The sequence below is a fragment of the Triticum urartu genome, chromosome 7 (assembly GCF_003073215.2).
Source record: "Triticum urartu cultivar G1812 chromosome 7, Tu2.1, whole genome shotgun sequence".
NCBI lineage: Eukaryota > Viridiplantae > Streptophyta > Magnoliopsida > Poales > Poaceae > Triticum > Triticum urartu.
The window spans coordinates 165,438,418-165,510,506 of NC_053028.1; the positions used below are offsets into that span (position 1 = coordinate 165,438,418).

The window sequence follows — 72,089 nt, forward strand, 5'->3', positions numbered from 1 at the left end:
CCTCTCAGTTGGGTAGCACCAACGATTTTGCACGCCCCCCCCCCCCCGATGCAAAATCAAATGCTGCATTGGATTAAAGAAGCCCGGTGGAAAGATCTTCTCCAACTTGCAGATCAACTCTGGCGCCAACTCTTCCATTTCCTCTAGCACGCCAGGCGATAGTTCTTTCGCACAAAGAACACGGAAGAAATAGTTGAGTTCTCCCAGTACTAGCCATTCATCCTCAGGGATGAAGCCACGCCACATCACCGACATTACCCGCTCAATCCATATGTGCCAATCATGACTCTTAAGACCAAATATCTTCAATTTATCAAGACTCGCTCCCCTCTTTAGATTCGTTGCATACCCTTCGGGGAACATCAACTGCATTTTCACCCACAAGATAATTTCCCTCATAGCTGGCCTTCCAAGATTGAACCATGCCTTTGGCTTCGTCCAGTTCTACTTTCCTTTCGGTTCTTTCATGTTTTGTCACGGCCTATCACATAGCGCCTCCAGATCGACTCTAGCCTTAGTATTATCCTTTGACTTCCCATCTATGCCGAACAATGTACCAAAAAGTGCCTCAGCGATATTATTCTCAGTGTGCATCACGTCAATGTTGTGTGGGCAAAGGAGGTCTTTGAAGTAAGGCAGATCCCATAAGCATGTCTTGTGAGTCCAGGCATGCTTATAATTATACCCCTTGAAGTACCATGGACGCTCTGGATCTGGCTCGAGAGCGTTTAACTGATACAGGGTCTGTTGGCCTGTCAACGCAGGTGGTGCAGAGTTTTTGACAACTCTACCTCTGATGAAGTTCTTCTTGTCTTTCCTGAACTTATGGCAAGGATCCAGGAACTGTCTATGCATGTCGAAGCAAGAAAACTTGCGACCGGCCTGAAGCCAACGAAACTCAAGAGCTCCCTTGCATGTGGGGCACGGGAACCTTCCATGCACACACCAGCCAACGAATAGCGCATACGCCGGCAAGTCATGCGTCGAGTACATGTACCAGACATGCATTATGAAGTTCCGTTTGCTATAGGCGTCGTATGTCTTGAACCCATTATCCCAGGCTTCTTGCAATTTGTCCTTAAGCGGCTGCATGTACACATTCATATTTTTCTCCGGATAGTTGGGCCCTGGAATTATCAATGTCAGGAAAAGGTTCTTTCTTTGCATAATCTGTCTGGGGGGAAGATTGAGTGGAAAGACAAATACGGGCCAACAACTATATTGGGCTACCGTCATACCAAACACACTGAACCCATCCGTGCTGATGCTGACTCGAGGATGCCTCGGATCTGCCGCTTTGTCAGCATGTAATTCATCAAAAAATTTCCATGCAACACCATCCGATGTGTGTACCATCATCAGATTCCCATCTGCATCTAGTTCGGTTCTTTTGCCTGTTTTGTGCCATGTCATCTGTTTGGCCGTCTCTTCGACCATGAAAAGACGTTGAAGTCTTGGTACGATTGGCATATACCGAAGAACACTAACGGGGATTTTGGTCTGTGTCTTCTCACCCATACCGTTGTCTACCACAACATACCTGGAAGACTTGCAAATGGGACAATAGTTCAAGTCCGCATAGTCAAGCCTAAATAAGGCACATCCTTTCTCACAGGCATGTATCTTCTCATAGGGCATCTCCAGTGCACGGAGGATTTTGTCCGACTGGTATAGGTGTGCAGGCATTACATGGCCTTTGGGTAGAAAGCGTCCAAATATTGTCATCATTGCGTCGTAGCATTCTCTGCCCAAGTTGAACTGAGCCTTCAGAGCCATTACTTGTGAGATGGCATCCAACTGACAAAGCTCAGTGTGCTCGTGGAGCGGACATTTTGAAGACTCCAACATTTCATTGAAGGCCTTTGCAGATTCCTCCATCTCCTCATCCGAATCCCGAGCATCATCATAGTCTTGCACCATGTTTTCCATCCCGGTACCATGCTCGTCGGTGCGACGACGATCCACCTCAGCTCGGTCATGTTGGGCAGACTCACCAAGATATGTCCACACCGTATAATTGGGCGTAAAACCACTCTTCTGCAGGTGTTTGCCCATTTCAGCCTCTGTCCTCTTTTTCCAATTGCCGCACCGGAAACAGGGGCACCAGGTTTTCCTTTGGCCATTTGCAAATGCGGCTTGCACAAACCCCTTGGTTTTTGTGAACCATTCAGTGCTCTCATACGTCTCCGTCGTATCTATAATTTTTGATTGTTCCATGCCAATATTATTCAACTTTCATATACTTTTTTGGCAACTTTTTATATTATTTTTGGGACTAACATATTGATCCAGTGCCCAGTGCCAGTTCCTGTCTGTTGCATGTTTTTGGTTTCGCAGAATATCCATATCAAACGGAGTCCAAACGGGATAAAAACGGATGGAGCTTATTTTTGGAAAATATGGAAAATTCGGAAGGAAAATCAACGCGAACCAGTGCCCGAGGTGGTCACGAGGCAGGGGCGCCCCCCCCTTAGGGCGCGCCCCTACCCTCGTGAGCCCACAGTAAGGCAGTTGACGCTCTTCTTTTGCCGCAAGAAAGCTAATATTCGGAAAAAAATCACGGCGAAGGTTTCAGGCCAATCGGAGTTACAGATCTCCATATATATATACGAAACGGTGAAACAGAGCCAGAAGAGAACGTAGAACCAGAGAGAAACAGAGAGATAGATCCAATCTCGGAGGGGCTCTCGCCCCTCCCATGCCATGGAGGCCAAGGACCAGAGGGGAAACCCTTCTCCCATCTAGGGAGGAGGTCAAGGAAGAAGAGGAAGAAGGGGGCCCCTCTCCCCCTCTCCTCCGGTGGCGCCGGAACGCCACCGTGGCCATCATTATCATCACCGCGATCTACACCAACACCTCCGCCATCTTCACCAACATCTCCATCACCTTCCCCCCTCTATCTACAGCGGTCCACTCTCCCGCAACCTGCTGTACCCTCTACTTGAACATGGTGCTTTATGCTTCATATTATTATCCAATGATGTGTTGCCATCCTATGATGTCTGAGTAGATTTTTGTTGTCCTATCGGTGGTTGATGAATTGCTATGATTGATTTAATTTGCTTGTGGTTATGTTGCTGTCCTTTGGTGCCCATCATATGAGCGCGCGCATGGATCACACCATAGGGTTAGTTGTATGTTGATAGGACTATGTATTGGAGGGCAAGAGTGACAGAAGCTTCAACCTAGCATAGAAATTGATGCATACGGGATTGAAGGGGGACCAATATATCTTAATGCTATGGTTGGGTTTTACCTTAATGAACATTAGTAGTTGTGGATGCTTGCTAATAGTTCTAATCATAAGTGCATAGAATTCCAAGTAAGGGATGACATGCTAGCAGTGGCCTCTCCCACATAAAACTTGCTATCGGTCTAGTAAAGTAGTCAATTGCTTAAGGGACAATTTCGCAACTCCTACCACCACTTTTCCACACTCGATATATTTACTTTAGTTGCTTCTTTACCTTAGCAGCCCCTAGCTTTTATTTTCTCGCTCTTTATTTTCTTGCAAGCCTACCCAAAAACACCTACAAAGTACTTCTAGTTTCATACTTGTTCTAGGTAAAGCTAACATCAAGCGCACGTAGAGTTGTATCGGTGGTCGATAGAACTTGAGGGAATACTTGTTCTACCTTTAGCTCCTCATTGGGTTCGACACTCTTACTTATCGAAAACTGTTGTGATCCCCTATACTTGTGGGTTATCAAGACCTTTTTCTGGCGCCATTGCCGGGGAGCAATAGCATGGGGTGAATATTCTCATGTGTGCTTGTTTGCTTTATCACTAAGTAATTTTTATTTGCTGTTCTTAGTTGTTTTCTATCTTTAGTTATGGGTAGGAAACGCAAAATACCAAAAAAATTAGTTGTACCTACTGAACCAATGGTTGAAGAACCAATCAAAATCTATCACACTGCTGAAGCTTATTACTTGGATCATCTTCGATCCCTATGTGCTCGTGCTGAAACCCCAACTAGCTTAGTTGAGGACAAATCCTTAGATGATCATGCTTGTTATGTGCGACACCGTATATCTGAAAAAGGGAAACTATTATGGGGTCAAATTCAACGTTTGCAATGCTATGCCTGGAATTTATGTGAAATATATTATTTTACTTGTTGTTCTGAAAACCCTAAGAAGCACCTTCCCTATAAATGTGAGTTTAGTGATAATGGAATCTTATCTTCGTATGCTAAGGGTGTTTACAATTACTATGATGTTCAACAAATTGAAGAATTTGTTGCTTTTAAGGGTGCTTCTGAAATTGCTTCTTTGATTGAAAAGTATGATGCTACTTTTCACAAATCTGAAAATTTTTCCATACTTGAATATTGTTATGAGAATTATGCTTCTAATGCCTATGTTAAACTATATATTGAGGAATACTCCACTTTCCAAGAAGAGACTAATATTTTGTAGGAGTTTATGAAAGAAGAAATTGATGAAACTGTGAGCTCATTGGATGAAAAAGGAGAGGAGGAGAGCGAAGAACAAAAGGAGGAAGAGCGGATTGATCACCCGTGCCCACCTTCTAATGAGAGTAACTCCTCAACTCATACATTGTTTAATTCCCCTTCGTGCTTACTGAAGGATGATTGCTATGATGACTGTTATGATCCCATTGATTCTCTTGAAATATCCCTTTTTGATGATGCTTGTTATGCTTGTGGCCAAGATGACAATATGAATGATGCTTATGGAGATGAACTTGCTATAGTTCCTTATGTTAAACATGAAATTTTTGCTATTGCACCCACGCATGATAGTCCTATTATCTTTTTGAATTCTCCCGATTATACTATATCGGAGAAGTTTGCACTTATTAAGGATTATATTGATGGGTTGCCTTTTACCATTGCACATGATGATTTTGATAAATATAATATGCATGTGCTTGTTGCTCCTACTTGCAATTATTATGAGAGAGGAACTATATCTCCACCTCTCTATGTTTCCAACATGATAAAATTGCAAGAAACTGTTTATACTATGCATTGGCCTTTACTAGGTGTGCATGAATTGTTCTTTTATGACATGCCGATGCATAGGAAGCGAGTTAGACTTCGTCATTGCTTGATATATGTTGCTTTGTGCTCACTACTAAATTACAAATCATTGTTAATTAAAATTGGCTTTGATATACCTTGGGATCCGGGTGGATCCATTACTTGAGCACTATATGCCTAGCTTAATGACTTTAAAGAAAGCGCTGCCAGGGAGACAACCCGGAAGTTTTAGAGAGTCATTTATTTCTTTTTAGTGCTTTCATATAGTTTAAAAACAACAAAAATAAAGAGGGGAACCCAAAACTTTTTCAAAAGGAAAAGTGAAAGTGAGAGAGACGAGCATTGTGAAAATGGGGGACGTCCTTGAACTTTGTTCATGCCCATGGGAACTTTGTGAATCTTAATTACAGAAACTTTTCAATAAAAATAATTATCCCCTTGTACAATTCCATTGTATTATAAAAATAATGTGCCAAGGTTTGCCTTTAGGATGTTTACATTTGCTTGATGGTTTGTATGGTGCAGGACAGAAACTTTGGCTGTAGTGCAAGATTTTACATTTTTAGCTGGAACGTCAAATGGTTCTGATTCTTTTTTCACTGTCTTACTATACAAATTTTTTATTTTTCCTAATTTTGGTAGAATTTTTCAAGTATCAGAAGTATGGTGAATGTTCATATTATTACAGACTGTTCTGTTTTAGACGGATTCTGTTTTTGATGCATAGTTTGCTTGTTTTGATGAAACTATCAATTTATATCAGTGGATTAAGCCATGGAAAAGATATATTACAGTAGACACAATGCAAAAACAAAATATGAATTGGTTTGAAACAGTACTTAGAGTAGTGATTTGCTTTATTATACTAATGGATCTTACCGAGTTTTCTGTTGAAGTTTTGTGTGGATGAAGTGTTTGATGATTGAGAAGGTCTCGATGTGAGAAGAAGGAAGAGAGGCAAGAGCTCAAGCTTGGGGATGCCCGAGGCAACCCAAGTAAATATTCAAGGAGACTCAAGCGTCTAAGCTTGGGGATGCTGGGGAGGCATCCCCTCTTTCTTCAACAAATATCGGTATGTTTTCGGATTAGTTTCGTTCATGCGATATATGCAAGTCTTGGAGCGTCTTTTGCATTTAGGTTTTTATTTTTCTTTTTATGCACCATGCTGGTATGAGATAGTCCTTGGTTGATTTATAGAATGCTCATTGCACTTCACTTATATCTTTTGAGTATGGCTTTATAGAATGCTTCATGTGCTTCACTTATATCATTTGAAGTTTGGATTGCCTGTTTCTCTTCACTTAGACAACCGCCATTTGTAGAATGCTCTTTTGCTTCACTTATATTTGTTAGAGCACGGGCATATCTTTTGTAGAAAGAATTAAACTCTCGTGCTTCACTTATATCTATTTAGAGAGATGACAGGAACTAGTCATTCACATGGTTAGTCATAAAATCCTACATAAAACTTGTAGATCACTGAATATGATATGTTTGATTCCTTGCAGTAGTTTTGCGATATAAAGATGGTGATATTAGAGTCATGCTAGTGGGTAGTTGTGGATTGAGAAATACTTGTGTTGAGGTTTGCAAGTCCCGTAGCATGCACATATGGTGAACCGTTATGTGATGAAGTCGGAGCATGATTTATTTATTGAATGTCTTCCTTATGAGTGGCGGTCGGGGACGAGGGATGGTCTTTTCCTACCAATCTATCCCCCTAGGAGCATGCGTGTAGTACTTTGTTTCAATGACTAATAAATTTTTGCAATAAGTATGTGAGTTCTTTATGAGTAATGTTGAGTCCATGGATTATACGCACTCTCACCCTTCCATCATTGCTAGCCTCTCTAGTACTGCGCAACTTTCACCGGTACCATATATCTTCCTCAAAACAGCCACCATACCTACCTATTATGGCATTTCCATAGCCATTCCGAGATATATTGCCATGCAACTTTTATCATCATCATATACATGACTTGAGCATTCATTGTCATATTGCTTTGCATGATCGTAAGATAGCTAGCATGATGTTTTCATGGCTTGTCCGTTTTTTGATGTCATTGCTACGCTAGATCATAGCACATCTCGGTACACCGCCGGAGGCATTCATATAGAGTCATACCTTGTTCTAGACATTGAGTTGTAATATTGAGTTGTAAGTAAATAAAAGTGTGATGATCATCATTATTAGAGCATTGCCCCAGTGAGGAAAGGATGATGAAGACTATGATTCCCCCATAAGTCGGGATGAGACTCCGGACTTTACAAAAAAATAAAAGAGGCCAAAGAAGCCCAAATAAAAAAAGAGGCCAAAGAAGCCCACCAAAAAAATAAAAAAATAAAAAAAAATAAAAAATAAAAAATGAGAGAAAAAGAGAGAAGGGGCAGTGCTACTATCCTTTTTCCACACTTGTGCTTCAAAGTAGCACCATGTTCTTCATATAGAGAGTCTCTTGAGTTATCACTTTCATATACTAGTGGGAATTTTCACTATAGAACTTGGCTTGTATATTCCGATGATGGGCTTCCTCAAACGCCCGAGGTCTTCATGAGCAAGCAAGTTGGATGCACACCAACTTAGTTTTCAGTCTGAGCTTTCATACACTTATAGCTCTTAGTGCATCCGTTGCATGGCAATCCCTACTCACTCACATTGATATCTATTGATGGGCATCTCCATAGCCCGTTGATACGCCTAGTTGATGTGAGACTAGCTTCTCCTTTTTGTCTTCTCCACAACCACCATTCTATTCCACCTACAGTACTATGTCCATGGCTCACGCTCATGTATTGTGTGAAAGTTGAAAAGGTTTGAGAATGTCAAAAGTATGAAACAATTGCTTGGCTTGTCATCGGGGTTGTGCATGATGTGAATATTTTGTGTGGTGAAGATGGAGCATAGCCAGACTATATGATTTTGTAGGGATAACTTTCTTTGGCCATGTTATTTTGAAAAGACATGATTGCTTTATTAGTAGGCTTGAAGTATTATTGTTTTTATGTCAAATGATAGACTATTGCTTTGAATCACTCGTGTCTTAATATTCATGCCATGATTAGACATATGATCAAGATTATGCTAGGTAGCATTCCACATCAAAAATTATTTTTTTTATCATTTACCTACTTGAGGACGAGCAGGAATTAAGCTTGGGGATGTTGATACGTCTCCGTCGTATCTATAATTTTTGACTGTTCCATGCCAATATTATTCAACTTTCATATACTTTTTGGCAACTTTTTATATTATTTTTGGGACTAACATATTGATCCAGTGCCCAGTGCCAGTTCCTGTCTGTTGCATGTTTTTGGTTTCGCAGAATATCCATATCAAACGGAGTCCAAACGGGATAAAAACGGACGGAGCTTATTTTTGGAAAATATGGAAAATTCGGAAGGAAAATCAATGCGAACCAGTGCCCGAGGTGGTCACAAGGCAGGGGGCGCCCCCCCCCTTAGGGCGCGCCCCTACCCTCGTAAGCCCACCGTAAGGCGGTTGACGCTCTTCTTTTGCCGCAAGAAAGCTAATATTCGAAAAAAAATCACAGTGAAGGTTTCAGGCCAATCAGAGTTACGGATCTCCATATATATACGAAACGGTGAAACAGAGCCAGAAGAGAATGCAGAACCAGAGAGAAACAGAGAGATAGATCCAATCTCGGAGGGGCTCTCGCCCCTCCCTTGCCATGGAGGCCAAGGACCAGAGGGGAAACCCTTCTCCTATCTAGGGAGGAGGTCAAGGAAGAAGAGGAAGAAGGGGGCCCCTCTCCCCCTCTCCTCCGGTGGCGCCGGAACGCCACCGTGGCCATCATTATCATCACCGCGATCTACACCAACACCTCCGCCATCTTCACCAACGTCTCCATCACCTTCCCCCCTCTATCTACAACGGTCCACTCTCCCACAACCCGCTGTACCCTCTACTCGAACATGGTGCTTTATGCTTCATATTATTATCCAATGATGTGTTGCCATCCTATGATGTCTGAGTAGATTTTCATTGTCCTATTGGTGGTTGATGAATTGCTATGATTGATTTAATTTTCTTGTGGTTATGTTGCTGTCCTTTGGTGCCCATCATATGAGCGTGCGCGTGGATCACACCATAGGGTTAGCTGTATGTTGATAGGACTATGTATTGGAGGGCAAGAGTGACAGAAGCTTCAACCTAGCATAGAAATTGATGCATACGGGATTGAAGGGGGACCAATATATCTTAATGCTATGGTTGGGTTTTACCTTAATGAACATTAGTAGTTGCGGATGCTTGCTAATAGTTCTAATCATAAGTGCATAGAATTCCAAGTAAGGGATGACATGCTAGCAGTGGCCTCTCCCACATAAAACTTGCTATCGGTCTAGTAAAGTAGTCAATTGCTTAAGGGACAATTTCGCAACTCCTACCACCACTTTTCCACACTCGCTATATTTACTTTAGTTGCTTCTTTACCTTAGCAGCCCCTAGCTTTTATTTTCTCGCTCTTTATTTTCTTGCAAGCCTACCCAAAAACACCTACAAAGTACTTCTAGTTTCATACTTGTTCTAGGTAAAGCTAACGTCAAGCGTGCGTAGAGTTGTATCGGTGGTCGATAGAACTTGAGGGAATACTTGTTCTACCTTTAGCTCCTCGTTGGGTTCGACACTCTTACTTACCGAAAACTGTTGCGATCCTCTATACTTGTGGGTTACCACGCTCCATTTGTTCTGACCAGTTTGACCGGTATACATCCACGCACAATTACTCATCTTGACTTTTAGAGCTACTGGACACACAACAAATATATATATATTCATCAGTTGATCTACTTTGTCAATTTTATTACGTCCATGCAACCTACACTCTAATAGGTAATGATAGGTCCTAATCCCACCCGAGTATGTGTAGATTGGGTTCATTTTCCCATGCTATGCTCCGGATTGGACGCAAAATTTCGGTAGCACCTCCCCGCTGTTCTCCTGATACACGTCTCTGCAATAATAGAGAGGATGTGTACCCGGAGAACAACAGGGGAGGCACTGACGAAATTTATGCGTCGGATCCAGAGCAAAGCATATGGGAAAACGAACCCAATCTACACATACTCGGGCTGTCCATGGATAGCGTTGGACAATTCGAAAGAATCAAGGTTATAAATATGCAAATGCATGCATATTTATAACTATAACGCTTTCGAACGGGAGACACATATTGGTTACGCATACTGATGATTCAAGACACATATACAGCTAGCTATCAAGTTTCATCGGCACGAACACGGAACAGAGCAAATAATTAATGGGGGAGGAGGACATGTCATTTGTGCTCACCCACGAACGAAGGGGCAGAGCTCGTCAAATGCACGGCAAGGTCGTCGAACACCAAACCTCGCAGCGATGAAACAACTGCACATTTAAATCTACCCGATCAACACAATTATATATATGATATTTTTCATAACAAAATCAAAAAATATATGACCTAACTAATAATTCACAAATATATGACCCCGTCGGCCTCTGGAAGGCCAAAGAACACCTTTTCGGGAGGTGTCGGGGGTCAGGGTGTCGTGTCGGTGTCGGGGTGCCGTGTCAGGGTCGGGCTGCTGTTTCGGGGTCGGGGTGTCGTGTCGGGGTCGAGGTGTCGGGGTTAGGGGGTCAGGGTGTCGGGGTGTCGTGCCGAGGTGTCGATCGGGTGTCGGGGGTCGGGGTCTCTTTTTTCCTTTTCTTCTTCTCTTCTTCTTCTTCTCCTCCTCTCCTCTTTCTTCTTCTTCTTCTTCTTCTTCTTCTTCTTCTTGTTCTTCTTCTTCTTCCTCCCCCTTTCTACTTATTCTACTTTTCTTCTTCTTTTTTCATTAAACCTAAAACTGAACCTAAACAAAAAAACTAAACTAAATAACATAAACTAATTAAACCTAAACTATTTAAACTAAATAACCTAAACTAATTAAACTAAATAACCTAAACTAACTAAACTGAAAAAACTTAAACTAAATAACCTAAACTAAACAGAAAAGAAAAACAAAAAATAAAATAGGGGCAGGGGCTCACTGTGGGGGCGGCAACGGGTCGTGGAGGGGGCGACCAAGGGGGGCGGCGGGTGGTCGGGGCGGTGGCGGGTGGCTGGTGGTCTCGTCGGGGAGAGAACAGAAAGAAAGAAAGAAAGAGAGAGAGAAAGAGAGAGAGAGAGAGAGAGAGAGAGAGAGGGGGAGGGAGGGAGGGGGCGGGGTGGGGATCCAGTCGTTAGTTAGGTTATCTCTTTGCCGTCCGCCCCCCTTTGCCATCCGCTTTTTTGCTCTTTGTCGTCTGCTGGCGGACGGCAAAGAAGGGGCCGTTATGTTTTTTTTTCTGAATAGCTCGTTAGTGGGGCCCACCTCCCTCTTTGCCGTCCGCCCGTTGACGGCAAAGATTCTTTGCCGTCCGTTCTTTGCAAGTTGATGACAAAGACCTTCTTTGTCGTCCGCCAGCAGACGGCAAAGAATAGGCAGGCAACAAATAAGCAGATTCCAGTAGTGTTTAGGAGGAAAAGGCATGGGTTTCTGAACCCATGGTTCTCTTTCTTTACCGTGCTTCCTAGCAATGAAGTCTCTCTTATCATAACGTTGATTCTTTGATTGTGGGTTATCAAGATCAACAGCAGGTTCAATCTCTACATCATTGTCATTGCTAGGTTGAGAACCAACATGAACATCATCATTAACATTATCACTAGGTTCATGTTTATTACCAGATTGTGTTTCAGCATCAGAAATAGAAATATCACTGGGATTCTCAGGTGTGTCAACAACAGGTTCACTAGAAGCATGCAAAGTCCTATCATTTTTCCTTTTCTTCTTCTTAGAAGAACTAGGTGCATCAACATTAGTTCTCTGAGAATCTTTCTCAATTCTCTTAGGGTGACCCTCAGGATACAAAGGTTCATGAGTCATTTTACCCCCTCTAGTCACAACTCTAACAACATTTTCATTTTTCTTATTATCTAATTCATTGAGCAAATCATTCCGAGCTTTAAGTACTTGTTCTACTTGAGTGGTAACCATAGAAGCATGTTTACTAATAATTTTAAGTTCACCTTTAACTCTAGACATATAATCACTCAAGTGTTCAATCATATAAGCATTACGTTTCAATTGTCTACCAACATAAGCATTGAAGTTTTCTTGTTTAACAATAAAATTATCAAACTCATCCAAGCATTGGCTAGCAGACTTATTACGAGGAATATCACCTTCATCAAATCTATAGAGAGAATTTACCTTTACTACCTATGTCGGGTTATCAAGACCATGTATTTCTTCAATAGGTGGTAAATTCTTAACATCTTCAGCTTTAATACCTTTTTCTTTCATAGATTTATTTACCTCTTGCATATCTTCAGGACTGAGAAATAGAATACCCCTTTTCTTCGGAGTTGTCTTAGGAGTTGGTTCAGGAAGTGTCCAATCATTTTCATTACTCAACATATTATTCAATAGCAATTCAGCTTGATCAACAGTTCTTTCCCTAAAAACACAACCAACACAACTATCCAGATCGGTTAGTCCATTATAAAAGATATCAAGTATTTCATTTTTCTTGAGAGGATGATCAAGCAAAGCATTAAGTAATCAGAGAAGCCTCCCCCAAGTTTGTGGGAGACTCTCTTCTTCAATTTGCACAAAATTACATATTTCCCTTAAGGTAGCTTGTTTCTTATGAGCGGGGAAATATTTAGCAGAGAAGTAATAAATCATATCCTGGGGACTACGCACACAACCAGGATCAAGAGAATTAAACCATGTGTTTAGCATCACCCTTTAATGAGAACGAAAATAACTTAAGGATATAGTAGTAACGAATTTTCTCCTCATTAGTGAGCAGGGTGGCTATATCATTCAATTTAGTAAGATGTGCCACAACAGTTTCAGATTCATAGCCATAAAAAGGATCAGATTCAACCAAAGTAATTAACTCAGGGTCGACAGAGAAATCATAATCCTTATCGTAAATACAGATGGGTGAAGTAGAAAAAGCAGGGTCATATTTCATTCTAGCATTCAAAGATTTTTCTTTCAGCTTAGCTAATAGTTTCTTAAGATCATATCTATCATTGCAAGCTAAAAAGTCTCTAGCAGTTTCTTCATCCATAACATAGCCCTCAGGAACAACAAGCAATTCATATCTAGGGGGAGAATCTTCATCATCACTTTCATCAATATTATCAGTTTCAATAATTTCATTCTCTCTAACCCTAGCAAGTTGTTCATCAAGAAATTCACCTAATGGCACAGTATTATCAAGCATAGAAGTAGTTTCATCATAAGTATCATGCATAAGTGGCATCATCAATAACATGTGACATATCAGAATAAATAGCAAGAGTGGGTGTCGCAAGTTTACTCAAAACATAAGGTGAATCTAGTGCAGAGCTAGATGGCAGTTCCTTACCTCCCCTCGGAGTTTAGGGATAAATCTTGGTTCTTTCATCTTTCAAGTTCTTCATAGTGATCAACAGATATAAATCCCAAGTGACTCAAAGAATAGAGCTATGCTCCCCGGCAACGGCGCCAGAAAATAGTCTTGATAACCCACAAGTATAGGGGATCGCAACAGTTTTCGAGGGTAGAGTATTCAACCCAAATTTATTGATTCGACACAAGGGGAGCCAAAGAATATTCTCAAGTATTAACAGTTGAGTTGTCAATTCAACCGTACCTGAAAGACTTAATATCTGCAGCAAAGTATTTGGTAGCAAAGTAATATGGAAGTAATGGTAATGGTGGTGTATTGGTTTTGTAGTGATTGTAACAGTGGCAACGAAGAAGTAACTAAGCAAAGATCAATATGTGAAAAGCTCGTAGGCAATGGATCAGTGATGGATAATTATGTCGGATGTGATTCCTCATGCAACAGTTATAACATAGGGTGACACAGAACTAGCTCCAGTTCATCAATGTAATGTAGGCATGTATTCCGAATATAGTCACACGTGCTTATGGGAAAGAACTTGCATGACATCTTTTGTCCTACCCTCCCGTGGCAGCGAGGTCCTATTGGAAACTAAGGGATATTAAGGCCTCCTTTTAATAGAGTACCGGACCAAATCATTAACACTTAGTGAATACATGAACTCCTCAAACTATAGTCATCACTGGGAGTGGTCCCGATTATTGTCACTTCGGGGTTACCGGATCATAACACATAGTAGGTGATTATTGACTTGCAAAATAGGATCAAGAACTCACATATATTCATGGAAACATAATAGGTTCAGATCTGAAATCATGGCACTCGGGCCCTAGTGATAAGCATTAAGCATAGCAAAGTCATAGCAACATCAATCTCAGAACATAACGGATACTAGAGATCAAACCCTAACAAAACTAACTCAATTACATGATAAATCTCATCCAACCCATCACCGTCCAGCAAGCCTATGATGGAATTACTCAAGCTCGGCGGTGAGCATCATGAAATTGGTGATGGAGGAAGGTTGATGATGACGATGGCGACGGATTCCCCTCTCTGGAGCCCCGAACGGACTCCAGATCAGCCCTCCCGAGAGAGATTAGGGCTTGGCGGCGGCTCTATATCATAAAACGCGATGAATCCTTCTCTCTGATTTTTTCCTCCCCGAACGTGAATATATAGAGTTGGAGTTGAGGTCGGCGGAGCATCAGGGGGCCCACGAGACAGGGGCGCGCCCCAGGGGGTGGGCGCGCCCCCCACCCTCGTGGATAGGGTGTGGGCCCCCTGAAGTTGATTCTTTCGCTAGTATTTTTATATATTCCAAAAATATTCTCCGTGAAGTTTTAGGTCATTCCGAGAACTTTTATTTCTGCATAAAAATAACACCATGGTAATTCTACTGAAAACAGCGTCAGTCCGGGTTAGTTCCATTCAAATCATGCAAGTTAGAGTCCAAAATAAGGTCAAAAGTGTTTGGAAAAGTAGATACGATGGAGACGTATCATTGTTGGCAAGCACCGGACCTATATCGAAGAGACCATATCGGATGCCCGCAAATGATCTGGAGGAAATCAAGAAGCAGATTAAGGAGTTAATGGAAAAAGGTTATATCCGACCAAGTTCATCACCGTGGGGAGCCCCAGTGCTCTTAGTTGAGAAGAAGGATGGATCTTTGAGAATGGTTGTTGATTATCGGGCATTGGATGAAGTGACGATCGAGAACAAGTACCCACTACCGATAATCAATGATTTGTTTGACCAGTTGCAGGGAGCTAAAGTATTCTCCAAGATCGATCTTCGATGAGGATACCACCAGTTGAAGATCCGAGAACAGGATATACCTAAGACAGCTTTTACCACAAGGTATGGGCTATATGAGTACACAGTCATGTCTTTTGGATTGACTAACGCCCCTGCCTATTTTATGAGTGTGATGAACAAGGTGTTCATGGATTTTTTGGATAAGTTTGTTGTGGTGTTCATTGATGATATATTGGTGTACTCGAAGAATGAAGAGGGGCACAAGGAGCATTTGCGCTTAGTTCTCGAGAAGCTCAGGGAACATCAGCTATACGCCAAGTTCAGCAAATGTGAGTTTTGGTTGAAGGAAGTTGGATTTGTTGGACATGTTATATCAGGAGAAGGTATAGTAGTAGACCCTACCAAGGTTCAATCTGTCACTGAGTGGTTGGCACCCACCTCAGTAGGAGAGATCCGCAGTTTTCTGGGACTCGCAGGATATTATAGGAGGTTCATTGAGAATTTTTCAAAAATTGCGAAACCCATAATGGAGTTGTTGAAGAAGGACACCAAATTCAAATGGACCGAGGAATGTGAGGCTAGTTTTCAAGAGTTGAAGAAACGTTTGGTTACATCCCTAGTGCTGATTCTTCCGGATATACGCAAGGATTTCCAAGTTTATCGTGATGCTTCTCGCTTGGGACTCAGAGGTGTACTTATGCAAGATGGAAGAGTTGTTTCATATGCCTCACGACAGCTTCGACCTCATGAGTTGAATTATGCCACGCATGATTTGGAGTTAGCAGCCGTAGTGCATGCGCTCAAGACCTAGAGACGTTTTCTTATTGGAAACCGTTGTGATGTGTACACGGATCACAAGAGTTTAAAGTACATTTTCACACAGAAGGAGTTGAATCTCAGGTAGAGGAGATGGTTGGAGCTAATAAATGATTATGATATGAAGCTACATTATCATCCAGGAAAGGCCAATGTCGTAGCAGATGCTTTGAGTCGCAAGAGTTGTGTCAATACCCTCGTAACCGGAGGATTACCACAGGAGTTAGTCAATGATCTCAAGGAACTTCATTTGGAAATAGTTCCAAGAGGTTTTGTTGCAGCAATGGAGGTTCAGTCCACATTATTGGGAAAGATTCGAGAAGCTCAGGAGGATGATAAAGAAATTGTTGAGATAAAGGAGAAGATTAGCAAAGGAAAAGCCAAGGGTTTTCGTGAGGATGAGCACGAAACTTTATGGTTTGAAGATCGTATATATGTGCCCAATAATGCGGAGATCAGGAAGTTAATACTTCAGGAAGCCCATGACTCGCCATACTCAATTCACCCCGGAAAACACCAAGATGTATTTGGATTTGAAGGAACGTTTCTAGTGGACAGGTATGAAGAAGGATACTGTTGAGTATGTAGCAGTATGTGATGTATGTCAGAGAGTGAAGGTAGAACATCAGAAGCCAGCAGGGTTACTACAGCCTATGCCGATACCCGAATGGAAGTGGGATAAACTTGGCATGGATTTCATCACCGGATTACCCAGGACCCGATCAGGATATGAATCCATCTGGGTAGTAGTAGTAGATCGCTTGACCAAAGTGGCTCACTTTATCCCCGTGAAAACCACTTATACGAGTGCGAAGTTGGCCAAGATATACATGACCAGGATCGTATGCCTGCATGGAGTTCCGAGGACCATCGTATCAGATAGAGGAACACAGTTTACTTCGAAGTTTTGGAATCAGTTACACCAGACTTTGGGTACCAGGCTAGAGTTCAGTACGGCCTTTCATTCGCAGACAGATGGACAGACCGAGAGAGTTAATCAGATTCTGGAGGATATGTTGAGAGCTTGTGCACTAGATTATGGATCTATTTGGGATGATAACTTGCCCTACGCAGAGTTCTCATACAACAATAGCTACCGGGCTAGTTTGAAGATGGCCCCTTTCGAAGCTTTGTATGAAAGAAGGTGCAGGACACCGTTAATGTGGGATGAAGTCGAAGACCGTTAGTTGTTTGGACCAGATTTAATTAAGGAGTCTGAAGAGAAGGTTAAGTTGATTTGTGATAGACTGAAAGTAGCTCAGTCCAGGCAAAACAGTTATGCCAATACTAAACGCAAGGAGGTAGTCTACGAAGCCGGAGACAGAGCATATATTCGTGTGTCACCGCTTCGAGGAGTTAAACGATTTGGAGTTAAGGGAAAATTAGCCCCGAGATTTGTAGGACCATACCGAGTTTGGAACGTATGGGAGAAGTGGCCTACAAGCTGGAGTTACCAGAAGGATTGTCAGGAGTTCATGATGTGTTTCATGTTTCCCAGTTGAAGAAGTGCCATGCTGAAATGGCCGATATTCCTCTAAGAGATACAGTGCCCCTGGAAGCAATTCAATTGGAAAGTGACCTAATCTACGAGGAGAAACCCATCAAGATTCTCGAGTTTGCCAGCCGAGTTACACGCAACAAGGTTATCAAGTTTTGCAAAGTTCAGTGAAGCCACCATACTGAGGAAGAAGCCACCTAGGAGCGAGAAGAAGACCTACGGAAAGGCCACCCGCACCTATTTTCTAGCCAACCGAATCTCGAGGACGAGATTCATCTTAAGGGGGGTAGGTTTGTAACATCCCAATTTTCAATTTCGATGTTATACATAGGTCATCATATGCATATCATATTTTATTTGCATTTTGGTTGTGATCCTAGAAATCTTAAGCAACTCAATGACCCAAGGAGAGAGTTGGGGATTTCACAAACTTTCATTGAATTTTTTTCTCAAATTTGAAAAGAGGATCAAATTAATTTTAATATTTTCTCTCTAATTATTTCCAATAATAAAAATAGAAAAGAGAAGATAAAACGACTTCTTAAATAAGAGAGGAATATTGGAGAAGAAATTTTAAAATCAAATTATTATTTTATTTTTATTTTATTTTCTATTTTATTAGAAAAAATATGCATTTTTGAAAATTGCATTTTAGGCCAGAAAAATGTTCATCTTGTCCTAAACATTAGGTTTGGATGTTGAAAATTGTTTCTGGTATTTTAGGATTTTTCTTTCGGGCGAATTTTTTTTAAAAAAAAAACTTCTTCGCCCGACTGGGCCGAAGGCCCAGCCAAGCCGGCCCGCTACCACCGCCGCCTTCCCGCGCCGGGACGGAGTCCCGCTCCCGCACGCCTCACCGGAGTCCGAACTGGACTCCGTGTCCGCCGCCGCCTCTTGCCCCTTCTCCAAGCTGGGCTGACCCCCCCTCTTTATAAGCCGCAGCCGCCACCCCTCCTCCTCATCGCCCCGCTGCGCCGCAGCCCGCCCTGAGCCGCCGCCCGCCGCCGCTTGCACGCCGCCGCCTCGCGCCGCTCCCCGCCTCCCTTCGCCGCCTCCCGCCGCCCGCTGCCCTGCCTCGCGCCGCCTCGCCGAACCCGCCGAAGCCGCACCGGATCTCGCCGCCGTTTTTTTCGAAAACCGGTAAAAACCGCAAAAAAAAACCGCTCGGTTTTCTTTTGTTTTTCGGTTTAGGTTAGATCGATTTTTCTTTATTTTAGTTCGTTAATTAACAAACGTTCATCGGTTAGTTTTTGTTAACGAATGAATTCGTTCGTTTAGTTCTGTTAGCGAACATTCGTTCTTTAGGTTTTTCTTATAATTTTAATTTTTTCGGTCAGGGACCTATCCGCGAATACTTTTATCACAGATTAGTCCCTGATCTTCAAACCCCCGCTACTTTCTGCTCGTTTGTCTAAATCTAGTGAAACCAACGCCAAAATCTTCATTTCGTTCCCCTCTTTCCAGATAATCAACTTGAACATGATTTTGACAAAATTAAAATTTGGTTTTAAGCAGATTTGAATTTGAATTTCTTTTGATCGCAGTTTGAGTTTCGTAGCTCCAATTCGATTGATTCTTTTTGCAAATCGAAGCTCTTCAGTTGAACTTTCAGTTTGGAACTTTTCCCTTGAGTTTTACCTTTGCATATTATGCTTGAGTGCTTATGTGTGCTATTATTTGTTCACGATAAAGTTTCTGGAGTGCGAAGCATGCTACTACGAATCACTAGGGTTTTCAGATCGTTAGCAAGGCAAGTAACACTTTGATCATATCCCTTTGTTACCCAGTTTTATGCATTAGTTTCAACCCTCAAGCATTGCATGAGTAGGTTTGATAACATGTGGGTATTGGGAAGTAGTTGACGAGGTAGCACCTAATGTCTTATATCAAACCCTGGGTACTTTCTACATATGCTTATATTGTTATGCTATGCTCGTAGACATGGTTTGGTTGAGAGAATTCATGAAAGATGTGAGAGATTATTGTTAACTAAGGTTTAACTTAAGATGGCTACTTTAATACACATCTGGGTGGATTGGTTTGTGGGCACCTGGGGAATCCAGTGTTGTCCAAGGGGATCCCGGGGAATCCATGTGATCATCCTATGGTTTGCCACCCAAACTCAAAGGGATCATTATGTTATTCATGTTGGAAACTTCCGTGTGCAGCACAAGCCATTATGGGTTCTGGCATAGTTGAGTATGTTGTGTGACCTCTTACAGTGGTAGACTAGCAGATGTAGGGGATGTAGGTGGTACTGTCTACCCGTCGTAACGAGCTAATGCTTCTGAAAGACCGTGTCTCGGTCATCTGTTTCTCAAACACCATGTAGTGCGAGAAATTCAATAGAGATAGATCGAGTCTTGTGGGAAAAAGTGTGCAAACCTTTGCAGAGTGTACAAACTAATCATGATTAGCCGTGTCCCCGGTTATGGACATCTTGAGTATCTGGTTCTTCAATTATTATGTTGATCTCATCACTTTACTTAATTAATTTGTTGGGTTATTGATTATTAATTTGGGATTAAGATGGGGTTACTATTTTTAATGTTTTCAACAAACTTTGTAGTTAAATAAAATATATTCGTTTGTTGTAGGGAAAAAATAGCTTTCTGCAAATGATAACCATACAACCTCCACCTGCCATATATGCATGTAGTGATAGTTGTTTTCTGTTCATTGCTCTATAGTGTTATTTTGCTAGCATATTCCATGTGCTGACCTACACAGACTGCAACGTATTATGTAACAGAGTTTTCAGACGAAGAGTAAGGTGCGCTAGATCGTTGTCGTACACTCAGCTATGCCGTTGGAGTTGATGGACTCATTTACTCCCTCCGGTCCTTTTTACTCTGCATATTAGGTTTGTTTGAAGTTAATCTCATCCAACTTTGACCAAGTTTATATAAAAAATTATAGACATTCACATAACAACACTAATATCATTAGATTCATCTTGAAATATATTTTCATATTATATTTATTAGATATTATAGATGCTAATAATTTCTAATATAAAGTTGGTCAAACTTAGCAAAGTTTGACTTTCGGCAAATCCAATGTGCAGAGTAAAAAGGACCGGAGGGAGTACCTTCGAAGCTTCCGCTGTTATCTTATTTAGATGGCATTCAGCCATATTATTGTAATAAGTTCTCTTTTGAGACATTTGATGTAATAAATGTGTGATTGAACTCTGTTATAGATTCTTGAGTACTGTGTGTGTCAGTATTACCGATCCAGGAATGCCACTTATGTACAGAGATTTGACTGTCTGAGGCCGGATCGCTACAAAAACCGGCCAAACAAACTAAAAAAGGAAACTAGACGGGGAAGGTGTTTTGAAATTTTTAGCGTTATATTTGACATAGAAGTAAGCAGGCACAATAGGTTGTTACTGCGGGTGATTGTAAACTATGAGGTCCGGAGTTTGAAACTCACATCACGCACACATTTTTTGAAGGTTAAACTATGAGTTCCGGAGTTTGAAGCCTATAACCGGTGTTGAGGGTGCCAAATAGGAGGAGTTGGGAGCCACGTTATCCATTTCTTGGGCATTCCATATTTGACGCTTGAGGCGCCGTTGCTATTGTTTTTGCAGACGAGCTTTCTTTTATTCTTTTATGTTGTTAAAACCCCAAAAACTGCACGCACGCCTTCGAAGTGATCCGAACTGGCGAACTCCTGGTCATTTGTAGGCCGCACTAACTACCCCACCGTCCTCAATTCATGTGCTTAGATGTATATTCTTCATTCTTTTCTTCTTACGTCTTTCTTTTTTTCTATTTCTTTTTTCTTTTCCTGTTTTACCTTTTTATTCGAAATGGTTTTGTTCAGTTTTTATTATTTTATCTTTTTTTCGTTTTAAGTTGAATGAACTTTTTTTAAAAATTGATGATTTTTTTAAAAAATTGAAGATATTTTTTCAAAATAAATGTTTTTTTTCAAAATTGATGAACTTTTTTCAAAACTAATGAACTCTTTTAAAATTGATGATTTTTTAAATGATGAACTTTTTTAAAAATTCGGTGAACATTTTCCAAATTCAATGATTTTCTTTCAAATTTGAAGATTTTTTTTTCAAATTTGATGAACTTTTTTTTGAAATTCAAGGTTTTTTTAAATTGATGAAACTCCTTTTTAATTTGTGAACTTTTCTTAGAAAATGATGAATTTTTTCTAAATCAATGAAGTTATTCAAATTCATGATTTTTGAAATAATTCAGAAAACTAAGTGATACAGTACACATGCAATAAATAGCGCGGCCGCATGTTCTTATATTGTTGGCGCTTTTATCATTCACTATAGTTGGTTATGCACACTTCTACGTGAAGACAATGGCTTGTTTTTTAGCTCTTATGAGTTCTGTGTAGCGTGTTCGTGGGCCGGCCCAACTGGGCGCTGCTTTGAGTAGCAAGTTATAAGGCCGAAATCACTAATTGACCACTCCCGTCTCCTTGGGTTGTGACAAAGTGGCGTGCTGCATGTGCATCATTTGTCGCAACCTGGGAGTTTTCCGTTTTTTGTAGATTCATTTATTCAAAACATTTTATCTCTTAAATCGTGTGTCCAAATCTTGAACCGTTTTCATCGTTGGATCCCCCGCGTTGAGATCTTCAAAACTAGATTCCATGTTGATAGGTTTTGACGGATTTTTTCTACAAAAAACTGGACGAAAAAACTGAACCGGAAGCACTGTTTGTTCCCTTTCCAAAAGAGGCACGGTCGTGCCTCTTGCGAAAGTACAATCGTGCCTCTCGCGCAAGCAAAACCGTGCAACTCGCGGAAGAAAAGAAAAATAGAAAACACATCTTTTTCCGTTTCCGAGAATCACGACTAAAAAAATCATGCCTCTCGCGGAAGAAAAAAAATGGATTAACATTTTTTTTGTTTTCAAGAGACACGACTGTGCCTCTCGCGGAAGAAAAAAAATGCATTTTTCCATTTTCTGAGAAGCATGTTTGTGCCTCTCGTAAAAACAAAGTCGTGCCATTCACGGAAGCAAAATCATACCTCTCGCGGTAGCAAAAACATGCATTTTTCATGAAATATTTATTTTTCGAATTTATTTTTTTGTCCAAAAGTTAAGGAAGACTGATGAAAAAGCAAAAGCCAAAAAAATCTAGAAAAACCGTTTAAAAAGCCAAAAACATGTGAAAGGAAAACAAAAATTCAGAAGAAACGCTCAGAGCGCGACACGTGGCGGCAGCCGAGAGCGCGCCAAATGACGCGCTCTCAGCCTATCCACAAATGATGGTTGAGAGGCTTTCGAAGAAGCGCTCGTCAACTAGTTGCTTTTTATATGGCGCCTAATAGGAGGTCCCATTTTTCTTAGTCTAGCCACCTTAACCAAATGAACGCAATCCATAGCCTTTTTTTCCTTTTTCTTTTAGGCGAGCGCAATCCAGAGCCGAGTAGCACCATCCCAGATAAAATAGACTATCAGCCCATGAGCAAAACAAGCCCAATCACTCTCATTACCCCTTTCCTGCCGCCACCGCCGCCGCTGAAGGGCGTTCATGGCGCGGTGGTCGTCTCCGAAGGACCCGGCTCTGGAGGCGGCCCTCCGCCGCAACCGGCGCTGGATCGTGAACAACCAGATCAAGCGCCTCCTCCTCCGCTTCCCGTCCCGCTCCGCCCCCGTCCGCCTCCTCCAGTCCCGCTTCAAGACGCTCGACCTCCTCGGCCGCGCCGCCAACTGGCTCCGCAAGTATCCCTCCTGCTTCGAGCTCTTCACCGGCGAAGGCCCGGCCGGGAGCGGCGGGGAGCGCTGCTTCGGCTTCACCAAGCGGATGGCGGAGCTCGTCGACGCCGAGGAGGCCGCCGTCACCGCGTCCGAGCCGGCCATGGCCGACCGCCTCGCGCGCGTCCTCATGCTCACCCGCGGGCGCCGCCTCCCGGTCTCCAAGCTCGCCGCGCTGCGCGGCCCGCTCGGCCTCCCCGACGACTACCTTCTCCGCATCCTCCCCGCCCACACCGATCTCTTCCGCCTCGCCAACCCGTACCCTCACCGCCGCAATGCCGCAGAGCTGGAGCTGCTCCGGTGGGTCCCTTCCCGCGCGGTCTCTGCCATCGAGGCCGCTGCCTCGGCGAGCAACTCCCTCCCGCGGTTCACCTGCTCGTTGCCGTCCTCTTGGGCCAAGTCCCACGACAAGATGGAGGACTTCAACGCCACACCCTACATTTCGCCCTACTCGGAGGACGGGGCAGTGCCTGGCACAGACGCACAGGCTGAGAAGCGTGCCGTGGCTGTGGTTCACGAGCTTCTTTCGCTCACCTTGTGGAAGAAGATTTCGGTTATGAAGCTAGAGCACTTCAGATGGGAGTTTGGGCTGCCAGAAGACACAGCTAGGATGCTGGTCCGGCATTCTTGCCTCTTCTATGTGTCGAATCGGTATAAGATTCACACGGCGGTGCTCCGTGAGGGTTACGAGGGGTCTGAGCTGAGGGTGAAGGATCCAGTGGTGGCAGCAAAGGATAGACTCGGGGAACTGATGCAGGAGGGTCTGCACGAATTTAATCAGCGTCGACGTGCTGTGAATTTGGAGAAGAAGAGGAGGAAAGGTGAAGTTGATGTGAAGAAGGAAGAAGAGGAGCTCGAAGATGAGGCAGGGGCACTGTTGGATAGTGCGGAGAAGAGGGAGGAAAGACGGAGGTTTTACAAGGTGTTGTTTGGTGATGATAACCGGTGATTGGTGTATGTAAGCCTGATGCCCCTCTAGACAAATTGTTGAACGAATGATGATATCTTGTGATACACTAAAGCAATAAGAGTGACACTGCTATGAAGAGACGACACATCTATCTGCACATGGAAATTGTTTGGGTTGTTGTCTCGCTTGCTGGTCAAAGAGAATTGATTTCCAACCTGCTAGTTTTTCTTTTCAGGACATGTAATTGGAGAACTGCAGGAATACCAGCCAGCCAGGCAGTTTGATCTTTTTGTAGATTATAGCATGCACCTTCAGGATAAAAGCAATCACATATGGATTCTCCTAAATGAATAAATGGTGGAATTCTGGTGTAAAAGGGGTCCTTATCAAGGAAACCAAACATATGGATGCAATCAATGTGTGTGAGAAAGATCGACAGATCTGCAGAACTTGCAAGTGAAATGCCAATGCACACTGGTCTTATATTGTCAGAGAGAACAGAAATCATGAGCAGCAAATGCTGCATGCAAGCATGTGCAATTGACTATCTACAAAAGAGAGCACTGCGATGTTGGTGGATATTTGCGCACAGTTGGAGTTATAGCCTTCTTGTATAGCAAATATGATCATCCCCAGAAATGGAACTTTGATGAGAATGATTTTAGGTACACACCTTTTTCCTGTTTTTTTAGGAAAATGTTTTGTTATAGTTGAACTTCTGTGTGTTGGCATTTCAGTTATGAGGTTTTATAGATGGCAACCTTAAAAAAATTCATTCATGTCCTGTCTAGTCATTGTTATCACAAAATTCTTTAGTTAATCATTTAAATTCTACTGGGATGATGCTTTGTCCTCACGTAAGCACTTATTTGCTTATGCCAGTTTGGCACTGAGTGGTGGATTACTGGACTAATGACTCGTTGCATTTTGAAATGAGTAGTATATTTCTATGTAACAGTCCATGGGCCTGTATAACCAATTAACAGCTTGCTCAACGAGTAGCAAGTTATATACTATATGTTGCCTGCTGATGTTGGGGTATAAGTAAAAGTAAGAAAATTAAACCTAAACAGAAGGATACATAAAAGGAGCTTTAACAACTTGATAACCATATGTGGCAAGGATATAAGCCTGCCTTTATGTTTGAAGAGCATAGGGAAGTGGGAATCAATGGAAAGCTATTGAAGAGAAGTGCCAACCATCACAAGCACCAAATTCTGGATTTATTCATGGTCTAAAAGCACATCCATCCCTTGTTTTTCTGGTGCTTCCATGCCTTCCGTTATCTTGTTGCTACCTTCCCATCCTGCAAATGTGATGTAAATCACAGTTTAGTATTTTTAGTCATTAAAGCTTGTGTTGTGAACATGCATGTTTTGTTTTATATTTTGTTTCAGCAAGGAGAGATACCTTTGGACATGTTGAAGCCACGATTTTCCAGCTGCTTGTACTCTTGGCATAGTGCACAACTCTCACAGCACATGTGAACAAAGCAGTCCATGCAGGGTGATCCTTGGAAGTTGTACTGTGCCCGCATTGAGGAACGTTTGGTACAAGAATACAACCAGTTGCAGCCTATGGATCCTAGCAAAACATACAGGGTCCCATGCATGCAGCATGCTGGAAACAAGGGGAGTTAGCCAACAAGATGTATGTTTTTGATGTATGTTTTTATGCTTGATCCCAAGCACAAATTGTAATTGAAGCACATTCATCCTGAGCCTCTGTCCACAACCTCAGCAATGCGACCAAATGTAATGCAGGGGCACCAACAAGTCAAGCAATCTGCAGCATTAGCCACAAAAATGAAGCATCAGGATGTAAGTGAAATGCACTCTTATAAATCCCCCAATGTATAAGCCATAAGGACTTGTGAGAAGAGCATGAAAGATAGTTCTCCATACAGGTGCCGCAATCTCCAAAGCAGTCACAAAGCCCAACCGACCACTTCCCTGACATGCTGCTGATTTCTTGTGGTTGTGATCTGTGGAATATGGAAATAGATGGTGTGTAGCTGTGCCTTTGCGAGCAAGAATACCTTGATCCCGTTGGTATTTATAAACTAGCAACAACATGGTATCAGTGCCTGTTTGCACAAGTATCTGCTCATAGTAGATTCCAGTGCATCATTTTTGTTGTCTCATGGGCTTTCTGCTTTCTTCTTGCACTTTAATGTTGTATGTTGTGTTTACAGGTTTTGCTGTAAATTAGCGTTTTTAGTCACATCATGTTCACTTGGCTTGTTCTGTTTGATTGCTCCTTCGGGAAATCTTATGCTCAGTTAGCATCTGGCAGCTATTTGGAGTTTCCAGTTTTGGTTGTAGCATAGACCCCTTTTGTTCTTTTGCATCATTCATTACTTGGCAAGTAATAGCTGCTATGATGATTGGAATTCGTGGGCTGACGATGATCACGATGATTGGAATCCAGTCTCACTATGTTTTCAGTTTCATTAGTCGTGCAACACCTGATTGAAGCTATGGAAAATGTCACTGCAGTCCTCTTTCTGAGGCTTTTCAATGTAAATTCAAGTTGGATAAGATCTTCTGCTTCCGAGATTTCCTTGAGGAGCTCATACTGTACCCTTAATAAAAGCCCCAAATTTCGGTTGCTGTTTTCTAGTTTCTTAATCGCCTCCAGTTCTGTGCTCGCTTTGGGTTTTGTCCATTTGTATTTGGGAGGCATTATCTGGCTCTGCTATCTGTACTGTACAAATTATATAACCTACAGCTAGCTAAGATATTGACCAATTTGCACAGTTATGTGGAGATCATTTGTCATACACCGTGAAGTACCGTTGTTGGTGTGCCAGGGTTTGCTCTTGCAAGTCTTGAGCTAAAGAATTTGCTGATCTGTCCCAAACTGATTGGCTACAGGACAGGCTATGGCGCAGTCAATGTACAAGGACTACATCATGCATGCATGACATTGACAATATGGTCCATATTCTGGTTTGATTTTTACCTTTTTTCCCTGTGGTTTAATCTTTCCTAGGACAATGTTTCGTGTGGCTGAGCTATCTCTTGTGTGAATTTTTGCCATCTCGACTATGAGCTTCTGCAGATGTCAGAACCTTTTCAACCTTTCTTGCTTGTTCTATAGCCTTTTTTAACATAATTTTTTCTTCAATCATCTTAAGCATACAAGATATCCAATCTTCAAGTATTATATTTCATATCCAGTTCGGCGGTCAGTACCAAGTCAAGAGACTCATAGCTTTACAAATTGAGCAGTACATTTTAGTTCATATGCCACTAAACTTCAGTATGGTCTACAACCATATAATGCTCGACTGTCATCAAGACGTCAAGTAACAGATCACATAATATATGTTGCCTGCTGGTGTGAGAAAACATAAATGAAAGTAAGAAATTGAACCAAAATCACATGGACAGATAAAAGGAGTATTTAAGAACTTGGTTACCAAATGGAGCAAGTCATATAAGCCCGCCTTTATTATCCCTTTGGATGTTGGAGAACATCGCGTAACAAAAATTAACAGAAAACAGTAGAGCCAATCATCATATTCATAGCCATCAAATCATGGACATGTTCTAGAAGCACATCGCTTGCTTCACTGGTGCTTTCATGCCTTGCACACACCCCACAAACTTGTTGCTACCTTTCCATCCTGCAAATGAAAATGGTGTAGAGCATGATTTAGTCATGATTATTTCTTCTTTGTTAACATTAATACTCATGATTATGCTTTCTTTCAGTAAGACGCAGAGACCTTTGGCCATGTTGAAGCCGCGATTTTCCAGCTCCCTGTACTCTTGGCATAGCGCGCAACTCGGATAGTGGAGGTGGACGTACCAGTCCATGAAGGGCCATTCTTGCAAGTTATATTGAGACCGCATCGCCGAGCGTTTGGGAAAAGAATACAACCAGTGGCAGCATAAGAGCGACAGGCAAACATACAGGGTCCCACTCATGCAGCATGCTGAAAACGAGGAGAGTCAGCCGAGAAGATCGATGATTTTTATGCTTCAAACCAAGCACAAATTCTAAGAGAAACACCTACATGTGGAGCCTTTGTCTGCAATCTCAGCAATGCGGCCAAAGGTAACACAGGGGCACCAGCAAGTCAAGCAACCTGAAATGTTAGGAAATATAATGATACACAAATGAGTACTGCAAATGGGGTAAATAATCCAGTCCCCCAGTACTTTGCATGCTGCTTTACAAAACCCATGTATAAGAGGCACAAGAAGAACAAAAAAAGGCTAGCTCTGCATACAGATGTCAAAATCGTCAAGGCAGTCGAAAAGCCCAACTGACCACTCCGCAACCATGGTACTAGTTAGTTTGGTAGATTGTGAATTTGTAACCTATGGAGTTCGGAATAGCGTGGTGTGCAGCTGTGCCTTTGTGAGCAACCAATGTTTATATACTAGTAGTAATGGTGCAGTACTAGTTAGAAGATATGAAAAGGTCAATTGATTCAACCGACTCCAGTGCAGAAATTTCTTTCTTGTTTTTATCAGTTTTCTCTTGCAATCTGCACCGGTTGTTGTTCGCTAATGCTGTGTTTACAGGTTTGGCTTTGGATTGGTCTTCCCAAGGACACCATGTTCAATTGGCATGTTCTGCTTTGGATCAATCTTTTGGAAATCCCATGCTGAATCAGCATATGTCAGCACTTTGGAGCTTCCAGCTTTGGTGGTAATTTCCATGCCGTATCGTCGTTTTCCTTATGTATGAAATCAGCCTGATAGTAAAATACTGATGATAATCACCATGTCGATCTCGGTCTAAAATGGGGGAACCATGCCTGGTGATAAGCTTGTAAAAGTGTTGGTCATAACTTCTCCCTGTCCAAGCCTACAGATAGCTAAGTAATTAACGAATATTGCACAGTTATTATGTGGAGATCCAATATCATATACTGTAAAGTCCCCTCGGTGTGCCAGGGCTTGCTCTTAAAGTTTTGAGATGAGGAATTCGCTGATCTGGCCCGAACTGATTGGCTACAGGACTAGAGGGTACCATGAAGTCAACGTAAAATGACTACACCATGCATGCAACATGGTCCATATTCCGGTTTGATTTCTTTTTGCCCTGTGGTTTATATCTTTCTTAGGACAACGTTTCATGTTTCATGCGGCTGAACTACCTCTCGTGTGATTTCTTTTGCCATCACAATTATGAGCATCTGTATATGTCCAATCTTTCTTGAAATTTCTTGCTTGTTGTGTAGTTTTTTGTTATCATATTTTTCTTCAATCATCTTAAGCATACAGGATGCCCCATATTTATTCCCCATGCCAGTTCGGCAGTCAGTATTGAGTCAAGAGATTCATAGCTTTACAGCTTGAGCACTGCATTTTAGTTCACAGGCCACTAACTTCAGTACAGTCTACAACCATATAATGCTTCTCAAGTGACAGATCATAAATGGAAGTACGAAAACTGAATCAAAATCACAAGGACAGATAAAAGGAGATTTAACAACTTGATTACCAAATGGAGCAAGTCACTAGGCCTGCCTTTATTTCCCCTTTGAATGTTGTAGAACATCATCAAATGAAAATTAACAGAGAACAGGAGAGCTAAGAGCATCATTTTATAGACATGTTCTAGAAACACATCCCTTGCTTCCCAGGTGCTTTCATGCCTTGCACACACCCCACCATCTTGTTGCTACCTTCCCATCCTGCAAATGTAATGATTTAGTCATGATTACTTTGCCTTTGTGAAACGCATGAATTTTCTTGACTATGCATTCTTTCAGTAAGACGCAGCGACCTTTGGCCATGTTGAAGCCACGGTTTTCCATCTCCTTGTACTCTTGGCATAGCGCGCAACTCTCACAGAAGAAGTGGACACAGCAGTCCATACAGGGCGATGCTTTCAAGTTGTATTGCGACCGCATCACCGAGCGTTTGGTACAAGAATACAACCAGTTGCAGCCTACGCAAGCCAGGCAAACATACAGGGTCCCATTCATGCAGCATGCTGAAAACAAGGAGACTCAGCCACAAAGATGGATGATTTTTATGCTTCAACCCAAGCGCGAATTCTAAGTGAAACACCTACATGGGGAGCCTTTGTCCACAATCCCAGCAAGACGACCAAAGGTAACACAGGGGCACCAGAAAGTCAAGCAACCTGCAATGTTTGGAAATGGAGCGGAACATAGATGAGTACTTTGCAAGTTTGCATGCTGCTTATGAAACCCATGTACAAGGGGTGCAAGAAGAACAGAGCAAAAGCTAGGTCTGCATACAGGTGCGGAAATCCCCAAAGCAGTCGAAAAGCCCAACTGACCACTCAGCAACCATGGTGCTAGTTAGTTTAGTAGATTGTGGATCTGTGATCGTTGGAGTATGGGAATAGCAGCGGTGTGCAGCTGTGCCCTTGTGAGCTTTGATGCTACCGATGTTTATATACTAGCAGTAACAGTGCAGTATCAGGTATGACAAAGTCAATTGCTTCAGCAACCAATTCCAGTGCAGCGTTTTTGTTTTTGTTTTACGGGGTTTCTCTTGCAATCTGCACCGAATATTGTGCGCTAGTGCCGTGTTTACTGGTTTTGCTTTGAATTGGTCTTCTCAAGGAAACCGTGTTCAATTGGCATGTTCTGCTTTGGACCAATCTTTCTGGAAATCCCATGCCCAATCAGCATATGGCAGCATTCTGGAGCTTCTAGTCTTGGTGGTAACTTTCATGCCTTATCAAATCGGCTTGATAGCAAGTAATATACTATAATGATAATCACCATTTAACTCTCCATTTAGAGTAGGGGAACCATGCCTGGAGACAAGCTTGGTAAAGGTGCCAGTTATAAATCCAAGCCTTTAACCAGACACTTGCCAGTTAACATAACGTATGGTTTCTGCACAAAGGTGTGTCCTGCTTGAACTTTCTGGTTACGGCCACGGTTTTGTTTTTCGTATCGCCAACTAGAGCTAGAGTATTCCCTGTTGGGGATGATGTTGATGTGCTTCTTTTGATCTTCTACTGATAGGCTACCATCTGCTTGTTGAAGCTGAAAGTTCTGTAACAGTTGAAACAAATTTGGTAGAAACTGAATATTCAGAGTAGCAACCAGTCGGGTAACGCCTCCTGGCAACCTAAAGAATATCGGCAAAATGGAATGTTTAACACTGTTCTGGGGGCTGGGGGCTGCTGGCAGCGAGTTTTTCTTTGGAACTGTAGTGAGTGTTTTCGTTGCTTATTACATGACGGTTGTCCCGGATAAGGTTTCTGGTTTCGAGGGGAAACAGTTTGTTTTGGATAGGGTGTGTTCGGCTGCAGCAAAAGATCAGGCCACGCTCGCTCTATGCAAATACCTCTCGGGCTCGGTCAGTTCCGAAAGAGAAAAGTACTGCATTAGTTATATTTTGTTTTACAACATCTACAGACAGTTTTTTTACTGAACCAAACACACAACCTAGTTTTATTTTTCTTTTGAAATGCCATGTCCTACTTCCATTTCTAATCTCTACCTATACTTTTATTAGTTCATATACATGTATCATTATATTGAAAATACATAAAGTTTCCTTTTTATATTTACATCCTTATTTTTATTGTTGTTTTCCCTCCCAACGCTGATATTTTTATTACTGGTTTTCCCTTAAACCAACTCAATTGTCCCACGTCTTATTTGCTTACAAAAACAAAATGATTTTTTTAACAAATTAATAAGTTCTTAAAAAAGTGTTTATCATTTCGGGATTACAACAGTTCGGACTTCACGAAAATATGCAAAATAAGGTTGAACTTTTTGACCGTGGTCCTGGACAGAAAATGGGATGTAATAAATTACTTAGAATTAGCAAATGGGCTGCAAATTATTAAAAAAAACAAATAAGCTTTATGTTGTCTATCACAGATTTGGAGACTAACTTGTGGGCCTACTAAGTTCATGCGTACATAAAGTTTCTAAAAAAAACTTAGTCAACAATCAACTCTACCAGCGTCAGACCGTTAGATGTCAATCTAATGGCAATCGTGCTTCTTCAGTCTCAGATCTTTCTGCTCCACCCGCTCAAACTAGCGCCGGCGGAACCACCTGCTCCCGCCTCTCATGGCCGGCTGTGCTGCCGGGCAGGCCTCACGAGTCACGACCCCACTAGACTTGCATCCTTGGCCTGACTATCCCTCTACTCACCCACACCTCCTATTATTTTCCGGCGGCGGCAACCGAACTAGTCAACCCTCGTACTCCCCACCGCGTGGGCAGCCACTGTCGTGTCTTCCTCGGCTCCGTGTCGTTCCCTTCCTAGGCCTCGCCGGCGTCCATCGCCCTGGTGCTCTCGGTGTGCCGTGGTCAACGTGGTCAACGAACGACATCCATCGGACGTGGACTTTACGTCGAGAGGCTAACAACTGGGTCCACGGCCGCACACAAGGAAATGCCTCCTTATTACACGCAAAATAATGATCCCCCCACCTGACATCTGGGACCCACCAGAAGGGCCTCTGTATTTCGTGAAAAAAACGCGCCCCCCCCCCCGCTGACAGGTCAGACCCACCAGCTATATCTTCGCACGCACGCAAGGAAGTGCCTCCTTATTACGCACAGAAAAATGAATACTCCCCCTGCTAGCTGGGACCCAGCATAGTGGGAGGCTGACATGTGGGCCTACTAAGTTGACGAGGACGGAGGGCTTTGTCAACTTAGTCAATATGAACGATTCTAGCTCCAGTGACTGTACGATGTCCATCCAACGGCCATAGTGCTTCTTCAACCTCTGGTCTTCTTGCTCCAGCCGCCCAAAGCAGCGCCGGTCGTGCCGCCTGCTCCTGCCTCCCGTGACCGGCTGTGCTGCCGCGGAGGCCTCGCCGCCCCCTACTACTCCCACCGCTGGCCAGGCCCTGCGACGACGGCAGCCTCACACCGCAGTGGAACCAGTGAACCCTCATACTCCTCTCCGCGCGGGCATCCACTGCCGCGTCTTCCCCGGCTCCACGTCATCCCCTTCCTAGGCCTCGCCGTCGTTCACCGCCTTGGTGCTCTCGGCACGGCGTGGTCAATGTGGTCAACGATCAACTTCCATCGGAAGAGTACTGTACATGGAGAGGCTGACAGCTGGGTCCACGACTGCAGCAAGGAAGTGCCTCCTTATTACGCGCAAAATAATTATTCCTCCACCTGACAGCAGGGACCCACCGGACGGGCCACCGTATTTTACAAAAAAAAACGTTTTCCCCCTGACTGCTGGGACCCACCAGCTACATCTTCGCATGCAAGGAAGTGCGTCCATATTATGGGCAAAAACAATGATTCGCCCCCTGACTACTGGGGCCCACTAGCTACATCTTCGCATACAAGGAAGTGCCTGACAGTCGGGACCCACCTGGTCGATGCGTACTAGCGTTGTCATTCTGGTCGCGAACGTGTACGTACATACTGGTCGATCGGTCTCTCTGCAAGTATAAACTGTGGCCGAGTAAGTAGCGGCACGTGTGTCGTTGTAGAGCACCCGAAATAGCAGTTCACGCAGTCCCGTCTAAGTTCTGTACACGTACGTATAGCCACAGGGCAAAGAATACGGCCCCATACGTACATACGGGCGGGGTCTCGAGCGCGTACTCGCGGACAGCCAGGGCTTGTGTACATGGAGACGCAACGGATGGGAGCAACGGCGTCCTGTTCATCGGGCAGCGAACTGACTGGGCCGGAACGGAGAAACAATGTCGTGTTCATCGGGAGGCAACGGAACGCGTGCTGTTCATCGAGAGCCAACCGTGTTGGACAGAATAGCCGATGGAAACGAGGCCTGGCGTACCGCAAAACGAAGGAAACGGCCTTGTGTTCAACCAGCCATGGTCGAAACGGGATCATGTTCATCGGGAGGGGTCTGCCGTACCGCAAAACGGAGGAAACGGACCTCCTACGGTGGAAACGGGGTCCTGTTGATCGGGAGGTGTGTGGCGTACCGCAAAATGGAGAAAACGGACTTGTGTTGGAGCGCTACGGTCGAAACGGGGGTCCTATTCATTGGGAGGGGTGTGGCGTACCGCAAAACGGGACTCCACGGGATACTGTTCATCTCCACCGTCGACTGCCTCCACGGGCTACTGTTCATCCACCGTCGACCGCCTCCATGGGCTACTGTTCATCTACCGTCGACCTCCTCCAGCCTCCACCAGCGACTGTTCATCCACGGGCTCCTATTCATCCAGGCTCACACCGCGCGCTCCTTCACCGGCTACTGTTCAACCAACCTTACACATAGAAAACTGCCATTTGTAGAATGCTCTTTTGCTTCACTTATATTTGTTAGAGCGTGGGCATATCTTTTGTAGGAAGAATTAAACTCTCTTGCTTCACTTATATCTATTTAGAGAGATGACAGGAACTGGTCATTCACATGGTTAGTCATAAAATCCTACATAAAACTTGTAGATAACTGAATATGATATGTTTGATTCCTTGCAATAGTTTTGCGATATAAAGATGGTGATATTAGAGTCATGCTAGTGGGTAGTTGTTGATTGTAGAAATACTTGTGTTGAAGTTTGTGATTCCCGTAGCATGCACGTATGGAGAACCGTTATGTGATGAAGTCGGAGCATGATTTATTTATTGATTGTCTTCCTTATGAGTGGCGGTCGTGGACGAGCGATGGTCTTTTCCTACCAATCTATCCCCCTAGGAGCATGTGTCCATTACTTTGTTTCTATATCTAATAATTTTTTGCAATAAGTATGTGAGTTCTTTATGACTAATGTTGAGTCCATGGATTATACTCACTCTCACCCTTCCACCATTGCTAGCCTCTCTAGTACCGTGCAACTTTCGCCGGTGCATTAAACCCACCATCACCTTCCTCAAAACATCCACCATACCTACATATTATGGCATCTCCATAGCCATTCTGAGATATATTGCCATGCAACTTCCACCGTTCCGTTTATTATGACACGCTTCATCATTGTCATATTGCTTTGCATGATCATGTAGTTGACATCGTATTTGTGGCAAAGCCACCATTCATATTTTTTATACATGTCACTCTTGAGTCATTGCACATCCCGGTACACCGACGGAGGCATTCATAGAGTCATATATTTGTTCTAGTATTGAGTTGTAATTCTTGAGTTGTAAGTAAATAAAAGTGTGATGATCATCATTATTAGAGCATTGTCCCATGTGAGGAAAGGATGATGGAAGCTATGATTCCCTCACAAGTTGGGATGAGTCTCCAGACTTTACAAAAGAATAAAAGAGGCCAAATAACCCACAAAAAAATAAGAGGCCAAAGAATCCCACCAAAAAAATGAGATAAAAGAGAGAAGGGAGAATGTTACTATCCTTTTTCCACACTTGTGATTCAAAGTAGCACCATGATCTTCATGATAGAGAGTCTCCTATGTTTTCACTTTCATATACTAGTGGGGAATTTTCATTATAGAACTTGGCTTGTATATTCCAATGATGGCCTTCCTTAAATTGCCCTAGGTCTTCGGGAGCAAGCGAGTTGGATGCACACCCACTTAGTTTCTTTTTGAGCTTTCATACACTTATAGCTCTAGTGCATCCGTTGCATGGCAATCCCTACTCACTCACATTGATATCTATTGATGGGCATCTCCATAGCCCGTTGATACGCCTAGTTGATGTGAGACTATTTCCTTCTTTTTGTCTTCTCCACAACCACCATATTCTATTCCACCTATAGTGCTATATCCATGGCTCACGCTCATGTATTGCGTGAAAGTTGAAAAAGTTTGAGAACATCAAAAGTATGAAACAATTGCTTGGCTTGTCATCGGGGTTGTGCATGATTTAATACTTTGTGTGATGAAGATGGAGCATAGCCAGACTATATGATTTTGTAGGGATAACTTTCTTTGGCCATGTTATTTGAGAAGACATGATTGCTTTGTTAGTATGCTTGAAGTATTATTGTTTTTATGTCAATATTAAACTTTTGTTTTCAATCTTATGGATCTGAATATTTATGCCAAAATAAAGAAAATTACATGGATAAACATGTTAGGTAGCATTCCACATCAAAAATTCTTTTTTTGTCATTTACCTACTCGAGGACAAGCAGAAATTAAGCTTGGGGATGCTTGATACGTCTCCAACGTATCTATAATTTTTTATTGTTCCATGCTATTATATTATCTGTTTTGGATGTTTGATATGCATTAATATGCCATTTTATATTATTTTTCGGACTAACCTATTAACCTAGAGCCTAGTGCAAGTTTCTGTTTTTTCCTTATTTTTGAGTTTCGCAGAAAAGGAATATCAAACGTAGTCTAGACGGGACAAAACTTTTGTGATGATTTTTCTTGGACCAGAAGACACCGGTAGGACTTGGAGTCCAAGTCAAAAGACCGAGGAGGCGGCGGCAAGCCATAGGGGCGCGCCCTAGGTGGGGGGGGGGGAGGACGCGTCCCCCTGTCTTGTGGCCCCCTCAGGATTCCACCGACCTACTTCTTCATCATATAAATTCACATATATTCCCAAACCCTCAGAACAAGCCACAAAAATACTTTTCCGCCACCGCAACCTGCTGTTCCCGTGAGATCACATCTTGGGGCCTTTTCCGGCAAACTGCCGGAGGGGGATTCAATCTCGAAGGGCATCTACATCAACCCTATAGCCCTTCCAATGAAGTGTGAGTAGTTTACCTGTAACATCCCAAATTTTCAATTTGGAATGTTTTACAGTTATTAGCTAAGCATCTATGCTTTTTGATTGAGCTGAGTGACATTTGAAAATTTCAGTGGCAATTGAGTTTTATTTGCATTTGGATTCAACTTGGCATTTGAACATTCATTCAAATATCCCTGGCAAATACTTGATCAAAAGTATGAGAGGAGCTAAAATGACACTCCAAAAACGTCAGAAGAAAATAATGCCAAAAGTTTGAATTCAAATATGGTTTTATTTGGAATTTTCAAAAAAAAATGTTTATTTCCTCTAACAGCTGGACCCCACAGCATCATCTCCTTTGTCCCGATACTCCCGTGCCTATATCTCATTCCGTTCGACGCCGGCCGCGTCCGCACCTCTCTCAAAACCCTAGCCCGACTCGACCCCTAGCCCAAGGAACACGTACTATAAGTACCCCTACCCGTCCTCCTGCGAGCCCTTCAAAACCCTCGCAAAAACCTCCCACGTCCGCTGCCATCTCCGTTCCGATCTTGCCCCATCCATCATAGTTCACTACCGTTCTTCTTCACCGGCGAGCCCTTTGCGACTTCTTCTTTCACCAAATCGCTTGCCCTCGCCATGGCCCATCGTTTTGACAAGGTTCCATCCTCGTTTCTTTGCTCCAGCTTCGTCAACAAGTTCGTCCGGCTCGCCGGAGCACGGTGAGATTACGGGAGGTTCTCGAGCTTGTTGCGCTCGCGGTAGCCGTCACCAACACCACCCAGATGAACCCCTCGCGCCATCGCATCTCACCGACCCCTCCACCGACGCCCACGACCCCAGAATCGCCGCCTCACTCGACGCCGACCGCTGCTCCATTGCCTCTGTACGTCATCAACGTCGCTGTAAGCCACCTTCACCTTCATCTGTTAGATCAATATCCAACGCTCCAGATTAGATCTAGCCAAGAGTTAGGTTTATTATTATTACATCGGTTTGTGATACGTCTCCAACGTATCTATAATTTTTGATTGCTCCATGCTATATTATCTACTGTTTTGGACATTATTGGGCTTTATTATCCACTTTTATATTATTTTTGGGACTAACCTATTAACCGGAGGCCCAGCCCAGAATTGCTGTTTTTTTTGCCTATTTTAGGGTTTCAAAGAAAAGGAATATCAAATGGAGTCCAAACGGAATGAAACCTTTGGGAACGTGATTTTCTCACCGAACATGATCCAGGAGACTTGGACCCTACGTCAAGAAACAAAGGAGGAGGCCACGAGGTAGGGGGGCACGCCTACCCCCCAGGCGCTCTCCACCCTCGTGGGCCCCCTGTTGCTCCACCGACGTACTCCTTCCTCCTATATATACCTACGTACCCCCAAACGATCAGACACGGAGCCAAAACCCTAATTCCACCACCGTAACTTTCTGTATCCACGAGATCCCATCTTGGGGCCTGTTCCGGAGCTCCGCCGGAGGGGGTATCCATCATGGAGGGCTTCTACATCAACACTATAGCCTCTCCGATGAAGTGTGAGTAGTTCACCTCAGACCCACGGGTCCATAGTTATTAGCTAGATGGCTTCTTCTCTCTTTTTGGATCTCAATACAATGTTCTCCCCCTCTCTTGTGGAGATCTATTCGATGTAATCTTGTTTTTGCGGTGTGTTTGTTGAGACCGATGAATTGTGGGTTTATGATCAAGATTATCTATGAACAATATTTGAATCTTCTCTGAATTCTTTTATGTATGATTGGTTATCTTTGCAAGTCTCTTCGAATTATCAGTTTGGTTTGGCCTACTAGATTGATCTTTCTTGCAATGGGAGAAGTGCTTTGCTTTGGGTTCAATCTTGTCGTGTCCTTTCCCAGTGACAGTAGGGGCAGCAAGGCACGTATTGTATTGTTGCCATTGAGGATAACAAGATGGGCTTTTTATCATATTGCATGAATTTATCCCTCTACATCATGTCATCTTGCTTAAGGCATTACTCTATTTTCATGAACTTAATACTCTAGATGCATGCTGGATAGCGGTCGATGAGTGGAGTAATAGTAGTAGATGCAGGCAGGAGTCGGTCTACTTGTCTCGGACGTGATTCCTATATACATGATCATACCTAGATATTCTCATAACTATGCTCAATTCTGTCAATTGCTCAACAGTAATTCGTTCACCCACCGTAAAATACTTATGCTCTTGAGAGAAGCCACTAGTGAAACCTATGGCCCCCGGGTCTATCTTCATTATATTAATATTCCCATACTTAGTTATTTTCATTGCCTTTTATTTTACTTTGCATCTTTATCATAAAAATACCAAAAATATTATCTTATCATATCTATCAGATCTCACTCTCGTAAGTGGCCGTGTAGGATTGACAACCCCACATCGCGTTGGTTGCGAGGATTTATTTGTTTTGTGCAGGTGCGAGGGACTCGCGCGTAGCCTCCTACTGGATTGATACCTTGGTTCTCAAAAACTGAGGGAAATACTTACGCTACTTTGCTGCATCACCCTTTCCTCTTCAAGGGAAAACTAACACAGTGCTCAAGAGGTAGCAAGAAGGATTTCTGGCGCCGTTGCCGGGGAGGTTCGCGCAAGTCAAGATTTGACTCCCGACAATGAGCCATTTCTGGCGCCGTTGTCGGGGAGTCTATGCAAAAGTAAATATACCAAGTACCCATCACAATCCTTATCTCCCGCATTACATTATTTGCCATTTTCCTGTCGTTTTCCTATCCCCCACTTCACCCTTGCCGTTTTATTCGCCCTCTCTCTCTATCCTCCCTCTGTTTCTCTATTTGCCTCCTTTTGCCCGCTTGCTTTTTGTTTGCTTGTGTGTTGGATTGCTTGCTTGTCATGATGGCTCAAGATAACTCTAAATTGTGTGACTTTACCAATACCAACAACAATGATTTTATTAGCACTCCGATTGCTCCTCTTACCGGTGCTGAATCTTGTGAAATTAATGCCCCTTTGCCGAATCTTGTCATGAAAGATCCGTTTTCCGGCCTTCCTAGTGAAGATGCCGCTACCCATCTAAATAACTTCGTTGATTTGTGTGATATGCAAACGAAGAAAGATGTGGATAACGATATTGTTAAATTGATGCTATTTCCTTTTTCGCTTAGATATCGTGCTAAAGCTTGGTTTTCGTCTTTGCCTAAAAATAGTATTGATTCATGGAACAAGTGCAAAGATGCTTTTATCTCTAAGTATTTGCCTCCCGCTAAGATCATCTCTCTTAGAAACGATATTATGAATTTTAAGCAACTTGATCATGAACATGTTGCACAAGCTTGGGAGAGGATGAAATTAATGATATGTAATTGCCCTACTCATGGTTTGAATTTGTGGATGATTATACAAATTTTTTATGCCGGATTGAATTTTGCTTCTAGAAATCTTTTAGATTCGGCCGCGGGAGGCACTTTTATGGAAATCACTTTAGGAGAAGCTACTAAACTCCTAGATAATATTATGGTTAATTATTCTCAATGGCATACTGAAAGATCTACTAATAAAAAGGTGCATACGATAGAAGAAATTAATGTTTTGAGTCGAAAGATGGATGAACTTATGAAATTATTTGCTAGTAAGAGTGTTTCTTCTGATCCTAATGATATGCCCTTGTCTACTTTGATTGAGAATGTAGCGACCTGACCTCAAACGGTCAAGCCTCTGTGTATCCGTGCCATCCCTGGATCGGTATGCTGGCACACACAGTACATCAATGTATATATCAAAGTGCAATCACATGTATAAATAACGTAAAACTGATATATACCTCATAAGTCTCAACGGAAACAAACATAAGGGTGTGGAGTCCATCAACGCCAACGGCAAGTTGAGTGTAGACCGTAACCCTACAACGTAACTCTTACTCGTCGTAGAAAATTCCTGCAACATAAGACGTTGCAGCCCTATAGGTCAATACATTGAATGTACTGACAAGTCACATCATAAGAGTAATGAACCTATTTGTACATGCAATTTGGCTGGTGGAAAGCTCTAAGTTTAGTTTTTGCATAAAGCTAGTTTTCCTTAGAATAAAAGATATTATTCTATCACTATTGTATAGCATAGGATGAGTTGGTAAACCCAACTCAATCCATTCCCAAAGTTTCATTTAAAACCCAACTATTTAATTAAGAGTGAGGAGATCTCCCAGCATTTCCACTACTAGATGCTCAAGTTGTCCGTAACCGGGGACACGGCTAATCGATTAGGTTTTAACACTCTGCAGAGGTTTGCGCACTTTTCCCCACAAGACTCGTTTGCCTCCCTTGAAATTCTCGCACTGCCTGGTGTTTGAGAACAGGATGACCGAGACATAGTCTTTCGAAAGTATTTCTCCTTAACCCACGGAGAGGCCGGTACACCTACTCATTCTACATCTGCTAGCCTATCCCGGAAGAGGTCACACTATCTACTCAACTAAGCCAGAGCCCATATTGGCTTGTGGTTGCACACATAAGCTTCTAGACATGAGAATACGGTTGATCTCTTTGAGCCTGGGCGGCCGACCACTAGTGGTGCACCACCATGGATTAACCATGCATGCTCCCACTGTACTTCACCACCATTCAAACCAAATACCGCCCAGGTAGTTCATTTACAAGTCTTGGTCCTGATTACTACTTTGTCACTCATGTCTCACCATGTTCGCTTCCCAAACCACGTCTACATTTGGCGAGGCAAAAATAAACTTACACATTGGTGACAAGGATGTATAGATCAGACCTACCTCAAATGAACTACTCGGTAACGGCATAGCCATCTGGCAACAATAAATCCTACCATGCAAACCTACCACAAAAGGACTAAGTGCATAATATAAACACAGGTAATTGGAAGAATGGTCAAATGTGAACTTGCCTGGTAATAGTTGATCAAGATGATATCACTCTCAAAAATTTACTTAATAGAACTATTCGTCACTCTCTGATGAAAATCTATAAAGTCAAACATTGCACTCACATAAGCAATCATTTCAGAGAACCAAGAAGAACATGCAAAGAAAAATTCTTGGAAAACCAAATGAACATTCAACACACTTAACTAGCATGGAAAAAATCCTAAGTGCAAAACAACATGTGACATAGGGTGCAAAGATGTGATGTGTACTAAAGTGCATACATGGCATAATAGTAAAACTATCATAGACAGACCATTTTTGTGTGGAAAATGTGTGACAATGGTCCAAGTGGTAGGGTTTGGTTACGGTGACATGGTGCAAAAAGAACCACATCAATCGGAGCTAAGGTTTAGGAGATATGGCCAATTGAAGTTTGAATTCAAATCTAAATAAAGTTCAAATTTGAATTTGGCCAAAAGTTTTCAAAGTTGGTTTTCTGGATGAAGCTATTCGAGGCGAACATTTTTGTAACTCCCTCGATACCGTTACAAGTTGGTAATCAAAGCCTTCCCCGACCTTAGGAGCCCCCTGCTTGATCGAATCGTTGGCGTTGTTGAGTCTAGAAAAATGTTTTGAGTCTTTTAGGATTATATATATCGGAGATTAGGATTCTTTTTACTCCTCAGTCCCTTCGTCGCTCTGGTGAGGCATCCTGACGTAGAGTTTTGACTCTTCTCTCCTCAAATTTCACTTAAAAAAATTTAGGATCTCGCGGGTATCTTGGAATCGTTCCGATGGTTTTGTGACGAGAACATTGTTCTTGGTGCCTCCTGACATTTAGGGGTTGTGGCAGTGTCCCGGGGAGTTGAGCTCCGAGGTGTTGTCGTCACAATTTTATCGTTGCAATTCTGGAATACCTGAGTTTCGCCGACATCGAAAATCTCTTTTATGCAGTTGTTGGTGAGATAACCTCGACCCCACCCAGTACTGGGGCGGGAGTTCGGGAGTATTGCCATAACTCGTATAATGGATGCTTTTCGAAGGTTGAGGTAAACGATTTCCGAAGGTTTCTTGGTTATGTGTTGAAGGATGGATACAGCTGGATGTAGGATTTGTTAGTTTTGGGTGAGATATTATGCTTCCCCTTAATCCCCAACACCTGATTGCATAACCGGAAAGTTTCAGGAGTTTATAAGTGGGAATTCAAGTAGCTCTTAGGATATCTTTCCGACATATGTATGATATGAAATTGGGGTTCGACGTCTAGTGGTCCGCCTATCCACGGTTGGTTTTACAGTGGTCTCGTTGTGTCTTAAAGAGTCCTTGGCTATGCCGACTCGGGGATGCTTCGTATGTCATGTGCACTGCCTTGTACATGATGGTGCTGTACGATCGAGCCCGTGTAGGCCCCACCACAAAAACTTTGGACGAAATCTCTATCATATGTTTGTTCCGGCTTATTCTGCAAGCCAATCCTTTGTTTTTGTTTTGAGCTGTGGTATTTGAGTTGCTTCGAAGTCAAATGTTGATTCCATACCTTTCCTAAATGGTGTTCTCATACTCCGATGTGAATACTAATCCTTCTTGATCATTGAGATTGTCTTGTCAATCCTTTTTCACCGGCGTGTTTCTCTTCAAGTGGATCCGATCTTTTCAACATCCGCAAGATCAAGTATCAGTTCTTCTCAACGGTGTTTGTTTCATCCGTCCCCAAGTTGCCTTTGTTTTTCCCGCCCACCCACCCCTTTTCTTCAAGAAATCCGATGTCTTAATCAAGTATCCATTTTATTCGTGTGAAGTCTCTTCATTCTTTTCTTTCAATGTTCTTATCCGGTGATTCTCATGAAGATCCTAACGGAGCCTCAAGTTCATCATTCTTCATTCTTTACATCTCCGGTGGTTTCAAGTCAAGCTTTGTTTATCATATCTTTTCCTCGTTTCAATGCTTTTCTTATGCCGGTGCACCTCATAATATTCACTTCTCGCTACTCATTTGTTCCGGAGTGCTCAAGATGTCTCAAAGATTCATGTTTCCACTCTTAATACGTTCGAGCTATTTTGAGGATGTTATCTCATTCAAGTCATTTAATTCAACCGACACTATCTCTCTTTTAAATCGGTCTACGATGTAACTTTTGAGTGGGCCCTAACCCACAGGTCTTTTCCCAGGGTCTTACCTGACTCTTCTTATTTTACTGGAGCTATTCTCTAATCTTTCAAAGTTTGACGTAAGAATGATTTATCATCAGTCAAATGCCTTTTCTCCAAGATCTTTCAAATTCTTTCATCATTGGCTCAACCTTTTCTATTTTTCATTCCGGTGTGCCCAATAATTCATGGTGGTGTTTCTCGTCGTCATTCTCGGATTGTAAAGACCGAAGAAGAGTTCCTCTCTATCCGTTCTCTTGAAGATTCATGGTGCTAGCCTTATGACATCCTCTCATAATTGTTTTGATTGTGAGGATTCTTTTCACCCACCCGGAACATTTAATGACTTGTTTCCATTTCTTTCCTACAAAGGCCATCTTTTCAAATATTTTTCATTCCAGCCTTCAGCTCACATTCTCCAAATCTTACCGGTGCATCATTCAAATATTCTCTAATCAGTTCATGATCTCTTCGTTCTCTTATATCTAAACTCTCTCATATATCTTCATTCATTTGCTAATTCTTACCGGTGATTCACCCCTACTTCGATCATTTTCAATTCTTACGGTGGTTCGTTCAAGAGTTCTCTTCCTTGGTTACCGTATCAATTTATTTGTTCTTCCAAATCCTAATGGTAGTTCGTGGAAGACATTCTCAAGTTTATGTTATCTTAATCCTTTCTTCGAGAATAAGTAGTGTGCCAAATCCATTGTTTGTCATCAATTTAATTGATGAAGGATACACATAATGTAATTCTTATTCTTGTTTCATCCATATGTTAACCCTTTCTTCCGGAGTTTGTTCACGATGATTAAATTCTTGGTTTCAAGTGCTCATCTTTCTTTTACGGAGTTCAAAGCTCTCGCTACTATATTATCACGGAGATTCATCTAAATCATCGCAAGGCTTCACTTTGTGTTTTCAACGTCTCTTTCATTCCGTTCGGTCATTCCTTTTGTTACCGGAGTTCTTCATGAAGGTTCTACATGATGGTTCATCAAGGATTTAATTCCTTCTCGAAGTGTTCATCAAGATTCTTTTCAGAGGAGCTCAATCATTCTTCATTTTGCATTTCAAAGTGCAATTCTTTCAACCGTATCATTCGAGGTGGTATTATGTCATTCTTGATAATTTGAGTTCATGTCTCATGATTCACATGTTGTTAAGAATGAGGTATTTTAAATCCATCAATCTCGTCATTGGAGTTATCTGGGGTTATATTTCACCTAAAGCTTTCCCTAAGGATTAATTCTATTAATGGTGATAATATATGATCCAAGTTCTTCATCTACCCTCCCGGTGAAATATGTTCTCGTCTGCTTGTTCATATCAATCCAATTCTCCTTCCCGTGAGTGGCAGGTTGTCACCTCATAATTTGAGATGTATTCCATAAGACCATATCAAGATTATTCTTTTCATTGTTGGTTTTCCAACAACTCCATTCTAGCATTTGTTGTAAGCGTGCTCTCTCAAGATCGTGTTTCCCTTCGTTCATTCCATTCCATTCTCTCTTTTCTTCCGGAGGCATTGTGATGTTGCTCTTTTCAACCCATCATCTCGTTTTAACCGGAGTGCTTGCATGTACTTCTTGTCCTTTCCAACCTTTCTCTTGTGTCTCTCAACCTACAGGGTTCTCGTGATGTTCCTTGTTCCTCTTTTCTAATGGAGATTTTCAAATTTGTTCATCTTCGTTGTATTCTTTCTTTCAAATTTGTTCAACCTTTTCAAGGTTCTTTGGTCTCACTCATTTGTCAAAGAAGCAACTTAGCTTTACCTCTTCTCTTTCTCTTCCGTTTTCCCTCCGGTGCCATTCTAGATCTCGGGACGAGATCCTCTTGTAGTGGTGGAGTGTTGTGACGCCCCAAGACCGGAGCTCCAGTTGCCTTCCAGGGTTTCCGGGTTTTCGTTGTGTGATTTTTTTAGCTTGTTGCATTCATCATTGCATATTTTGCATTGCATCATTTCATGCATGACATTTTGTTGCATGCCCCATGTGAGATCCATGCATCACCACCTTCCTTCCTTCTCTTTTCTTTCTTTTTGCAAGTGCCATCTTGCCCTCCTCCTTCATTAATGTTCATTCTTTCCCTGGTGCTAGTTCTCCATGCCTAAACCCTCTCTGTCAAATTTCAAATCCTTTGGAGTTGTTTTGGTTAGGTTCAAAAATGCCTCAAGTTTGAATCATATTTAAACTTGTTTTATTTTTCTACCTCTAAAAATGTCCAAACCAATTTTATCAAATAGGGCATGAATTCAAGGTCATGAGGATATTTTTATATTTCTCATACACCTCTTCTTTTCCCCTGTGATTTTCTCTTTATTTTCTGCTTGAAGAAAATTAGAGAAAGAGGAAACAGCAGTTTCGGGCTAGCCGCAGCCCACCTGGGCCTCTCCATCACCAACTGGCCTGTTAGACCTCCTCTCACTGGGCCTCTCGCGCCGGCCCAACAACCCCACTGCAGTCCGTAACCCTAGGCCCAGCCTCTCCCCTCGCCCGGACCCTCTCCCTCGATCCCCTCCTCCTTGTCTCCCCGCTTGCGCCGCCAGGAGAGCCGAGCGCTCGATCCCAACCTCCCTCGCTCGCACCGCATCTCTCCTTCGATGCCCCGCCTCCTTATCCCACCAGCGCCTCCAACCTCCCTCTTCCTCTCGCTCCTCCCTCCTCTCGCTTCCTCCCTCCCTCTCAGCGCGACCAGGAGGGGGATCCCGATCCATAGGCCGGAGCCTGCTTGCCGCCACCGGCCTTCGCCTCACCGCGCTGCCCCAGGACGTCGCTCCCCTGCTGTCTCCGGTGCCGCACCATCGGAGCTGCTCCTTCCCCGCGACCCCGAGCCCCAAGCGCCGCCTCGTCTCCTCTGCTACGCCCGCACCTCGCCTGCGACTTCTCCGCGCCGGCGACCTCCATCGAGTCTCCCTGCTTCGTCCGACCGCCGCGCCACCATGCTCCAGCGCCGCCTCGAGCTCATCTTCCTCGACCTCCATGCCGTCCCGCGGCTCCCTTGCCCCGCTCGATCTGGATGCGGGATCCCGAGCGCCTCGACCCGCTGCCTACTTGCCGGAGCAGCAACAACAGCCCCATGTGCTGCCCGGGCCTCCCCTGCATCCTCCTCACTGCTGAACCGGCCTCCTCTCCATCTCCTCTACACCCATGGGTCTCGACGCCCTTGTTGCTGCGGCTGCTAGACCACCACGGCGCCATCAGGAAGACTATGGCCACCACCGAGAACCCCCGGACCTGTCAAGACGTGCACACGGAGACCCAAGTCAGGAGACTACCGATGGCCCTCCAAGTTCAACAATCGTCGACATCGGAGTACCACTACTTCAACAGGTGTACAACTACGCGGTTTCGCTGAGTACCCCTTTGGATTCGTCGAGTTCGACTACCCCGCAAGAACCGGAGCACCAAGTACCTCTACCGCCTTCTTCGGAATCCTAAAAACGCCAAGTACCCCTTCAGTTCGGCAAGTTCGTCTTCACTGAACGTTCACACGACCGTAATCAGGACCGTCAGGCATCTTCTTTGAGATTTTTGCCAAGTACCACGACGACGCGTCTTGTTCATCTACCGCCGTTTTCGGAACCGCTAAGAACGGCAAGTACCTCGACAAGTACCTTGACACCCGATGCATAGAACAACTACCGTCGCCGACGACCCGAGTACCACTACCGTCGACCCTCGAAGACTCCGTGGACGTCAAGATCCTCGCCGTGATCTCGAACATCTACGGAATGTACACGACTACAAAATGGGTACCACTACCGTTGCCAAAGACCCGTGTAACGGTATCGTCAAGTTCGACTACCGCCGCGTGAACAACTACTTCCTCTACCATCGCCGAGTACCACTACTTCCCACGACGATCATGAACGACTACACCGCTTGACCCGAACCCCTCTGCCAACACACTTCGAAGGTATAACCGCCGAGAACGACCACCGTGGACGAATGTTGTGTGATACGAGATGAACCCCGTGTTTGCAGCGTGCCCGTTTGACTCGTGCACGACCCTCGGTTGCCATGCCACCGACACTTGGGACACCCGGTATCCGGGAGCGCCCCACCTTCTTTTGCTCGCTCCCGCCACTTTTCCTTTTGCACCGGTATCCTCGTGAGCTATCGGCTCATCGGAATGTTGTCATGACATCATTTCCGTTTCGCCGCCGTGGCACCATTCCCGTTATCGTTGCCGTGGCACCTCTTTCGTTTCCGCCACGATGACAATGCTTCATAATATGCTCCTGTCAACATTTTTTCTTAAAAAAATTGCATAAACTTGCACATGTCATCCACATCATGTTAACAACATCAAGAATGTTTAAAATTGTTGTTTGTATTAATTTGCTAAATGCATATGGGGATTTACCGGATTTGTTGTTTGCTATATCCGACCCCATTTAAATTGTTTAGATAGATAATTCCTTTATGTCTCACCTCTTGCCATGTTAACCAACCTTTAATATTGTTGAGTACATAAACGATATCGGACTAAATAATTGATGTGGTGTTCCGTCAATATGCAACTCATTGCATATTGAGCTGCACTTAACTTGTAGTTTTGTTTGTGCCCCTTGCCATGCCATGCATATTTAAACCGGACATGCATCATACTTGGTTGTGCATCATGCCATGTGTATGTGGTGGTTGTTTACTATGTTGTTTGCTCCTTTCCGGTGTTGCTTCTTCGGGTTGGTTCCGATAACGTCGCGTTTGTGAGGATTCGTTCGACTTCGTCCGTTTTTCTTCTTCATGGACTCGTTCTTCTTCCTTGCGGGATCTTAGGCAAGATGACCATACCCTCGAAATCACTTCTATCTTTGCTTGCTAGTTGCTCGCTCTTTTGCTATGCCTATGTTGCGATACCTACCACTTGCTTATCATGCCTCCCATATTGTTAAGCCAAGCCTCTAACCCTCCTTGTCCTAGCAAACCGTTGTTTGGCTATGTTACCGCTTTGCTCAGCCCCCTCTTATAGCGTTGATAGTTGCAGGTGAAGATTGGAGTTTGTTCCTTGTTGGAGAATGGATATTTTGTTGGGATATCACAATACCTCTTATTTAATTAATGCATCTATATACTTGGTAAAGGGTGGAAGGCTCAGCCTTATGCCTGGTGTTTTGTTCCACTCTTGCCACCCTAGTTTCCGTTATATCGGTGTTATGTTCCCGGATTTTACGTTCCTTACACGGTTGGGTTATAATGGGAATCCCTTGACAGTTCGCTTTGAATAAAACTCCTCCAGCAAGGCCCAACCTTGGTTTTATCATTCGCCACCTAGCCTTTTTCCCTTGGGAGTCGCGCATCCCGAGGGTCATTTTATTTTAACCCCCCCGGGCCAGTGCTTGTCTCAGTGTTGGTCCAAACTAGAGCCCCTTGCAGCGCCACCTCGGGGAAACTCGAGGGCTGGTTTTAGTTGTACGGATTGCTTATCTGGTGTTGCCCTGAGAACGAGATATGTGCAGCTCCTATCGTGATGTCGGCGCATCGGGCGGTCTTGCTGGACTTGTTTTACCATTGTCGAGGATGTCTTGTAACTAGGATGCCGAGTCTGATCGGATTGTCTTAGGAGAAGGAATATCCTTCGTTGACCGTGAGAGCTTGTGATGGGCTAAGTTGGGACACCCCTGCAGGGATTTGAACTTTCGAAAGCCGTGCCCGCGGTTATGGGCAGATGGGAATTTGTTAATGTTCGGTTGTAGAAAACCTGAAGTTGATCTTAATTAAAATGCATCAACCACGTGTGTAACCGTGATGGTCTCTTCTCGGCGGAGTTCGGGAGGTGAACACGGTGTTGGAGTTATGCTTGACGTAGGTTGCTCTAGGATCACTTCTTGATCATAGTTTCTCGACCGTGCTTTTGCCTTCTCTTCTCACTCTCTTTTGCGTATGTTAGCCACCATATATGCTAGTCGCTTGCTGCAGCTCCACCTCATACCTTTTACCCTTCCCATAAGCTTAAATAGTCTTGATCGCGAGGGTGCGAGATTGCTGAGTCCTCGTGACTCACAAATACTTCCAAAACCAGTTTGCAGGTGCCGATGTTACCAAGCAGGTGATGCAACCAAGCTCAAGGAGGAGCTCGATGAAGATCTTGCCCTTTGTGTTGTTTCGTTCTAGTTGATCAGTAGTGGAACCCAGTTGGGGTCGATCAGGGATCTGTGTAGCATTTGGGGTAGTCTTCTTTTATTTTGGTTCCGTAGTTGGACCCTGATTGTATCTGGGTGATGTAATGCTTTATTCATGTAATTGTGTGAAGTGGCGATTGTAAGCCAACCATGTATCTCTTTCCCTTAAGTATTACATGGGTTGTTTGCGAAGATTACCTCACTTGCGACATTGCTTTCAATGCGGTTATGCCTCTAAGTTGTGCTTCGACACGTGGGAGATATAGCCGCATCGAGGGCGTTACAATTTTGCCGCTGGTTTCATCGAATTTGGACCTACGGGTAAAAAGTTGGGGCTATTCTAAGTTTAGGGACTAATCTGCTAATTACAGGGACTAGACAGTGAAGAAAACTATTGCAAACAGGTCCCTAACACGTGGCAAATTCCTAGTGGCCGAAAGGTGTTCGCCGCGTAGCTTATACAACGGACGCTTGGACTTTAAGCAAAACAGCGGCGACGGCTAACAAAAAAATGACATCGTTTTAAAAAAACCGTACAGTTAAATTAAAACCGCACAGTTAAATAAAAACCGCGATTAACCGATCTAAAAAAACTAAACGGAAAGGGGGTTAGCTCACAGTGGCAACGACGACGAACAGGAGACGGTGGCGCAGGCGTTGGGCGGTGGACGGGGCGGCGGCTGCGGTGCTCCTCGGCGTCGGGGAAGAGGATGGACGGGACGGGCGCGAGGTGGGCGGTCCGGTGGTGGTGACGGCGCGCGTCGGGGTGGCCGGGACGGGTAGAGCAAAGGGCGGCGGCTCCGTTCTCCGGCGAGGACGCAGGTCGTCAGGGCGGCGTCTCTGGTGACCTAGGGACAAGAGGAGGATGTCAACGAGATGCGCTTCGACTCGGGCAACAAAAAGAAGTAGTCGATGGAGGCCGGGGTGGTTCACGGGCGACGAAATCCTCCGGTGAACTAGCATGGCTCCGGCGAGATCCAAGTGGCTACGGCGAGCGATGCGAGAGGCATGGTGACGAACGGATTAGCTGAACGGAGGGAGGGGATCGAGGGCTTCTTATAGGCGCAGAGAGAGGGCTCGGGATGCAGCGGATAAGTTTATCCGCGAGGGCAATGGCGCCGGTGGTTGCGGGCGGCAGCCTCGTGCTCTATCCCGAGCGGAGGTTGGGGACGATGGGCGCGGGGCCCACGGGTCAGCGGGACAGAGAGGGAGACGAGGAGCGGGCGAGCGTGCAGTGGCCTCCGGGCGCGGGGGCGGCCTGGCTCGGCCTGCTATGGCCGTGGGCCGGCTCTGGCCAGCGGTGGCTGAGCCTGCGCGCGGGTGCGTGTGCGCGTGCGTTTTTTTTAAACGGAAAGAAAGCTCCACCAGAAGTAAATTAAATAAAAAATATACATAGGCATATCATATACCAAAATGCTCAGGAAAATACCTCGAATAAGATGAACTATTTTTCAAGTTTAAATAAAACCAAAATAAATCATAAAAGTCAAACAATGCTACTGTTATATTTAAAATCAATAAAAATCATTTTTAAAATAGCAAAATGATTTAAAATTTATTTTCTCCTAATTTTCTATTGAAGGGAATCATTTTACCCTTATTTCCATTTATTTAGTTTTAGGAGAAAATATTTTGAATAGAAACTCAAATAACTCCCAATTGGATTTGAATTTGGAATTTCAAACAACTTCAAATGGAAAATGAGTTTCAAATAACTTCAAAGTGGCTTCCAATTTATTTCTTTGAAACTTCCAACTCTCTTTCTTCAAATATGAAGAAGTCATTTTATCTTCCGTCATGAACTCATTGAGTTGCTTAAAGTTTCTAAATTTAAAATATTTCAAATGGAAATTCAAATCATTTTCGAACCCCGTTTCATTTCTTTAAATGGAAGAAGTCATATTATCTTCACTCTAGGGTTTTGTAATGAAATGAATTTGAATTCGTGGAGATCAAGAAAAATGCAAGATGAAAGTTTCGGGAAAGTCCTTTTATTCCCTATCATTCAACTTTCAAAAAGTTTTCAATTTCCGCTCAATTTCACACAATCAATCACACAACAATCAAACAAACAATCATAGTTATTTATTTAATTTAACATTCCAAAATTTAGAATTTTGGGATGTTACAAACTACTACCACCCTTAAAATGAATCTCGTCCTCGAGATTCGAAGAGGCTAGAAAGAAGGTTAGGTTTGGGGGGTATCCTTGAAAATCCATTCATCAACACGAGGTATGGGGTGCTACCACCCTTAGAAGCATGGTTACAGTTTCGACAAAACTCATGTACTCCATCCTTTGCATTGACGGTGTCGGTCCTCTCATACTCCCTGGAGTAACTCTTTCTTTAAGGCTCTTCAGGTAAGGGCATGACCTTTTCCTCAAAATCTCGAGTCCTTGCATCAAATAAGGTCCTTCCGAATCTGGGTCTTCTTAGCTGTCAGGCTGTTGCCAATGCTAAACAACTATCGAAATCCTCATGGTGGTCAACAATTATTGGTTCCTCCTGCAGGAAATGGGTCTGGGCTGAACCTCACCGCATAACCTATGATTGGGAACAGGTGCCTGTACAGGGTTTCCATTTTCCTGCCATTCTAGGGTTTTGGCTTGTCGAGTCGACACTCTTCTAGGGTTTTAAGGCTCTCTGATTTTCTATCAACATATGATAGCTCATGATAGAAGTCTACGGTATGGGGCCAATCCATCCCGTACTTGAATCATTACTACATACGCAGATAGTGAATCACGTTTTCTAACACTTGGGCATCCTCACAAGCATTGCAGAACTTCTCTTCTCCATGAACTGGGTTCGGGTAAATCCATTGGTTCTGCAAGCCAAACAAAACCTCTATCGTTTCTTCACAACTCTCGGGTTTATGTAACCTCCTATGGAACGTTTGTTGATGAACTCATAGCTTCTTCCAGAATTCTTTTCTTCAACAAGATTGTGCTTGTTTCCTTATCAAATCCTGGGTCCTGTGGGTTATGAGCCCACTTAAAACTTGTATATCCTTAACTCATCCTTGGAGTTACTATTGCTCCATATTCCAACATTATATCTCCTTTAAATCCAATAGTACTTCATTCCTTCATACTCTTGAGATAACCATCATAACTAAAACAAAACTCCAACTCATTTTTTCCAAACTCCAACTATATATGGAACAACATTTTCCTTTCCATCGGTCAAGTGTTCACACAGACAAGTATCGCCAAAAAAATGCACTGGTTCATCCATAATTCATATTCTCTTCATATCAAATCCTTTATTACATCCTTAATCACAACTCAAAACTCAAATTTCAAAAGTACTCTATTACAAAAGCTGCCACCCACATAGTTTGGCATGGTCAAGCATTACTTCCATCTTTATTCTTTTGCCCTACTTGAAGATGCTTCAGTCCCACTAGAATTTTGCGATGTGATCCTTCAACTCATTGATGTTTCTCTTCATCGTGGTGGCCATGAGCTTCATCTCCATCATCTCTGCATGCACCTCCCTCAGGTATTCCTGAGTGTGACGGAGTCTTGCTTCTAGTATTTCTCCAATCTGACGTATGGCTTCCATAGCAGCTTCATGAACAGAATCAAAGAATGTTGCTCATGGCACTCGAGAAATGAAAAAGTGTTGACCCATAGTCTTTGGGAAAACTCCCTTCACACGGTGGAGGTGTACCTCCACATACCAAAGTTCAACTCCCTTCTCCATGAAAGGATAACCCTTGTAAACTGCATCTCCTTCAATATTAATATGCTTCATCATGTCCTTCAGGATCTTCGGGTAATCCTGATCACTGGTCAGGGTCATGATCGTTTCTGGGACCTTCAGAAAAGACTCGTAAAGGGTTGTCATCTGCAGGCATAAGATAGAAGGGGTACTCAGGATACTGTATGTATTTCCTTGGGTGAAATGTGGTTATTTTGGGGGAAAGGTTTGGGTCATCTTGCCCATGGGCTCAAGTTTTAAGTCTGGGTGACATGGTGAGGGAGGCACTCACAATCAACAAAGAACTCATGACACCTCATATGAGATTTCAAACATATCAACTTTTATTCCTTCATGAACTATTACAATTTCCATTTCATAACTCAACTCAACATCTCCAACGAAAATAAAAGTGCATCCCATATTTATTACATGCTTTATTCCAATATCAAGATCTCAACTACTCTGCTCAAGCTTTCCTCGAGTCTGAACATTCTCTGGCAAAATGTCCTACTCCTTTGCAGCATAAACAAATGACTTCAGACAAATCCAGGGGCTTCCTGGTGGTTATCTTGGCTCCTTGGGTTCTTGGCTTCCTTGCTGGGCATTTGCTAGCATAATGACCTAAATCCTTGCACCTATAACAAGCGATTTAACCCAGGTCCTTTTCTGTAGAAATTGGGTTGTTCTAGGATACATGCTCTTTCTCTTCCTCGACTTCTTCGTTCCGATCAATTCCTCTATCTCTTGTCGATCAAACTCCACTTCTTCCGTCGGGAAGGTTCCCAGATACTCTTGGTTTTCCTTCGTGCAATACTATGAAAAATGTCCTTCTTCTCCACATGAATAGCAATCATTGGAGTAAAATCTGTTTAGGCTTTCTCCATCAGGGTCGTCAACATCTTCTTTCATCACCGGTTTTCTTAAACTTTCCCCGAGGGCTTCTTTCACTGCTTCCTTCCGCTGCTTGGTAATTTCTTGTACCTTGGGATAAATATGACACTGGGCAGGGTAGTGCATAGTTCCTTCACACAAGAAACAAGTAACCTTCATGGTTGTACATTCTTCGGCTTGTTGATTTCCTTCACAATGAGGGCATCCATCCTTGTGTTCTTCATGGGTATGTCCTATCTCACCACAAATCTTGCATGCACAATGTTTCTTCATTTTATTGCCATAGGGCTTCTGAATAAGACGAGACCTCAGTAGAGTCATCTTGAATTCCTCCCAAGTTTTTGCTCCGTTACATCCTTGTATGGCCTGATGCATTTTCCACCAGGTTGCAGCACTTTTTGTAAAGTACTGAAGAGCGTATTGAACCTCATACTTCCTTGCAACCAAATTGCTCCTGAAGTGATTCTCCATGTTTTGAATCCATAGCTCTGCCTCCAACTGAGTGATCGGTTCAGAGAATACAAGTCCATTTTCATTCATCATCTATTGGGTCCAAGGGTTTTGGGATGAGATATGAGAGAGGGATAGAGAGATACACACAATACACACAATATAGTTTTGAAAATAAGTTTTATTTGTGGCTATCAAGAAAAACATCAAACAATGACAGCTCACAAACATCGCATCTAACGTGAGTATACAATAGGGGTTTGGTCCTCTAAAGTTCATATAAATCTTGGAATATGTCAGTGTCTTAAAATTCTTCAATTCTTCAGAGGATTCGTCAGTAGTAGCTTCAGTTCTTCTAGTGTATGGTGAAGTCTGATATCTTGTCGTTCTCGGAGTGGCTTCAGTTCATCCTCCGTGTGGTCCAAAGGGAACGGGGTATTGTCTAACTATTTGAGGTAAAAGGAATGATTTGATAAAGCTCAAAAAAGAGGAGAGGTAAAGGACCTTTTTGAAAATAAAGTTTAAGAGAAATCCTTTCATAAGGGCTTTCTAGTTTATAGGGTCACATCCTACAGTCAACATGTGCTCTGATACCATCTCTGTAGCGACCCAACCTCAAATAGTCAAGCCTATGTGTATCCGTGCCATCCCTGAATTGGTATGCTGGCACACACAGTGCATCAATGTATATATCAAAGTGCAATCACATGTATAAATAACCTTAAATTGATATATACCTCATAAGTCTCAGCGGAAACAAACATAAGGGTGTGGAGTCCATCAATGCCAACGGCAAGTTGAGTGTAGACCGTAACCCTACAACGTAACTCTTACTCGTCGTAGAAAATTCCTGCAACATAAGACGTTGCAGCCCTGTAGGTCAGTACATTGAATGTACTGACAAGTCACATCATAAGAGTAATGAACCTATTTGTACATTCAATTTGGCTGGTGGAAAGCTCTAAGTTTAGTTTTTGCATAAAGCTAGTTTTTCCCTAGAATAAAAGATATTATTCTATCACTATTGTATAGCATAGGATGAGTTGGTAAACCCAACTCAATCCATTCCCAAAGTTTCATTTAAAACCCAATTGTTTAATTAAGAGTGATGAGATCTCCCAGCATTTCCACTACTAGATGCTCAAGTTGTCCGTAACCGGGGACATGGCTAATCGATTAGGTTTTAACACTCTGCAGAGGTTTGCGCACTTTTCCCCACAAGACTCGATCGCCTCCCTTGAAATTCTTGCACTGCCTGGTATTTGAGAACAGGATGACCGAGACATAGTCTTTCGAAAGTATTTCCCCTTAACCCACGGATAGGCCGGTACACCTACTCATTCTACATGTGCTAGCCTATCCCGGAAGAAGTCACACTATCTACTCAACTCAGCCAGAGCCCATATTGGCTTGTGGCTGCACACAGAAGCTTCTAGACATGAGAATACGATTGATCTCTTTGAGCCTGTGCGGCCGATCACTAGTGGTGCGCCACCATGGATTAACCATGCATGCTCCCACTGTACTTCGCCACCATTCAAACCAAATACCGCCCAGGTAGTTCATTTACAAGTCTTGTCCTGATTACTACTTTGTCACTCATGTCTCACCATGTTCGCTTCCCAAACCACGTCTACATTTGGCGAGGCAAAAATAAACTTACACGTTGGTGACAAGGATGTATAGATCAGATCTACCTCAAATGAACTACTCGGTAACGGCATAGCCATCTGGCAACAATAAATCCTACCATGCAAACCTACCACAAAAGGACTAAGTGCATAATATAAACACAGGTAATTGGAAGAATGGTCAAATGTGAACTTGCCTGGTAATAGTTGATGAAGATGATATCGCTCTCAAAAATTTACTTAATAGAACTATTCGTCACTCTCCGATGAAAATCTATAAAGTCAAACATTGCACTCACATAAGCAATCATTTCAGAGAACCAAGAAGAACATGCAAAGAAAAATTCTTGGAAAACCAAATGAACATTCAACACACTTAACTAGCATGGAAAAATCCTAAGTGCAAAACAACATATGACATAGGGTGCAAAGATGTGATGTGTACTAAAGTGCATACATGGAATAATAGCAAAACTATCATAGACAGACCATTTTTGTGTGGAAAATGTGTGACAATGGTCCAAGTGGTAGGGTTTGGCTATGGTGACATGGTGGAAAAAGAACCACATCAATCGGAGCTACGGTTTAGGAGATATGGCCAATTGAAGTTTAAATTCAAATCTGAATAAAGTTCAAATTTGAATTTGGCCAAAAGTTTTCAAAGTTGGTTTTCTGGATAAAGCTATTCGAGACGAACATTTTGCCGCTGGTTTCATCGAATTTGGACCTACGGGTAAAAAGTTGGGGCTATTCTAAGTTTAGGGACTAATCTGCTAATTACAGGGACTAGACAGTGAAGAAAACTATTACAAACAGGTCCCTAACACGTGGCAAATTCCTAGTGGCCGAAAGGTGTTCGCCGCCTAGCTTATACAGCAGACGCTTGGACTTTAAGCAAAACAGCGGCGGCGGCTAACAAAGAAAACGACATCGGTTTAAAATAAAACCGTATGATTAAACTAAAACCGCGCGGTTAAATAAAAACCGCAGTTAACCGATCTAAAAAAACTAAACGGAAAGGGGGTTAGCTCACGGTGGCAACGACGACGAACAGGAGACGGTGGCGCAGGCGTCGGGCGGTGGACGGGGCGGCGGCTGCGGTGCTCCTCGGCGGCGGGGAAGAGGAAGAACGAGACAGGCGCGAGGTGGGCAGTCCAGTGGTGGTAACGACGCGCGTCGGGGTGGCCGGGATGGGTGGAGCGAAGGGTGGCGGCTCCGTGCTCCGGCGAGGACGCAGGTCGTCGGGGCGGCGTCTCTGGTGACCTAGGGTCAAGAGGAGGATGTCAATGAGATGCGCTTTGACTCGGGCAACAAAAAGTAGTCAGTGGAGGCCGGGGTGGCTCACGGGCGACGAAATCCTCTGGTGAACTAGCACGGCTCCTGCGAGATCCAAGTGGCTACAGCGAGCGATGCGAGAGGCGTGGTGACGAACGGATTAGCTGAACGGAGGGAGGGTCGAGGGCTTCTTATAGGCGCGGAGAGAGGGCTCGGGATGCAGCGGTTAAGTTTATCCACGAGGGCAATGGAGCCGGTGGTTGCGGGCGGTAGGCTCGTGCTCTATCCCGAGCGGAACGAGCGGAGGTTGGGGACGATGGGTGCGGGGCCCATGGGTCAGCGGGACAGAGAGGGAGACGAGGAGCGGGCGAGCGTGCAGTGGCCTTCGGGCGCGGGGGCGGCCTGGCTCGGCCTGCTATGGCCGTGGGCCAGCTCTGGCCAGCGATGGCTGGGCCTGCGCACGGGTGCGTGTGCGCGTGCGTTTTTTTAAACGGAAAGAAAACTCCAACAGAAGTAAATTAAATAAAAAAAATATACATAGGCATATCATATACCAAAATGCTCAGGAAAATACCCCGAATAAGATGAACTATTTTTCAAGTTCAAATAAAATCCAAAATAAATCATAAAAGTCAAACAATGCTACTGTTATATTTAAAATCAATAAAAATCATTTTTAAAATAGCAAAATGATTTCAAATTTATTTTCTCCTAATTTTCTATTGAAGGGAATCATTTTAGCCTTATTTCCATTTATTTATTTTTAGGAGAAAATATTTTGAATAGAAACTCAAATAACTCCCAATTGGATTTGAATTTGGAATTTCAAACAACTTCAAATGGAAAATGAGTTTCAAATAACTTCAAAGTGACTTCCAATTTATTTCTTTGAAACTTCCAACTCTCTTTCTTCAAATATGAAGAAGTCATTTTATCTTCCCTCATGAACTCATTGAGTTGCTTAAAGTTTCTAAATTTAAAATATTTCAAATGGAAATTCAAATCATTTTCGAACCTTGTTTCATTTCTTTAAATGGAAGAAGTCATATTATCTTCACTCTAGGGTTTCATAATGAAATGAATTGGAATTCATGGAGATCAAGAAAAATGCAAGATGAATGTTTCGGGAAAGTCCTTTTGTCCCCTCTCATTCAACTTTCAAAAGTTTTCAATTTCCACTCAATTTCAAACAATCAATCACACAACAATCAAACAAACAATCATAGTTATTTATTTAATATAACATTCCAAAATTTAGAATTTTGGGATGTTACAGAGAATAATAATGAATCTATGGATGTGAATTTTGTTGGTAGGAACAATTTTGGTAACAACGCGTATAGAGGAAATTTTAATCCTAGGCCTTATCCTAGTAATCCCTCTAATAATTATGGTAATTCCTACAACAATTCTTATGGAAATTATAATAAGATGCCCTCTGATTTTGAATCTAATATTAAAGAATTTATTACTTCGCAAAAGAATTTCAATGCTTTGATTGAAGAAAAAATGCTTAAGATTGATGAGTTGGCTAGGAACGTTGATAGAATTTCTCTTGATGTGGATTCTTTGAAACTTAGATCTATTCCTCCTAAGCATGATATCAATGAGTCTCTCAAAGCCATGAGAATTTCCATTGATGAGTGCAAAGAAAGAACCGCTAGGATGCGTGCTAAGAAATATGCCTTTATAAGAGCGTGTTCTTCTAGCTCCTATGAAAATAAAGATGAAGATATAAAAGTTATTGATGTGTCCCCTATTAAATCTTTGTTTTGCAATATGAATCTTGATAATGATGTGACTGAATATGATCCACCTTTAACTAGAAGGCATTCCAAAAATTCGGAGTTTTTAGATCTTGATGCTAGAATTGATGAAAGTGGGGTTGAAGAAATTAAAACCCTAGATGTTGCTAAACCCACTATTTTGGATTTCAAGGAATTTAATTATGAAAATTGCTCTTTGATTGATTGTATTTCTTTGTTGCAATCCGTGCTAAATTCTCCTCACGCTTATAATCAAAATAAAGCGTTCACTAAACATATCGTTGATTCCTTGATGCAATCTTATGAACAAAAAACTTGAGTTGGAAGTTTCTATCCCTAGAAAACTTTATGATGAGTGGGAACCAACTATTAAAATTAAGATTAAAGATCACTAGTCGTCAACCCGTGCATTCGCACGGGGCCGTTACAATTATGGCAATGCCAATATTCACATAACAAACATGTAGCAAACATAACTTTGCATATGAACTTAAATTTTTTTTCTCTTATTATCATCTAAGAGAAGAACTAAAAATAATTGCATAGCTATAAATAATAGTATATCTTAAGCCATTGAGATGATGGCTGAAAGCACACAAACATTTTATTAATTGACTAAAGGATCATGACGATGAGATAGACGAAGGCAAAAATATATAGGGAGCAATCCGTGAAAATCGTGGCAATATGCAGCACACACTTCAAATGTCATCTAGAAACCATACATGAACAATGTATTAAAAATAACTTCCATCAATTTTGAAAAACAAAACCCAAAGATTTTGGATCGGTAGCATTAGAAAATATAATAGATTATAGATATAATAAGTAAGACTAATGTTGAATGGATACATCTGATATCATGCATAAGTTACATAGAAGTGGGTTGATATAATTCTATGTCAAACCAAAAGATAGCTACACTCCACAAGAATGCTTCATATGTCCGTACCCTTGTCACGCCGAGATCCTTCATGATATCATGTACTATTAAGCAGCTCAGTACGCTAAATTAGTACAAAGAACAAATTTAAGAAAGGGCGTGAAAGAATACATGTATCTATATACAAATAGGATTAGGTGATATTATTACCATATCCATTAAATGGCCACCATAGTAGTTCGAATCTAGTACACTCAAGAAGTGTAGAAAATTGAAAGAAAATATGCAAGCCCTGATTAAATGTTAGTGAAACCGAATGGAGGATAGTAGCCTTGGCTTACCTGATTGAACATTACTCGGCCGGTTCTGTAAATGCTGTTATAAAGAAACTAAAAACGGCTTAGATCTTATTCCTTGTCATATATAAAATCTGATAATAACCTCAAAAAAGTAAAATTTGAAGATGATGTAAGGATGTAAGATGTTCAATCCCCATGGCGGAACAAACTTAGAATTTGCACATAGTTCAAACAAAAAAGCCTAAGAATGGGAAAAAAAGATGTTGTAACCACTGTTACATATGCCTTGTTTGTGTATCGTCGATCTTGAGAAATAATCCTGCAATTTTCTTTATTTTCCTGCAACACAATGATGGAAATGCACATGTAGTTTTAAAATAAATATTAAGCAGCACAAAAATCACCTTAATTATCGTCTCAATAGGCCATTAGTGAAAAGCAAAGCTGCAATAGAAAGGGAAGGTTGTAACCAATCGTGTCCATGGTGATGCATGTTTCTAAGTGACACCAGATTTTACTAATGCCATGTACATATAAATTTGTAATTATTACGTCCGTGAATGAAATTAACAATGATTGAAATAAAATAATGTGAAACTTGTACTAAATCATGTCCCCTGTTATTCAAACTTGGTCTGATGATTATTTTTACACAGTAGGCTGCAACAGGTTCATCACTGAAAGAAAGAAAACATTGTTAGAATGCATCAAATAAGTATTTTAAGATACATGTCCTATGGGATCATTCCTGTTAGCAATGCTATTTGTTTCTTTCGGTAGGAAATAAGAGAAACATAGCAAACTCATGCGTCCTGTCCAAGAGGTTAAAATCGGAAGGATTTATGTATAAAATAATATGCAACAATTCGAGTATGCCTTGTTTAGAAATGTCACATCCATGGCATATAAAGACATTATTTGGAGATGGGTCTTTACTCTTAACACCTTGGTCAGACCGCAAGCTTGGAAGGATAAATAATCGTTTTTAGCATGTGGTCATATATAGTCTGGTAATTTGTCTCCAACACATTGTCGCAGTCACAATATTGGGACCGGTCGAGTTTCAGTCTGCTGAACTGTCCGTGTTCTCTCCGGCCGTACACACGGATTTATATATTTATTTTTTTGCGAAAAATACAAACGGATTTCATCCTTTACTTATTGTGGACTACATGTATTATACTATCTCCTCGGCTCCTTAGTCACTGGTGCTTTTTGCCCAAGAAAATACAACATACGGGAGGTAACCTGATTGATGGATCCCTTCTTGGGCTAGCTAGCTAGCTTCAGCTAAAGATGAACTAAAATGATGTAGATCATGTTAAACAGAAAACTATATTTAGTGATGCAAGACACGGTGTAATAGTGAAAAATATGGTATTTTTCTACAAATGTGCCAGAAGAAACACGGAGCGAATCATATCATCTAGACAGAAAGATCTAATCATATCCAGTCTTGCTTTCGTAATATACATGAAGTCACCTTCCCTTTTTTTTGGAACGAAGGCTCCTTCCCTCCGTAAATTTCCAAAACCTATGGTTCTTTGTAAGATTAACCCATTTGGAACGTTACAAAAAAGAACAACAGAAAAAACATGCAAACATCATAATTTGACCTGGTTATCTAAAATTTAGCGAACAAATAGATACGCTATACATAAAAGCATGAAACACAAATGATTAATTCCTGACATGAAATTGTTAACATATAATCAGTATCCAAAGATCACTCACCTGAATTATTCCTGTAGGTATGACTGCCAAATCATGAGATACAAACGCTTCTATAAGTCTCTATATTATCTTGTTGCATTGTAAACTTGTCATATATACACACAATTCCTGCTGGAACTATAGTAAACAATTAGGATAAAATCATGCTGGGGAATTTATTGGTTTCACCCATTTCTGAGTTTCTGTACAAAGAACCGAAACATACATATTTTTAATGAAAAGTAGGAGAACAACCATCAGACTTCTTAGGGCAAAGAATCACATATGGAGAGATGGATGGCTACCAAGAGGCTCTATATTACCTTGTTGCATTGTAAGCTTGTCACATATACACGCAATTCCTGCTCGAACTATAGTTAACAATTAGGATAAAATCATGCTGGGGAATTCATTGGTTTCACTCATTTCTGAGTTTCTGTATAGAGAACTGAAACATAGATTTTTTTAATGAAAAGTAGGAGAAGAACCATCAGACTTCTTACGGCAAAGAAACACATATGGAGCAATGGACAGCTACCAAGAGCTACAAATTAAAAAAAATATAGTTGTACATGCATACAGATGTTTTAGTTGTACATACCACATGCATATTATCACATACCTCATCGATCGTGCTCAATGATCCCTTGTATGTATCAATATATGCTTGCATAAGCATGAACCAAATAAAAAAATCAACTTCTAATCTAATATCTGTTTGATCACGTGTTGACTGCATGCTGTTGGAAAGTTGATGTACGTCGTTCTGAACACTGCATATACAGCAATGGCAATTAACACTGTAGGCTGCTGTGAATCCATCTTTGACGCCCACCAAAGCCTGCAATACATGATGTAAACTGTGAACCCTAGAAACTGAGATTGGGAACACAACATATATATAAATCAATGGCTACGAACACCGCCGACTGTCGTGAATCCATCTTTGATGCCGATGAACGCATGATGTAAAAAGTGAACCCTAGGAACTGAGATTGGGAAAAGTACCGCTCAGATTGACTCCCTTGAGTGGTGGTGAAATTGAGGCAGCAAAGCAACCATGAATTACAGGGATCGAGGGAGGAGAGTCCAGAGGTGGCAATTGGATCAAAGTTGAAGGCAGGATGAAGGGGACGCGCGTGGAAAGAGCAGGAGGCTGCTGCTGCACGGAGACAGGGTTGTACATAAGGAAGATACCAGGAGGTTGGAGGTGTCGGCATTACCTGCGAGCATAGATCAAGCTACGGGCGGAGAAGCATATGTTGTCAGTAAAAAAGGATCCTGCGCTAGTCATCATTGGGGAGGCATGCCCGTTGAATCTGGATTGAAGCAGAGGAGGGTATGACCAAATCTTTCCTTGGTTCCACGCCAGCCCATGATGAGAGACGGGGTGGCAGAGGTCTCTTCATCCATGGATTAATATAATTTCCATAGCAAAACTATACTATCTATTCCTTACATTAATAGTTAGATTAAATCTTCTCTGCTTGTCAAATCCACAATCTAAAATCTACACCTAGTGACAATACTATCATACTGTACGGAAAACACATAGGTTCCTTTCAAAATGAAACTGCACTTTGTTTCAGAAAAATGCACATTTGGTTAGCTTAATTTAGGAAAACATAGATACTTAGTTTATATCTATTAGCCTATGTTTGACTGTTTTCCCCAAATTGGAACATAATATGGTATATACATATGTATACTTTTGAAACATTGCTTTTCAGAACATATAAAAGTTTCCACCCTAATCCATAGGGTGGAAATTTATTTATTTTGACAATTAGTTCCAGATTCAAGTATTCATATTTAGGATCTTCAGTGGTTAGTAACATTTTATGACTTTCAGTCGGGTTTTTATTGGGAAACTTAATGTATGAGCATCATTAATATTTACATCTATCCATATAGATAAAACAATATCCCGACAACAAAAGGTAACTTATTCCATCTGATATAAATATATGTATAAGGGGAGGGTCATTTTATGAGTAGTCTTGAAAAGGGGTCCGAGCAGAATAGTCTCATAATGATATAGTATTAATTTGTGGTACTGAGTTATTTGTTAAAAACATATTATTTATACATGAAACGTTGGAATCCCATTCTAAATTCCATGCAACATTTCATCAGATACTTAGCTCTTAACAGAGAGAATACCTATCAATTTGGAAATACGTTTTTTCATAAAGAGTTCAGGTAATAAATTAAAAAGAAAGAGGACGAACATACCGGCGTAAATAATTGAAGTGCAAAATATTTTTCTAAAATAATACCATGTTTATGATGACACTACCCACAACCATTTTCCTTTTTCTTTTTTGCATTTCGGATATGGTAGAGAAAGGGCCCAAATCCAGCAGATATAATCAACAGTGCAGCAACATCTGTTAAGGAAGGGCGGGATGGTAGAAAAATAATATGGTCAAGTATAGCAGGAGTATCACTGTTAGCTCTCTCAGATATGTTAGGATCATCTTAATGGATAACATGGTGTAAAAGTAAACAGATTCTTACGACACTGTAACATGGGTGAAGATACTGAAAAATTCAAATGAAGTACATTAGAGAATATAAGTATATAATGAGTCTATTTGATATATATCAGAAACCTACATGCCCTCAGAGCATCAATGACAGACTATCTTCTGCACGTTGATGATAGAATAATGCTCCAGACCCCTCAAGTGTTAATAGCTAGATAGAAAAAAAATAAGTACTCTACTTATCAGTTATCATTCTGATAAGTACGGCTTAATAAATTGAAGAAGCTTTCTTTGGAACAAAGTAGGATCATATATTTTTCTGCTAATGATATACAAATCCAATCCCAATACTGTACATATAGGATTAAACTGGGACATCAAGAATTTCGATCTATACATAATCAAGAGAAGAACAAAAAGCACATACAGTTTGATGATTGAGTAACTATTTTTTAAGCTCCAATACCATAAGTCCCACTCTCATTACCTTTTGTAGAATGGAGATACAACGAAGTAGGTAAGGACTCCATGCCAGAAGACCCCAGTCCGAGATGGCATTCCATGCATCCTTCCTACTTTAACAGTGCACGGCCACATCTTACGCACTCTAGGAATTTTATGTCAATGCAAACATTTGAAAAGGTAAGGCCACTGAACATGGATCCGCCAATGAAAAAATATACAAAATCAAGCAGTTAGGTGGTAATATAGAGTTAAAAGAAACAGTTAGGAGATACATTAAGAAGTTAGGAGGAGAGATATCATGCATGGCATGGCTTGCATCTTATCTTGTGCAGCCATTGACACGGCTGGAACTCACCAACGCATAGTAGTCTGGCACCACTCCCCTGTTTCGTCTCTTCCTGCTGCAGGTGAGATCGACCTGTGGAGAGCCCTCTTTCATCTACTACATATGGCTGAGTCGGTGTTGCAAAATCACATCTGATTTTTTATCCTGTCACATATGTGTTCTGCAATGAATTGAAAGAATGGAGAATAGAGAAGGGATCCTGGCACCAGCAGTCCGCTGCAGTCCCTTCACTTGGCAACCTCACAAAATACGACGGCCACCTCCTCCGCTGATGCATCAACCATTGCGAGATTGATTCAGTAATTGGCCTAAAAATATTTATGTTGGCATGCTGCATAGGCAGCCAGAACCCGAAATTTGTGTGAGGTTACTAAAGACCCAAAAAGCAAGGGATTGGGGAGATTCTGGACTGGACCATGAGTCCATGAACCTTTTTCAGATCAATTGTTGAGTTAATGGAAATCTGAAGTTTAAGATGCCATTGATATATGAGACGGAAAAGGATTAGGAAGAAAATCTATAGCGTGATGAGGTATACTTGGGGCCTGCGACCATGGCCTCCAGCACGGGCGACGACCAACGGCAGGGGCGGCGGGAACGCGACGTGCTACCGCGCACCACACTGAGCTTCAGGAAGGAATCGGCGGCGGCATCGCGGGATAGCGGCGGCGGCATCGTGGGATGATGGCGGCGGCTGTGGCGTATTGGTCGACGTATTGGTCGAGGAAGCCATGAAGAACCGGTGTTTTGTAAGCCCGTAACAATGGGCAGTTATGGACTCTTTTTTTTCCAATGGGCTATTATGTATTTTGTAACGTGGTTTGCATTGATTTTTTTCTATAGGCTAATCTAGACCGTAATAACTTGGTCCCATCAGATTAACAGCTCGTAAAATCTGATTAACGTGGGAATTTTTAGGGAGTCTAGAATTAGTAGAGGTATAGATAGATGAGTTCTATGCTTTATGTGATTTGGGTGCTAGTGTTTCCATGATTCCAAAGACTTTGTGCGATTTGTTAGGTTTCCGTGATTTTGATGATTGCTCTCTAAACTTGCACCTTGCGGATTTCACTATTAAGAAACCTATGGGAAGAATTAATGATGTTCTTATTGTTGCAAATAGGAATTATGTACCCATAGATTTTATTGTTCTTGACATAGATTGCAATCCTTCATGTCCTATTATTCTTGGTAAACCTTTCCTTAGAACGATTGGTGCAATTATTGATATGAAGGAAGTAAATATTAGATTCCAATTTCCGTTAAGGAAAGGCATGGAACACTTTCCTAGAAATAAAATTAAATTACCTTATGAATCTATTATGAGAGCCACTTATGGATTGCCTACCAAAGATGGCAATACCTAGATCTATCATCCCTGCTTTTTATGCCTAGTGTGATAGCCTGGCTTATTAGGGATGATAGACTACTCATACCAATAAGGAATTCCTTCTTTTCTGGAAGCCCATTCGGACAGAACTCCAAAGTTAAGCGTGCTTAGCTTGGAGTAGTTTCAGGATGGGTGACCGACCGGGAAGTTGCTCCTGGGTGCGTACGAGTGAGGACAAAGTGCGCAGAAAAGACTAGTATTGATCTGTGGGGCCAGTCTGGATCTCGCCAGGAGTAACGACCACCGGCGGGTGTGGCCGGGGCATTACAAGTTGGTATCAGAGCCGACCCTCGTGGTTACACGGATGTTTGCGGACAGGTGCGTGGTCATGTTGTTCATGACGTTTGTGACCCGTCATGGCACCCGACATGGCACATGTACCAGACTGGATGCACAGATGTATGTACCAAGAGGGAACGTTCCTGTGGCCCGACGAGGACGTCGGTTCCTCTGAGTGGGGGTGTATGTGATATCCTGGCTTATTAGGGATGATAGAGTACTGGTATCAATAAGGAATTCCTTCTTTTCCGGAAGCCCATTCGGACAGAACTCCAAAGTTAAGCGTGCTCAGCTTGGAGTAGTTTCAGGATGGGTGACCGACCGGGAAGTTGCTCCCGGGTGCGCACGAGTGAGGACAAAGTGCGCAGAAAATACTAGTATTGATCTGTGGGGCCAGTCTAGATCCCGCCAGGAGTAACGACCATCGGCGAGTGTGGCTGGGGCGTTACACCTAGCTAGGGGCGTTAAACGATAGCGCTTGTTGGGAGTCAACCCAATTTTATTTTTATTCCTTGTTTTTTGCTCCTGTTTAGTAATAAATAATTTATATAGCCTCTGTTTAGGATGTGTTTTTTGTGTTTAATTAGTGTTTGTGCCAAGTAGAACCGTTGGGAAGACTTGGGAAAAGTCTTGATATCTTGCTGTAAAAAAACAGAAACTTTAACGCTCACGAGAACTGCTGCCATTTTTATTTGGAAAGTGATATTTAGTTAATTATTTTTGCAGATCATTAATAGATAAATTCCTCACGTCCATAATTTTATTTTAGAATTGTTGGGGTTCCAGATCTTGCGCTAGTTACAGATTACTACAGATTGTTCTGTTTTTGACAGATTCTGTTTTTCGTGTATTGTTTGCTTATTTTGATGAATCTATGGCTAGTAAAATAATTTATAAACCATAGAGAAGTTGGAATACAGTAGGTTTAACACCAATATAAATAAATAATGAGTTCACTATAGTACCTTGAAGTGGTCTTTTGTTTTCTTTCGCTAACGGAGCTCACGAGATTTTCTACTTTAAGTTTTGTGTTGTGAAGTTTTCAAGTTTTGGGTAAAGATTTGATGGATTATGGAACAAGGAGTGGCAAGAGCCTAAGCTTGGGGATGCCCATGGCACCCCCAAGATAATCTAAGGACACCTAAAAGCCAAAGCTTGGGGATGCCCCGGAAGGCATCCCCTCTTTCGTCTACTTCTATCGGTAACTTTACTTGGAGCTATATTTTTATTCACCACATGATATGTGTTTTGCTTGGAGCGTCTTGTATGATTTGAGTCTTTGCCTTTTAGTTTACCACCATCATCCTTACTGTACACACCTTTTGAGAGAGCCATACATGATTTGGCATTTGTTAGAATACTCTATGTGCTTCACTTATATCTTTTTGAGTTATATAGTTTTGCTCTAGTACTTCACTTATATCTTTTAGAGCACGATGGTGGATTTTTTAATAGAAACTATTGATCTCTCATGCTTCACTTAGATTATTTTGAGAGTCTTAAATAGCATGGTAATTTGCTTAAATAATCCTAATATGCTAGGTATTCAAGATTAGTAAATTTTTTCTTATGAGTGTTTTGAATACTAAGAGAAGTTTGATGCTTGATGATTGTTTTGAGATATGGAGGTAATAATATCAAAGTCGTGCTAGTTGAGTAGCTGTGAATTTGAGAAATGCTTGTGTTGAAGTTTGCAAGTCCCGTAGCATGCACATATGGTAAATGTTATGTAACAAATTTGAAACATGAGGTGTTATTTGATTGTCTTCCTTATGAGTGGCGGTCGGGGACAAGCGATGGACTTTTCCTACCAATCTATCCCCCTAGGAGCATGCACGTAGTGCTTGGTTTTTGATGACTTGTAGATTTTTGCAATAAGTATGTGAGTTTTTTATGACTACTGTTGAGTCCATGGATTATACACACTGTCACCCTTCCATCATTGCTAGCCTCTTCGGTACCATGCATTGCCCTTTCTCACATTGAGAGTTGGTGCAAACTTCGCCGGTGCATCCAAACCCCGTGATATGATACGCTCTTTCACACATAAACCTCCTTATATCTTCCTCACAACAACCACCATACCTACCTATTATGGCATTTCCATAGCCATTCCGAGATATATTTCCATGCAAATTTCCACCATTCCGTTTATCATGACACATTCATCATTGTCATATTGCTTAGCATGATCATGTAGTTGACATAGTATTTGTGGCAAAGCCACCATTCATAATTCTTTCATACATGTCACTCTTGGATCATTGCATATCCCGGTACACCGTCGGAGGCATTCATATAGTCATATCTTATTCTAAGTATCGAGTTGTAATTCTTGAGTTGTAAGTAACTAGAAGTGTGATGACCATCATTCATAGAGCATTGTTCCAAAAAAAGAAAAGAAAGAGAAAGGCCAAAAAAAAGAAGGCCAAAAAGGGGGACAATGCTACTATCATTTGCCACACTTGTGCTTCAAAGTAGCACCATAATCTTCATCATATAGAGTCTTTTGTATTGTCACTTTCATACACTAGTGGGAAATTTTTATTATAGAACTTGGCTTGTATATTCCAACAATGGGCCTCCTCAAATGCCCTAGGTCTTCGTGAGCAAGCAAGTTGGATGCACACCCACTTAGTTTTTTTTTGTTGAACTTTCATACATTTATAGCTCTAGTGCGTCCGTTGCATGGCAATCCCTACTCGTTGCATTAACATCAATCGATGGGCATCTCCATAGCCCATTGATTAGCCTCGTTGATGTGAGACTTTCTCCTTTTTTTCTTCTCCACATAACCCCCATCATCATATTCTATTCCACCCATAGTGTTATATCCACGGCTCGCGCTCATATATTGCGTGAAAGTTTATAGGTATGAGATTACTAAAGTATTAAACAATTGCTTGGCTTGTCATCGGGGTCGTGCATGATGAGAGCATTCTTGTGTGACGAAAATGGAGCATGACTAAACTATATGATTTTGTAGGGATGAACTTTCTTTGGCCATGTTATTTTGAGAAGACATAATTGCTTAGTTAGTATGCTTGAAGTATTATTATTTTATGTGAATATGAACTTTTATCTTGAATCTTTCGGATCTGAATATTCATACCACAATTAAGAAGAATTACATTAAAATTATGCCAAGTAGCACTCCGCATCAAAAATTCTGTTTTTATCTTTTACCTACTCGAGGACGAGCAGGAATTAAGCTTGGGGATGCTTGATACGTCTCCAACGTATCTATAATTTTTGATTGCTCCATGCTATATTATCTACTGTTTTGGACATTACTGGGCTTTATTATCCACTTTTATATTATTTTTGGGACTAACCTATTAACCGGAGGCCCAGCCTAGAATTGCTATTTTTTTGCCTATTTTAGGGTTTCGAAGAAAAGGAATATCAAACGGAGTCCAAACGGAATGAAACCTTCGGGAACGTGATTTTCTCACCGAACATGATCCAGGAGACTTGGACCCTACGTCAAGAAACAAAGGAGGAGGCCACGAGGTATGGGGCGCGCCTACCCCCCAGGCGCGCCCTCCACCCTCGTGGGCCCCCTGTTGCTCCACCGACGTACTCCTTCCTCCTATATATACCTACGTACCCCCAAACGATCAGATATGGAGCCAAAACCCTAATTCCACCGCCGTAACTTTCTGTGTCGACGAGATCCCATCTTGGGGCTTGTTCTGGAGCTCCGCCGGAGGGGGTATCCATCATGGAGGGCTTCTACATCAACACCATAGCCTCTCCGATGAAGTGTGAGTAGTTCACCTCAGACCTACGGGTCCATAGTTATTAGCTAGATGGCTTCTTCTCTCTTTTTGGATCTCAATACAATGTTCTCCCCCTCTCTTGTGGAGATCTATTTGATGTAATCTTGTTTTTGCGGTGTGTTTATTGAGACCGATGAATTGTGGGTTTATGATCAAGATTATCTATGAACAGTATTTGGATCTTCTCTGAATTCTTTTATGTATGATTGGTTATCTTTGCAAGTCTCTTCGAAATATCAATTTGGTTTGGCCTACTAGATTGATCTTTCTTGCAATGAGAGAAGTGCTTAGCTGTGGGTTCAATCTTGCGGTGTCCTTTCCCAGTGACAGTAGGGGCAACAAGGCACGTATTGTATTGTTGCCATCGAGGATAACAAGATGGTTTTTTTATCATATTGCATGAATTTTATCCCTCTACATCATGTCATCTTGCTTAAGGCGTTACTCTGTTTTCATGAACTTAATACTCTAGATGCATGCTGGTTAGCGGTCGATGAGTGGAGTAATAGTAGTAGATGCAGGCAGGAGTCGGTCTACTTGTCTCGGACGTGATGCCTATATACATGATCATACCTAGATATTCTCATAACTATGCTAAATTCTGTCAATTGCTCAACAGTAATTCGTTCACCCACCGTAAAATACTTATGCTCTTGAGAGAAGCCACTAGTGAAACCTATGGCCCCCGGGTCTATCTTCATTATATTAATCTTCCCATACTTAGTTATTTTCATTGCCTTTATTTTACTTTGCATCTTTATCATAAAAATACCAAAAATATTATCTTATCATATCCATCAGATCTCACTCTCGTAAGTGGCCGTGTAGGGATTGACAACCCCTT

At 42.3% G+C, this 72,089-nt stretch overlaps 2 protein-coding genes across 3 annotated transcripts; one reads left to right on the plus strand and one right to left on the minus strand.

The window, feature by feature from the left end:
- The first annotated feature begins 22,953 nt into the window (after positions 1–22,953).
- On the plus strand, positions 22,954–26,536 carry LOC125520785 (protein WHAT'S THIS FACTOR 1 homolog, chloroplastic-like). 2 transcript variants are annotated; one of them, XM_048685806.1, is made up of 3 exons: positions 22,954–24,830; positions 25,563–25,985; positions 26,072–26,536. In XM_048685806.1, the coding sequence occupies exon 1, from the start codon at positions 23,032–23,034 to the stop codon at positions 24,202–24,204; it is 1,173 nt and encodes a 390-aa protein (XP_048541763.1). In that variant the 5' UTR covers positions 22,954–23,031; the 3' UTR covers positions 24,205–24,830; positions 25,563–25,985; positions 26,072–26,536. The 2 variants fall into 2 exon arrangements, with proteins under 2 accessions (XP_048541763.1, XP_048541762.1); XM_048685805.1 differs by having other exon boundaries at positions 25,563–26,536.
- Positions 26,537–28,455: 1,919 nt separating this feature from the next.
- Positions 28,456–30,863, minus strand: LOC125520786 (cell number regulator 11-like). The gene is made up of 4 exons (XM_048685808.1): positions 30,395–30,863; positions 30,205–30,276; positions 29,914–30,123; positions 28,456–29,821 (listed from the first exon to the last, which is right to left on the minus strand). The coding sequence occupies exons 1-4, from the start codon at positions 30,447–30,449 to the stop codon at positions 29,745–29,747; spliced, it is 414 nt and encodes a 137-aa protein (XP_048541765.1). The 5' UTR covers positions 30,450–30,863; the 3' UTR covers positions 28,456–29,744.
- Between the last annotated feature and the right edge of the window lie 41,226 nt (positions 30,864–72,089).

Coding starts and splice junctions, on each gene's coding strand:
- LOC125520785 (XM_048685805.1), top strand. CDS start 23,032: ATGGCGCGGTGGTCGTCTCCGAAGGACCCGGCTCTGGAGGCGGCCCTC.
- LOC125520786 (XM_048685808.1), bottom strand. CDS start 30,449: ATGGTTGCTGAGTGGTCAGTTGGGCTTTTCGACTGCTTTGGGGATTTC. Junction 30,124..30,204: donor TGTGGACAAAGGCTCCCCAT/GTAGGTGTTTCA, acceptor CCTTGTTTTCAG/CATGCTGCATGAATGGGACC. Junction 29,822..29,913: donor TGGCTTCAACATGGCCAAAG/GTCGCTGCGTCT, acceptor TTACATTTGCAG/GATGGGAAGGTAGCAACAAG.